Source organism: Cygnus atratus, chromosome 2, assembly GCF_013377495.2.
Source record: "Cygnus atratus isolate AKBS03 ecotype Queensland, Australia chromosome 2, CAtr_DNAZoo_HiC_assembly, whole genome shotgun sequence".
Taxonomy (NCBI): Eukaryota; Metazoa; Chordata; class Aves; order Anseriformes; family Anatidae; genus Cygnus; species Cygnus atratus.
Window position 1 is genome coordinate 129,969,358 of NC_066363.1, and position 72,089 is coordinate 130,041,446.

Consider the following 72,089-nt stretch of genomic DNA (forward strand, 5'->3'; position numbering starts at 1 on the left):
TGCACATTTGAAACATTCCTTTAACATCCATGCATTTATTGAAGGTTAGATTATACCCACCTGCTTTTGTGTCTGCATTTTACAAAGATGGTTGTGTTCTGTTCTGCATATTGATTTCTGACATGCACAGATTTAGTATTTGATGGCAGCTGGGAGATCTAAGAGTGCAGGAACCTTTAAATTGTTCTCCCATGTTGTAGGGGCACTTTTAAAAATTCCTCTTCAGATTTCTTCACTTTCATACAATGGAAATGAAGATTGAATAGAAAAAAAAATAAATTAACTTAAAACTGCAGCAGAACTACTCGAGCTACCCGTCAGGTAGCAAAAGGAAAGGAGAAAGGAGAATCCATTATTTGAACTGAAGACAAGTACGTAATGTGGTAGAAATTATGATAGGTTTAGAGAAATATTGAAACTGTAATTTTTGCTGCTATGTGATAAATTTCTAATCACTAAATTAAGCTACACTGATTGCAACTACTGATACTTCCTCATAAACAGAACTCCAGAATAATTCCTGGAGACTTGTGAAATGAAAATAATTTTGGGATAAAAACACAATAAAAAAATCTGAAAAATAAAGCTTAATTTACAATACAATCAAATACTGAAAATAAAAAGTTTTAACATTTTATTATAAAAAAGACTTTGCCCTCAGGTGGTAATGGTATTTTTACTGAAATGCAATAACGAATCAAATCTAGAAGGACACACATTCTTGCTACATCAATTAAATTTGCTGAGACTCTCTCAATCTCTACTGTGGTAGTATTAATAGACTTTTAACAAGGCATGTTATACCAGATATGAGAAGTATAATATTTGGAAATAGTCTTGAATGTAGAATATTTATTATGTGCCATGGACTTTGTGTCATGAGGAACTCCATTGTGGTTAATTAAGCAACCATAGCAGCATTCTCACAGAATCACAGAATCATCTAGGTTGGCAGAGACCTCAAAGATCACCGAGTCCAACCTCTGGTCTAACACTAACAAGTCCTCCACTAAACCATATCACTAAGCTCTAAATCTAAACATCTTTTAAAGACATCCAGGGATGGTGACTCAACCACTTCCTTGGGCAGCCTATTCCAATGCCTAACAACCCTTTCAGTAAAGAAGTTCTTCCTAATATCCAACCTAAATCTCCCCTGGTGCAACTTTAGCCCATTCCCCCTCGTCTTGTCACCAGATGTGGGAGAATAGACCAACCCCCACCTTGCTACAGCCTCCTTTAAAGTACCTGTGGAGTGCTGACCATCTTCATGTTTGAAACACATTTTAAACTCCTCCTAGCAAGTTGATGTCCTTTCACTGTCACTCATTCACAACAGCAATTCAGATAGTGTTCCTATCTTATAGCTGCTCTCATCGATAGAAGGTTCTGAAACCAACTACCTGTTACAAATTGTGTTGTTAATATTCCTGGCTTGCTATTGCAATTAAATAGCTATTGTCCAGCTTGTCCAACTGGTGATTTCAGCTTCTTGCAATACAGTAGTACATACACTTTAAACTCGTTTATTTAAGCGCTGAATGTGGTAACTGTAGCAGCATTATAAACAAATGCCATGTTTTATGACTGGAAGGGCATTACTTTGGGTAGTCAAAGAATAAAACAGGAAGGCAATCAGCTGTGAAATAACAGCAACATTCATACTCCCTTCTTTAATCTAATTCACTGCCAAATTGGAAGTAGAAATTGCAGAGCATCACAACATTTTGGCCACCTCAAATACCAACAAGCAGAAAGGACAGTCTTTACTCTGAAAATGGAAGGAAGGAAGGAGGGAAGGAGGGAAGGAAGGAGGGAAGGAGGGAAGGAGGGAAGGAGGGAAGGAGGGAAGGAGGGAAGGAGGGAAGGAAGGAAGGAAGGAAGGAAGGAAGGAAGGAAGGAAGGAAGGAAGGAAGGAAGGAAGGAAGGAAACCCACAAGATTTGCAGGACTAATGTGATATAGATGGCACAATATTCACATTGAGTTAACACTGAAAAAACATATTCTCAAATTTAAAGGCTTGGATACCTTAGGATGACTGTTTAAGTTCATAACACACTTTTGCCCATTTTTACTGTATATTATGTTCACTTATAACGTGTAAACACTGGAGAAATCTACAGGCAATGAAGAAAAAAAGACAATCTGTCTGGAGTTCAGCGGGAGATTTTTCTCTTCCTCTAAGAACGTGGCTGATCAGTTGAATACTTCCACATGCTCCAGTGAGCTGAGGAGGGGTCTAGCATGCTCCATTGAGGTGTCTCATATCATCTTCGACACTATACAGCTCTCCAGGACATTCATATGGCAGATGTGGCACAAGATTTAGGGATACTCGTTTCCTGAAGGCCAATTCAGTAGAAAACAAATGGGATATCTGACATTTTTTTTTTCAGAGATCTAAACAAAGGCATCTAACACCCCTTGATGTGCTTCAGGCTGTCTGAGACATCCATATGGGGCTGTCAGATATGACACCTATAAGGCCACCTGTGTTCTGCACCAGCAGCTGGAGGCAGGATACCTTACAGTACCGCAAATGTCACTGAACACTTAGGTTGTTCATAAACCATATTGTAATAATTCACAGGGATCTAATAGTAGACATATAATTTATAATGAATAATTAACATGGACAGTTTAGGCATATGTTCTTGCAGAATATCTATGAGCAGATTATGCTTTATTTGAATCTATCCATTATTTAAAACTATTAATATTTTTTCCTTGTTGCAGTTTTTATGGATTGACTCTATGGGTTGACTGCAATTAATTCTCTAAATATTATTAATAATTGTTGTTCCAGTTCTACTAGTTGTTGGGGGTAAATGGTGCAGAGCAGAAATTTTTATATCTTATGTTAAAGTACAATCTTAGACTTTGATGTCCCTGGGCTTGTCCCTGCTTTTCCTGAGAATAGTGTCCTATTTAAGTGAAACAGCACTTCTAAATTCCATAATTGGGCTAGTGAAAAATAAAATAAAATAAAATAAAATAAAATAAAATAAAATAAAATAAATGGTTATTTGTTATTTTTAAGGATAAATTATTTCCTTTACTCTTGTAACTCCCGGAGTCATCTGCAGCTTATCCGCTGCTGATGGCAGGTGAATGTTTAGCTAAACAATAAAGACATCAGCCACTTCTCCAGATTATTGTTTACGTCCAGCTGGAAGGTTGCCGTGAGATGACCACCCTGTAGCACCCTCTGCAATCTGGTAGTGCCTTATGCCACAACAAGAGCTGCAGGAAATCAGCTCCATTTCAAGAAAACATTTGAGTCACACACAGAAAGGGAGCTGAAAATGAACAGCAATTTGTTTAATGTTCCAAGATGTAGAAAGATTGATGGTCCTGAAGTTGAAATTTCAGTAGGAGGAAATTAATCCACCTGCTAAGCACAGTAAACAGACTGAAACATGTTTGCCCCCAAGCCTCTTTGCTTTGCCCAATGGCTTAATATAAAAAATAAAACTTGACAAATAAGCAAAAACCTCCAACATGAACATTATCTTCTTACATTAGTGAGGTCATATGGGCATTTCAGACAATCTTGGAACCATTTGCTATTTGCTGACACCCCTGTGGGTCATGAGAAGCAGGTTAAGAGTATGCCTGGTTAAGTTAAATTTTCTGTCCAAATAAATCAGATAGACCTACAGGCTTTTTAGTGCTGGAATACTGGCAATGTTATGGAGAAATACAGCTTACTTCTGAGCTGCAGAAGGAATGACATTTTCTCCTAGAACTGAATTCTGAATGATATTTATGTTACTGATAAACCTGTTTCAGTTGGTAGGAAAGAAATTGGTTGGGCCTTGGCTAGAAGCACTATAAATTACTATGTGACTACCACTGCAGAAACTTATATGAGTCCTTATGAAGTTGAATGAAAAAAAAAAAGGCAGACGACAAGCCTCACAATGGATTCGAGCATGAGGATAACCCAGCAAGATGTACATTGGGCTTTAATCCCAAATTAGTATGATTGGAAGGCAAATGTGCTGAATTACAGCATTCACTGGCTTAAGCAGCCTTCAAGTTTAATTGTTATGCAGTCAATATGCTGGTGAGCAGAGATGTAGAATATCAGGGGATGATGGTCAAGTGGGGTTTCAATGCTTGGGTCTTCTTCCCATTTATGCTGAATGGAAAGGTAAATCGTGAGGTCATCAGATCCATAACAGTTGTTTACAATACAGAAAAATAACCGTGATGAAAAAAGAGCTTCCTGAGTCACATAGACTGTTACCTGCTACCTTGAAAGGATAGCATACCTGCCTTTAAAAAGTACTGCCTGAAATAATGTCAGTCACTGGATGTCTGCTTCCCTCAAGGTGTACTGCTGTGAAACAAATCCTCCTTAATCAGCAAAATGCAATTTATTATAAAAGCAGGATTGCAGCACTAAGAAAGACAAAAATTCATTAGACACTCACCAAACATGGGTATATATTTAAAGCTATTGCAGAAAATTGCTGCCCATGCAAAACAGCTTAACTGCTTTCAGTGTGAGACTGCCAAACAACAAGATTTAACAGCAGGAAAGCTGAAACACATGACAGTTTATAAGAAGAGAAACCAAAATGAGCATCATGGGGATAGCTGTAAAACACATGAATCTCAAAATATGTACAAGGAAGCACAAGTAATAAGCTACCATGGAGAAGAGAACTGCCCAGGGACAGAACTTTTCAGCTTCAGGATGGTTCTCTGAAAACAGAGCATATAAAGGGTGACTAAAATGTTATTTTCATCTCCACTACAAACTCTAAACAAATGATTTAGAGGATGTTTTATGCAATTTCTAATGATGGGAAACTTTATGGAATGAAATCAAAAAAGACTGTCAAGGGGAATCATCATAAATTTCAACAATGACAAACGAAATGACATTTTTAGATAAACAGTTTCAAAGAATTTTAGAAAACAGTATGTTGGGCAGACCACTGGGATTGGGAAGGCTGGAGAGAGTTTTGTTTTGTTTTGCCAGGGCTTGCCTTGCAAAAAAGCCGAAGGCAGTTTTGCTTTGCTTTGCCAGGGTTTGAGATTAAGCACCATGTATGGAAAATCACTTCCTTCATTATAAAAAAAAACAAAAGGTGAAGAAGAGGTTTCTTGTAACTGGGACTTGTTTGCATATGCAAGACAGGTGAAGCTGCAAGATCTACAGGGTGGCTGGAGAGCAGAAAAGCGTTGAGAAGATAAGCCTTGAGAAAAACATAGCATGTAGCTTCTGCTGTTTTAATCCCCTCTTTGGGTTACCAGCTACAGACTTGCCAAAAAAGACATATTAGTAGGGCTACAAGTGTAGGCTTGCTATTGATTGTGCTGTGGATGACTCTGATTTCAAGAGCTTGTGATGTTACATCTTTTTTTTTTTTTTCTTTCTCATTTATTTTAAAGATGTCTGTTGCTATTCCACCAATGAGGGAATAGAAATACATTTTTAAAGTATATTTAATTTCTCCTGTGGCCTAGTAACAATAAGAACCAGGTCTTTTGTTACATACCTGTGAACCTGAAGGCATTATATATCCTGGGGATCCATTGTCAGACAGTGGTAGCACGGAAAAGGGAGGGAAAAAGTGTTATATCTTCTATTCCTTTCTCTCTCCAACCCACTCAATCAGTTTAGAAGTGAAAGAGTTTGTCTCAGCTTCAGTTCAACTTCCCAGTTTTCACCATAGGGTGAGAGACTATTATAAAAATTCTTTGCATTCTGTTTAAAGCATTACTCTTTCTGACATCAGCCCTGGCCTCTGAGTTGACAACTCCAGCATTGTACTGCAATGGAGGTGATTAAAATTTGGATGGGAGTTTTTGTTTGAAAATGTTTTGCAGGCTAAAAGAGCATTACTCTGATAGTTCTTGCTTTGTAATAAAACTGTCACATCTTCTCAGTGGTGCTGGTAAACTGGGAGAACAGATGTGAAAAATTGGATTATTGGATCTGAAAAATTTTCCCAGTTACATTTTTTATCATCTGTTAGACAAATCAGACTAAAACTAAAGTGGCAGCAAAGATTCAAGCTCTCATTAGATTCAATGAACTTTATCTGTTTGTTTTGGAGAAGACCACATGAGTTCTGTCTGCATATGTTCAACAACAAAACTTTTGCTAAATTGTATTTATTCCCCATAGAAACAAACCTAGAGCAATGGATCTACGACTGGGCAAAAAATTGCAGAGTAAAAACACAGTCCTTTCATTTACCAAGAAAGCAACAACTACTACAAAAAGGGTTGGTTTTTAGAAAATTTCAGGATGTCTCATATTAATGAAATAAAATTCATTTTTTTCATTTTGAAAATTCTCAGTAATAATAAGTTTAATACTGTGTGGTAGTAAAATCATTTCTCATTTTAAAGTGACTGCTCAGTCTAAAATGTTATGTGAATTTTCCTTTTAAAAAGGCAAAAATTGTATTATTCAGTTATTCTACAGAATATTTCAGAAATCAGTATAATATAACCAAAATAGAAACAAAACACATTTGGTATTTTGTTTAGAAAAGCAAACAAACACTATTCAGCTTTGGTTTAAAGAAAAATTATTTTTCCTGGTGTCAGGAGGCAAATGCATATGTAATGAGTACATTTTATTTCCTGATAGCAGGAAATAAAATAATATTTAAGAATAGAAAAATGTATCTAATTTCTCTCTTTATGTTTTAAATTTGTTGTTGTTGTTGTTGTTCTAACGTTCTATATTGAGAATATGTTTTATGATTCTGTTTGCTGCACTTATTTTTTAACATAGGAGCCATCATACTGAGACATACCTGGGAGCACAAAGTCTGACACTCTGTCTGCTTAGCACCAGAGGTTGCAGAAGTGCTTCCCAATTGTGTTTATAGATGGTCAATAAAATGCCAGTAGATGGCACTCAAGAATGCACAGCCTTGATCCTACCTAAGAACCAGCAATCTTGTCATGCTCTGCAAATGGCTTCCTCAGCCTTCTTTTCACAAGCGGTCTTAGCAGAATAGGCTTGAAAGAAAAATGAAAGAAACAAGGCACTTTGGATTTCGCTGTTTCACCTGGTTTTCTCCATGAAGCACACAGGTCTCATTTTGTATGCCTAATAACAATAATTAGATTTAGCTCCTGAATGCAATAAAAATAGATGAGAAGCCTGCAGGGAACATTTTTGGTTCCTTTTTATCTCAATATAATAGTGGACTTTATTTAGTTGGCTAATGCAAATTATTGCATTTTCTTCAAATATAATATATTATGATTTTTTTGATATTTTTACCAAGAGAGGATTCATTCTCTTAAAATAGGTCTTGTGACATTCTGTTTTAATCTGCTGCAAATGATTTGAGCAAACACAAGAAAAACTATCAGGTGAAGGGTGTTTCTTGCCCCAGTCACCATGTTAGAGCCTGGGAGGCTCAGGCCCCAGAGAAGACGGTGGGTTTGGAAATAACCACTCTGCCAAGTAGCCAATAGAAATGAAAGCAAAGCAGAAACTGTCCACAGACAGTGGTCTGTGACCTGAGTGACTTCCAGCTCTAGGCCTGCTGCTTGTAACCAAGATTAAAGATCTGTTGGATATGGGCAGTATTTGTAAAGACAGACAAGTGTTCAGACACTTTTACATATTCTGTTCTTCAGCTCTCAGGACAGCTACTGAGCAAACATTTTTATATGTTTTGTTTGTGGGCAGTTTGTGTAAAACTAATGACCAAATTTAACATAGACTCAGCTCAAAGCTGCATGACTTGAGCCAAAATAAGAGCTTGTCTGAAACATTCCTCCTATCCTTGTGTGAGGCTGGCTTTTTTAAGTTGTAGGTTGCCAGTTAAAAAATAATAATACAAATAAGAAAAGACAGTCAACAAATCTGGCTGTGTTAAAGCTATCAGAAGGAATAAAATACTGCTGTGAAAAGCAAGAGTAGTGTCATTTCTAAACTTGTCTTCGTGTAATCAGGATAAATCTCTCTTCAAGCATGAGGGGCATGGATTGCCCTGCTGTGGGAAGGGGAAGAAGAGCAGAGGAAGCATGAGGGGAGTTCCTGCAGGGAGATGGGAGAGTTCCATGAATGCTGGTGACCAGGGCACCACAAAAATACTGAGCAAAGCTTGTGTCATTCTAATGGACTTCAGCACTGACAAACAGCATCCCAAAAGAGTGTAACATGAGACATGTGAAAGAAAGAGACGTTGAAAACCAGTCTATTTAATGCTTTGTTCTGGCTGGAATATGTCTTCCCTGGCTTCCAATGTTCCTAATTCCTTGTCTTAACCATCACATGTGCTTAGTCCCTCCAGCTCCTGCAAGCTGAACAGGCTTCAAGGCTCCTTTCAGTTCTTACAGTTGATGTTGCCTCCACCTTCAGCTCTTACTGTGTTGACAGGTTAGCGAGTTAGTTACCTTACTTGCTCATTCTTCTCAGCATCTTTCTCCCTGGCTGCTTCAATTTTCCTTTTCCTACCTCACGTTTTCCTCTCTAGCCAGCCTTTCCACATCCGCATCACTCCCTTAGACACTAAACTGACCCAAGCACCCTTCTATGTTGGCAAGCAACCACCTAATTATATGTTAGAGAATAAAAGAATACAGACAAGGAATTAGAGAAGGAAGAATATGAATGACTATTACCAAGCAGGCTTTAAGATGCTAACTGACCCTGATCAGTAGCACAGAATTTGAAAGCCTAAGGAATGGAGACCTTACAGATGGCCTTAGAGATGTTTCTAATTGACCTCAAAGCAGTAGCAGTTTTGGTTGACAGGGAACATGTATTGAGGGATGATTTGACATTTTTGATATCAATGGAAGAAGTATGAATGAAAATTAAGTATTAAAGGTTTATCACATCAAAGTTTTAGCAACAGATATACTGCTTTGTATCAAGAAACAGTGTGCCAAGAAACTTACTAGCACTAAACCAGAAACAGAATGTACTTATTCTATTTACAGAAGAAAAAATATATATCCAAGAACAGTTTTTGTTGAAAAGGACCTCTGGAGTTCATCTGCTCAGCCCTCAAAAACCACTATCACTGTTAAGATCTTTTTCTGTCTCTCTAGTCCAAGTTTTCCATGCTACAAATTGTTTCAGGAGCCTGTTTTATGTTTGTGCACAAATTTGAGAGAAATCTGGCTCTTCCTCTCTATTACCGCCTATTAGGTAGCTGAACGAAATTATTAAATCCCTCCTGATTTTCTTTCTTTCCTTCTTTCTTTCTTTCTTTCTTTCTTTCTTTCTTTCTTTCTTTCTTTCTTTCTTTCTTTTTCTTTCTTTTTCTTTCTTTTTCTTTCTTTTTTCCAGGAGAACAAACCCAGCTCTTTCAGTTTCTTCTCATATGTCATCATCTTCTGCAGGCTCCTAACCATCTCAGTGGTCTTCTGCTGGATTTACTCCAGCTTGACAATGTCTTTCCTTACTGTGTCAATATCTCTTTCTACGGGGGAGCTCTCAAGGTAATCTGATGGTATCACTGCATGTACAGTAAATTGCCATAACTGCTACTGATAAGGCATTGTTATGTTTCACTCTAGTGAAATGTTAGCTAATCCAGTGAGTTGCATTCTCAGTGAAGTGTGTTTCAAAGAAATGCTAATATGCATTTGTTCTTTCATGAGTTTGCCACTGTCCAGGACAGTAGATATATATCTATATCTATATATATCATATAGATATGATTGCTATTTTTATGTCCACTTCAGACTGGATAGAAGATTTTACCATCACAGAATTGTTGACCAACAAGTCAGAGTTAGACATCTTGCTATGGATAACACCCTTTCTGGTGGCCAAGAAAGAGATTAGTTTCTCTGAATTTGCACAACTCTGACCCTGAGAAACTACAATCTTCCACTCTCAAAAAATCATATTTCTGGCAAGGTGATATTGAGAAGATTCTCTACGGTAAAGTATGTAAAAACTAAACAGATTATCAATAAAGGTCTTCAGTTTAGCACTTTCCCCTATCTTCTCCCTGGCATGATCATTTCAACTTAACACCATTTTGGTTTGGAAACATCCATAGCAGCAAATAACAGCACAGGTGGATAAGGGTTCTGAGGTGCTCTCATGTCTCCTCTGAAAGTAGTAATGTTCTGGATCCACTGTATTTAAACTGAGCTAAACTGAGTGTCTTTCCACTCTTATTTTCTGGACATTTTTCAGCATTGGCAAGTGTAATGTCCTGGATTTTTTTCCTATCCCTACTTTCTACTGACTACCAAAATTCTCAGGTTTTTTTCTGTGGGCTGTGGTCTGTTTGTGGCAAGAACATTTTTTTTCCTGCAAAAGACTGGTTAGCGTATTGAAGTATACAACTTTCTTGTGTAGTATTTCTTTCCAGATGTAACCTAAAAGAAAGGAAAAAGCAAGTCTCTTTCTGGCAAAACTGGTAGCAGCTCTTGGAGAACAGTTCTGCACTTCAGTTTCTTCCCAGAAATCCTTTCTTCCCAGAAATCCTAGCACTTAGATAAAAGCAGTCCAGTGTGCTCATATAAACTGAAAGAAAGATGCAAGATCCCATTAGAGGTTTTTATAGAACAGAGAAAGTTCATGATGCCTTCTGTGCACCTTTGTGCCTTTTTATCTTTCTTGGGATGTGTTAAAAATACTGAATGAGGAAACTGTTTGCCATATTCATCTCATTTCCTTTTTTTTTTTTTTTTTTTAATAGCCCTTCCTGCCTTTGGAAAATTCAAAGCAGAACATTACAGCACATGAGAAGCCTCCATACTGACAGGAGCTTACCAGCCTGGCCGGGCTTTGCTAGCTCCACACAAAGCTAAGCAGTCTGACATAAAACATGGGTGTTGAATCAAAACCTTATTCTTCTTGCCAACTGCACTCAGTTTTGGAAAGAGCACAGTCATTTGGAAGGTCAAATACTGTAACTCTAGCCATATCACGTACATTATTTTAATGAGAAAAAGGTGAGGACCTGAAAACAAAGCATTGCACCATAATATGAACCAGCATCAGAGGATTATTTAATGCCATAAAATAGCGGAAAGTGTCAAAACATAAACTTAACTTCCTGTGGAAGAAAACTATGAAAAAAACACTTTTTTTTTTTTTTTTGGTAGTACTTAAACAGGTCTAAAAACCTTGCATATAACAGCCCAATTTTGTTACTACAATGACACATAATTTTTACAGATGCTTGCTCTCATGTGATTTATTTTATTTGTTAGAGAAAAGGGTTTTTATTTTACTACTGATTACTAGTTCAGTGATAAACAAAGTAAAACACACATGGGCTAACATTAATAGCACGCTGTTATTTAAATACATAGTGACTCTGAATAAATGCAACTGGTGTGAAAACCGGTAGGAAATTTGATAGAATGAGTGCACACAAAAGGAATGAAAGACACCATGAAGATTCTTCTTATACCTATGAAATTTTTAAAAAGTTTTCTTACTCATAAAGAAGATGTAATGACAGCAAAGTGTCTATAATGTCTTAATGCATTCAACTTACATAATGTGTAACACTCAGCACCCTATTCCTAATAGAACAAACACTATAAGTAAAATTTACAAAAGTGTCAAATCACTGAGAAAGATACATTTTATTAGAAATCAAATATTTTTTCTCTAAATTTATGGCTATCTTAGCCTGAAGATGAATTATGTTGTAGGGAAAGGAGTTTTCCCAAAGGAGAAAAAGTAAAATTAATGAAATTTAGTCCAGTTTAGAGTTAAATCTAGAAAAAGTAAGGGCAGAGAAAGATGCATATTTATGAAATTTCACAGGTTCCATCACCTACTAGCTCCTGATATTTGAAAACCCATACCCATACAGTTTTGCTGTGACATGTACCTGCTCTTACCCTGTAAACTGGCAGGTCCATAGCACGAACTTTTCTCCTCAGCTGGGAGAGGCATTGATTCCAGCTGTCGGCCACAGTTTTCTGTTGTGGTGGTTTCGCACTGGTAGGTAGCTAAACACCACCTTGCCGCTCTCTTACTCCCCACCCTTGGAAGAACATGGGGACAAAATGCAATGGAAAACCTTATGGGTTGAGATAAGGACAGGGAGATAACTCACCAATTGCCATCACAGGCAAAACAGACTCAGCATAAGGGAGAATCATGTAATTTATTACTTATTAGTAACAGAGTAGAGAAGCGAGAACTAAAAGCAAACTACAAACACGTTCCCCCCATCCACCCTCTTCTACCTCCTTCCCAAAAGCATTGCAGGAGAACGAGGAATGGGGGCTGTGGTCAGTCCCTGACGCTTCGTCTCCGCCACTGCTTCACGGTCACTCTCTGCCCCTGCTCCACGTGGGGTCCCTCCCACGGGATGCCATCCTTCCCAAACTGAGCCTGTGGGGGCTGCCCACAGGCAGCAGCTCTTCAAGAACTGCTCCAACACAGGTCCCGCATGGGCAGCAGCTCCCCCTCAGATCATCTGCTCTTGCGTGGGCTTATCTTCATGAGCTACAGGTCCAGCCTACAGTCTGCTCTGCTGTGGGACCCATGGGCTGCAGGGGGACAGCCTGCTCCACCAGGGGCCTCTCCACAGGCCACAGGGGAAGTGCTGCTGTGTGCCTGGAGCACCTCCTGCCCTCCTTCTGCACTCACCTTGGTGTCTGCAGGGCTGTTTCTCTCTACATTTTCTCAATCCTCTCTCCCAGCTGCATTTCTTTCCTTTCTTCAATCTGCTCTCCCAGAGGTCCAACCAGCATCACTCACTGGCTTGGCTCTGGCCAACAGCGCGTTCCTTTTGGAGCCGTCTGGAGCTGGCTCTTGTCTGACATGGGGCAGCTGCTGGGCTCTGGTCACAGAGGAAACTCCTGCAGTCCCCACCACTATCAAAACCTTGCTGTGTAAGCCTAATGCATCTGTATAGTACAATCCTTTCATAACAAAAGAAAACCAAAATTGGATAGAATAAAAAGAACAAATAATTTAAACTGCTTGATATTGAGGTCAGATACAGTTCCATCGCAAGACTCACCAGGGAGCAGAAGACAAAGCTGCTGTACATAAACCTCCCCAAAGAGCAAGAACTACATATTAAAGATTTTTATTAGATGATGTTTTAAAGTATCCCAAGGGATAGTACAAGTTTGTGGTTTTTTATGTGTTTAAACAGCACAGTTGCAAGAGAATGTAGCCATAATATTCCATGTGTCAGTAAGTCAAAAAAAAAGAAATCCCATAAAAATTAACCATCAGAAAATAACAAGTAGCTATATATCAAGAGCTGCATTATTAAAACAAGAAGGGACTCTGTTGCCTGCATATGGTGAATATTACAAAATAACAGGTCAAGAGTCATTATGCCATTTGGGCAGCTCAAACTTTTATGAGCCCCTTAGCTTCAAAGGATCAGTGGAGGTATTGATTAGCCTCTGCGCATCGATGGAGGTAATGATGTTACCGCCAGAAGGTCTTGTTCCTTATTGCTTGTTTTTACCATATTTTACCATGTATTCTTAACTATTGCAAGATAGGAATAAAATAATTGGCATCAGCTCTGCTTCTTGTTGACATATAAGATCATATAACCCAAGAGTAGCCATGAGCAATATTCATTGTGGTTGCTAATCCTTCCTACAAAAGTCATGATTGAAGATATTACAATAAGCACAGTAGAATCCCAAAGAAACAGAAAGACAATGTCTTCTATGTTTGTTCTGTTGTTGTTTTTTGTTTCCTGCAACTCATTCTATACAGGTTGAATCTGATTCCAAAGTACATCAAATTCCGATTTGCCTCCATACTTATGACCTCAAAGAAATATTCCAAATACAGAGCTATGTTATGGAGATACAAGTTAATGCATTGTATTTTCTTGCAATTCACTGCAGATACTTCCAAGCTGCTTAGGACTCTGTGACTAAAGCCACCTCTGCCCATGGTTTCAATCAGAGCTGTGAAGGTTCATGCAGAAAACACGCCTGTTTGTCTCTTTCTTAGGAGAAGGATTCCACAGCTGCAAGGTCAAATGTGATCACTGAAGGTTGCCATGGTAACTATATATTGATTCATTAAATATCAGAGCTTGTTCTGAAGCTTGTCCAAAGCGGGATATTATCCTACCATTATCATGTTTCTCAGCTCTTTGTTTTAATGTTTTGTGCTGTGGGTAGCCTATTCTGAATGTGAGAGAACTAAAACACAGTGATGTCTTAGTTATGCAAGAAAAAAAAAAAAAAGGAAAAAGGGAGGGGAAGAGGAGAGAAAGTGAGAAAGAACAAAACTAGCTAAATAAGGATAAGTGTTGCAAAATGCACACATCACAGAGGGGGAAAAAAAGGAAGCAAAGAGAGCTGTTCTAATGCTGACTATAGAGCACTGAGTCAATAACTTCTCTTTAGAATCACTTGAGCATAAATGTGTTCTTTCTTGATCCAAGCTGAAACCAATGTAGTTATGACATGGTGAGACCATAATCCCAATACTTGTCTGTGGAAAACACAAGACAAATACATATCCTTTCAAGTTGCTGGCAGTTTTTCTGTAGAAAAGCTACAGCCTAGAGGGATAAAAGTGTAGAGTCCATCAACAAAACAGTAGTGTCGTTCTGACCTCTTTGTTTATGTGGTATTTGAAGAACTGTGGAGCTTCAGTAAGCTTCGGTTATAGTTGTATTAACAGCCTTTTGGTATGCATACATCCACAGACAGACATTTCCAAATTTCAAATTTCTTTTTAGCTTCTCAGATAAGTAGGGAAAAAATCAGAGTAATACTAATCTAATAATAGCAATCTAATAATATCTAGTAATACAGTAATCTATCTAGTGATATAAAAGCAGGTTTTGTTTTCTGATTGGGATAAAGTACATAGGCTTCAACATAAAATATTTTAATTTACTTTATATTTGGTATTTACATGACCTTTGGTATTTGCACCTTTGATGGGAAGCAAATCTACATGTTATAACATGAAATGTAGTCATCACAATCATTTAGCTGTGCCAGTTTTCTTCAACTATAAGTCAGACTATTTCACTGGTTTTTGGTAACAATGAATTGAAACACAGAAATAATATAAAATAAGTATAGCACCCAGACTGTGGCATCTTTGCAATCTTTTTCCACTGCTTTACTAGAGGGAGTTCCTCCTTCTCCTTTCTCCTAAGCACCAATCATATTTCCATTTCAAATTTACATTTAGCTTGATAGGGAAAAGGTCTCCGTTCATGAGGTCTTGCATTATTCATTTAATATAAAATAGTATAGGTACCTTGGTATACATGTGGTACAGAAATGGATGATCATTATAGTTTGTGTTTTTTTTTTTTTTTTTGTTCGATCGCTTTTCTGAGTAGTTCTCACTTAATTTTGCCTTTCATTCTGGAAGTTACCACACATCCATCACAGACCATATAACCAAGCAATGCTTGCCAGACCGTCCAAACTTTGCTGAACTGCAAAATCTCAATTTGCATGGAATAAGCAAATGACCTTCAGAAAGTTTGCACCCAAACCAGGCTTCACCCGTCCAAGACTGATCCTCCAATCAGTCAGGAAAGTCAGTCCAGCTATTTGGCTGTCAGCAGGGCAGAATTCAGTCTTAACAAATATTATGACATTTACCAATGCATTGACAGAAGCAGATATATCCCTATTCTTACTTCAGTGCATAGATTATAAAACTGACTTAAAAACTGAGCATTGCAAATTGTTGGCAAACACTGACCACTATAATCTTCTGAACCTTATTTAAAAATCAATAGATTTCAAAAACTTTAGTTTAAATGTTAAACATTAATATTGTCTGATTTAATCATAGTTACTTCAAAGATAATCCTGGTTTTCTGCTAGGGATAGTGAACAATTTAATCATCTATTTAATCTTCATATGTATACGTAGTAGATCTAAGCAAATTTTTAATTTTTGCTTTAACCTCAAAACATTGTGTTGACTTCTATGTGATCAGTGAAGCATAGTATCACACCACAGAAAAGTAAGTTATGACCAACTGGTACAGCTGATTTAATGTTAACCGCTTCCTCATAACCCTTGCAATTAAATTTATGTTTTTGTTTTTGTTTTTGTTTGCTTGTTTTTGTTTGCTTGTTTTTCCCATCTTTATTGCTGTCTTGTATTTTGCTGGGTCACCTTTTTTCTTCCTAAGACTATTGTCTGTTCCATTTTTTCCCATTACTAAAAGGTAATCCAATCATCAGCATCTCCATATCAAATTTCCTTGTGAAATATCTATTCTTATCTGTGGTATTATATGTATATAGAATGAAAACATACTTGTGTGATAGCAAAAAACCACTTTTTTGAGTATGTTGGCAGAGTCACGTGGGTCCTCTGGGAAAGCCAGGTAACAGATTTCATGCTTGTATGGGTGCAGAATATTAGGATTATTATGAAAACAGTTCTACTGGAAATGGGATTCCCCAGCAAACACAAGACAATCTACTCACTTTTAACTGACTTTATATAGAATCATAGAATAGTTTGGGTTGGAAGCGACCTTGAAGGTTATCTAATTCCAACTCCCCTGCCATGGGCATGTACACCTCCTGCTAGATCAGGTTGATCAGGTATGTGCTTGTGATATTTAGCAATCCAACACTGCTAGGCTTAAGCCTCTATTTCATGACTATGTTTAAGTACAGGCAACTGTACATTTGCCCAGTATGTTCTGCCCTATAGGATAATACAAGAATAAGTCCTTCAGGAGGTGAGGTGGAGTGCCCTGCCTCTCCATGGCAGAGAAGGAGCTCCTGGTCTGTGCTGGGCCTGCGGAGGGAGGTCTGTGACGTGCAAGCAATGGGCTCTGAAGAGAGGAGGAGGAGGCAAGAGGAGATAGAGAAGTTGAGTATTTGTCAGCTTGAACATGTGAAGACGGTGAAGGTAATATCTCTTATGCTACTAGACGAGCAGGAACAGACTGCAGGAAGTCTGTTCTTCCCTGACAAGGGAACTTGTATTTGCTTTACTTGCCCTCTGTTCTCTTTGTGCCACAATGGCTTGACTTTTTCAACCACAAAAAGGAATGTAGAGCCAGAACTTCTCTGAATTATTGATGCTGCCACTCAGATACTGTCCCTCAGATTTCGTGTCAGACCAGGTCTTCACCTGAAAATCCCTCAGAGACTGGGCAGAGTAGCTGTGATGGTCCTCACACTAAAGTAGACTGCAGAGCTCCTCTGGTTTAGGTATATCAGGCTGAATTTCCAGGAGACACTGGATGGGATGATAGTTTGTGATCTGTATCCGAGTGGTAGACCTCAGATCAATTTTCCCACTTCCCTCCCAGCCACTGGAAAAAAATGGAACATGTTTTCCTATCCCAAAAGTGTCACCCCTAGTGGTGTTTTGTGCAGGCTGGGTGCTACAGGACTGTCTGTGGCACATGAATGATTTGACATATGAACATCAGTAATTCCATGTGGACAAGAGCATAAACACTTCTCCACAGCCCTAAGTGTGACAGGTCCTATGGGACTGCACAGCAACTGAGTGACTGATTTTAGGTTGCAGCCATACCTGAATGCCCTCTTGAGGCAGCTAATTGCCACAAATACATTACTTTGTAAATTAATCTCTTTGCCTTACTCGGGTAGCTTATCATTTTTGGTAAGTTTCCCTTACCATTCAAAAAAAAAAAAAAAAAAAAAGGACCTTTAGAATTCCCCATTGTTTCCTATAGCTAGTCTTATGAGAAATATCAAAGAACTGTAGAATAGATTTTACACTGTGATAAGTGAATACAAAATTTTCTGAGACAACCTGAATATAGACCCTTCCTAATACAGGAGAGAGAAGAGGAGAAAGACTGGTGATGCAGGTGTGAGTACCAGACCACTAATGTGCACTATCAGCTTGTAGTTATTTAAAAACTTGTGAGAAAAAGTTGAATAGGGGAAAAAAAAAAAAAAAAGCTTGCTCTTTTCTGTAATTGAAAGGATAGCTTGTATTCATTTTTTCATGTGTTTATAAACAGCTGGGCAATTTCTAGGCCTGATCCCGCTGTTCTCCTGCCAGCTACTTTTAATGTGTTCCCATTGGAATAAGTCTTTTTCAATAACATAGGGAAAAATACAATTTTGCATTCAAAAGTTAAGGAATCATCTTTGAGAATCTGATCTTTATGTTTCAGGATAAAGGGAACAGTGGTCAAGAGCTGAGGCTCACTGATAACTGAGGATTTGCATGGAATAGCAAGAAATAGAAGGTATCATTCTCTGTACTGAAAAGCCTGCTCTGAAACATCAGGGAAGAAACAGAACTGCAGTTAATTCTTTCTTAACAATGAGCTCTATTTCTTAAACATCTGTAGCTTTTTTTTTTTTTTTTTTTTTTTAAACCAACCCTGATTTGTAATATTGATCACAGAACTGAATTTAGGTCAGCTCTCCCCACAGTCATTCACCACTCTTGGCTTTTGTCTTAAACAAGCTGGTGTATGGAATAGCCTGTAATTTCATTACTACTCACAGCCACTGTCACAGAAAGGTTCGAAGAACATGTATATATGGGAGAGCGTGGAAATAAGATTTAGGTGTTCAGTCACTGATGTTATCGTGCCAACATTCAGGGTTATGAAAACCGTTTCAGCATCATTTTAAGGTGTGTTTTTTTTTTTTTCTTTCTGTTTGTTTGTTTGTTTTGTTTTGTTTTGTTTTGAATACTGACCCAGCAATTGGTACATATTCAGAAGGGGTCAAAGGACCTTTAAAATGACTGTTGTCTCGATAGCCCTAATTTCAGGATGCAATGTAAACAACCCATATTTCATCATGGTTGCTAAGACAGATAAATAACATTTAGAAATAATAGATAAAGAGTGATGAATGACAGCTGCAAATATCAAGAGGTCATTTTAATCTCTATATTTCTTGTTCTGTATTTATTTATTTATTTATGGATTTATCTTCAAACGATGAAAAAGAAGAGCAATTTTCAATGTAAACAAAAATGAAAATGCAAGACTTTCCCCATAATACTCAAAAATATACCATCCTGCTTTGGGGGCTAGACTGTGATTCTGTGCTTACTGGTCATTACCTCACAATGAATCTCCACTGGTCCATTCAAAACAGATGTCATAAAATGCTATATCTATACTTGCATGACATTCTCAGAAAAAAATATTTTCCACTGTGATCATTCAGATATGAGCAGGGTTAAACAATGAGACAGAATTAGTATCTGCTACTGACCATTTGAACAAAAGGAGGACCTATAAATTCATTCTTGCAGGTTCAAATAACTGAGCATATCTAAAATTTCCTCCATCACCACTAGTAATAGTAAGTGCTTTGGAAATAGTCTGTCAAATTGTGGCTGCTTTATAGGAATAAAATTTATTTATGAACTAAGTTATTTGTCAAATGTTATGAAACAACATCTTCTACTACAAGATGATAAATAATCCAAGCTTAAAAAACAATTTTCAAAATATCCTCTTCCACCACAATATTATGGACATTCACTAAATCACAAATGTACATATGCAAACATACAGGTCCCCCAGACGGTTTCTTGTGGAATAAAGATGACTACTGAACTTTATTTCTGTGCTTAATGCTATTTGCTGTCATTGGAACCTATAAGTGAAAAAAGCCTAGGCAGCAGTAGCCAGAAATATTCTGATCTTTCAGTTGTGAAGGTCAAATATATAATTAATCTTTTTAGTTAGGTACTACTTTGAATTAAAAGAGTATTTGCCATAGCTCTAAATTAGCTCTTGATATATGTAATAGGCAAAGTGCATAAAACCATGGAAAAATATTGTTTTCAAATTGCATCTTGGAGATGCAAACTCTAGGTGAGCTAATGAAAACAGAAAAAAAAAAAAAAAAAAAGAGGGCTGAGATGATTCCATATTAAATGAAATAAGGGATTACTGAAGTGAATAGAGAAATAAGGCGTCTTAAATCTGAAGCTTTACATTTGCTTAATTAAACTGCATCCTGAATTTGTTAATTGGATGCTCTCATGATATGTTGTTATGGGACACTGACAGATGGTATTGCTCTCATGGCAATTAATCCTAGTAGCGCTTTTAAAATAAGGCATAAACGTATCTGGTTACTCCTGTTTCTAAAGTCATTTCTCTGAAACCTAGGACAGAAATAGCTATTTGTCTCAGTATGAGGAAGATAAAAATGATGAATATTCAACCAGTTCTAAATAGCATTTAATTGCTTGTTCCCAGGTAGTAGCTTTTAAGTAAAGACATTTTGTGACATTTACTGATATTGTCTGCCTTTTAGTTAGCACCTTCAGTAAGGATAGAAATGCATGCTTAAATTTACATCTTTTTACTGTACAAGGAAAACATTAAATTTAAATAGTTGGTAGTGCAAAGTCAGCAAAGAAGAAAAAGGAGAAAGCTCCACTAGATCTGTGATAGATGTAGAAAACCAAATTTCTCTTCATTTTTGTTGATTTTTTTCTCCCTGTTTTTAATATCACAAGAGCATGTGTGCAGGAGTGGGTGTATTTTTGGACTGACAGTATTGTAAATGATTAACAGTTGACAGCTACTGTGAGTTTCCAGAAAATTTGCATTTAATGTTACACCAAAGCATGAAGTATGTGTTGATTTATCCGTACTGAAAGACTTTAGGTGAGAACTTTGCTGAAACCTTCCTGAACTGTTCCATAAGAAAGAAAGAATTTGACACTCACTGTGATTTAAGTCACTTAAAAATTAACACAAGGAAAGTCAAGGTTCACTGCTGTACATGCTGGCTCACCCTTTTTGGCCCATTTCATAGGTTAAATTAGCGGAAGTCCAGAATGTTGGTTTCCACCACTTATAAATCACATACAAAAAACAAATTTACACATTGCCATAGTCAACAAAAACATTTTGCTAAGTTTATTTTTCACATTTACTCCCTCATGTTTTTACAGGCCAATAACAGTTATTTAATTTAAAAGCTATGAAGAAAGTTATAAAAATTACTACGTTTGATGAAAAAGTTTGTTTCTGGCACAGAATTCCTCAAGGCCTGGACAAACCCAGGAAATGGCATGGAAAATATAGACAACAAGAATAAAAATAAGCCTTTCCTTTATATTCCTTAGCCTGGGATGTAACCTTGCAGTGAGAGGAATACCAAGGTGAAGAGTAACCAGACTGTATAAGATCTTAGTTCATGTCGTTAAGATTGTTGGGAAACATCTCTTAAAACATGTATGTCCACTATCTAGAATTACCTCAGCCCAGTTAACGACTCTAGAAGTTAATGTAATTCAAGTAACAAATTTATTTGTGCTTTATGTTGTAAAATCTCTAGGTCAGAGTAGTCTGTGCAACTGATTTAGATTTTAGATTTTGCAACTGACTGATTGCAAAGTAGATGGGAGAAAAAATGCTCTTGATTTTTAAATGGAAGTTGTATTTATAATAAATCAAGATTTCTTAAAATAGAAGGCTGCATTCTTTGTTCTTTGCCACTGCTTACAGTGCCACTGAAATCTCACGCTGTATGAATCCATACATATAAATTGGATTTATGACACAGATTTAAGAGCACAGATGATTATAGGATGATAATCATAGGACATAGTGGTAACATTGTCTGCCCTTAGAGCAAAAAAAATAAATAATGAAAAGTCATTCTTTCTTTAATGGGGAAGTCTACAGTCATTTGGTTCCAACATTATCTCACTCCCCTAATTTATTGACAGGTGACCAATGCTAAAAGGACTGAATTATCATCTCTAGAGCAAAGCTGTGAAATAATTCAGGTAGATAATGAAAAGAGAAGATCAGGAACAATCTTAACCTGACCATGAAGATTATTGGCCCTAATCTGTATTTTTACTTACATTTCTGTAATCTATTTGAAATGCTAAATACATTACTTCTTATAAGGTAATACTGGATCTCATGTGAAATAAGCAATGTCCTTTAATATTTTTTTCATTCTTATCAGCACTTTGCTTCTTCTAGAGGATGGTACCATTACAACAAATCAGCACTGTGCTCATCTGTTTTCTGATCTCGTGCATTGTAAATTCAGGCCATATGTAGGGGTTTCCACAAGAAGTCTTTTATTACCATTTAGATAAGTAACACTTTATATTCTTCTACATTATTTTATATGTTACCTCTGAAAACAATTGCTGTTTTATAGCTACCTATACATAATCCATATGATAATAATAAATTAATGTATTATGTAAGGAGCTGGGATAAGTCTGACAAGCCTGAAACAGTTGTAATTGGGCATAGAGAGGAAGACATTGCTGACTGAACTTAGATGTTAGAGCACCTAGGTAAGCTTTGCCACTTTTGCTGGTGAATTTGTGACCACCACATTGTGGTACAGAAAGCATTCATTTATTTTATCACAAACTTAGAATGTAAAGTTAAAATTATTACAAGACTTAAAGAACACTCTTCAAAAGTAAAGCATCGGTGGTTTCCTATACTGTTCATAGTGAACGTTCCTTGGATTTGTAAAAGAAAATTACCAACAGGAACTAATGGTGTCATCTTGGATAAAGCTGTGAAACATTTTACATTAACAGCCTCTTTCATAGCCTCCAAATTTCAATTTATTTGTTTGATTGCATGTGTTCAGTGATTCACTTGAGATACTTTATGCTACTGAATTACTGTATGACACATTTGCAATTTCTTCAGTTCCATACTTAGAACACCTTTATGAACAATTGACATTATAAAATGTTTTTTTTAAGAGTTTTATAAAAAACTTTTTGATGACAAAGTAGCCAAAACCAACACATATCTTCCTGAAATATACTCCATGCCTCAGAGTCAAATCTCCCATATCATCTACCTAAACACATTCCACTCCAATTAATGTATTATATAGCCACGGTACTTAACAGATGAAAACAAATATCTTCTGAATGAAATCAAAGTATTTTGTCAAAGACAAAAAAACAAACTAGATTACTTCAGAGATGTCCCATTTATGTCCGTACCTCTGAAATGGATTTCCAAGTGTTATACGAGAACCTCTGTGCTGTACATACAAAGAGTTATCAAAATCTTACTTAGAATTTCATAGGTGTGTAGATGTCTAGGTCAAAACTAATTCCCTAATTAAGGAAAACACAGACAGCTTCATCATGCACAAGATGGTGAAATACCTGAAAATACATTAGTTGTCACCAAACACAATATGAGGAAAGTCCTGCTTTTATTACTTACTGTTCAGCTAGCTGAAGTCTAACCAAAAATAAATTACACAAGCAGAACATTTTCTTCCTCCTTGAAACAGGAGGAACACTCTTTGCCCAGTCCCTGACCAAGATGAGTTTGAAGAAATATACTATAAAAGTTTAAATTTTCTTTCTATATATTCCATTAACATTTTTCTTTATCAAGTGCACCTATTATCATCTCTACCTCCTTAGCAGTTTTTTGTTGTTTGTTTTTATAGGTACATTAATTTGCACTATTTCCATCTGATCCTATAATGACGTCTTTATGCTGTGGCTGACTTTCACTCCCTACAGAATTCATTGAAGTTGCCTGAAGCTGCATGAATCCACAAACATCTTAATGGAGTGGAAATTATATCGTGCTTCCCAAAAATCTTAACCTGAGACAAGCAAGGCCTTAAATGAGGGAACCTGTTTTTCATTTTCTTATCAAGGGAGTAGGTCACTTGGTTATGAAAACAAACAAACAAAACAAACAAACAAATACAAGACTGGACAGTTTGTGTGGAATGGTTCTAGATTTTTTTTACAGCAGTGGAATAGGAAAATGTAGAATTTGTTGATCCATCAACAAAACTCCAGAAGAGATGAATATAACAGATCTTGCTCACTAGTTATTAATGATACCTTGTACTAGTCATATGAGGATGTTTGAGTCTCTAACCCAAGAGTTCATGGGAATTTACTCATATATAAAAATGTTTATTCCAGTTTTGAGCAAATAAGCTGAGCCCTGTATTTAGAAATGTCAGCGACCAGCTTTTTACATAACCAGCATGGATTCAGAATTAAAACAACATAGGCCTTCAAGTGAAAAAATATGCTTTACAGTCTTGAAAAAAATGAAGAATCTCTACCAATTAAAATTACAATTACAAAAAAAAAAAGTAATAGATTAATGATATAAAAATATGCAATGCTGACATATGAAAATAATAGCAGTGCTTAATTTCTAATATAGGACCCCAGGATATTCAGTAAAATCAAGCTTACATCTCTCATTACATTTTATTTCCTAAGCACATAAATTGTTAATAGGAAAAGATAAATGATGGCTTGACCAGATAATCAGGATTTATGGGGTCTAGCAAACACAGATAAAATTGCTGCCTCTACTCTTGGATATGTCCAAGGTTTTGGGAAGCATTTGTTTTACAGTTGCATTCATATATCTCAAAGGCTTTATAGCTCACTGTATGAAGATGGTCCCTTGAGGGTTTAGAGCACTAGTAGCTTCAGGAGGGTCTGCTTACACATACTGGAAGGGAAGTCATTGAATAAAATACAAACACCAAAGAGACTGTCATCAGTGAATTACTGAGCCCTGCTCATTTTCTTTCAGACACTCTTACAAATCTGTTCTTTTCAGCACCGTAGTCTAAAGGGAGGATTAAAAGGAGGGGTGCCTGGGGCCTAGGCCGCTCAGCTGGCAGAGGGAGTTGGGGCTGCTGCAGTGGAACCAGGCTGAGGTCTCTTGCTCACAGGTGGCACCCAGGAGATGCTGTGTGACAGAGGAAACTCCTCGTCAGTCCCCATCCATGGCTATGGTTTTCTGCTGATGCGATATTGGCAGCTGATTCTGATCTTGGGAGAGCACTGAGATACCCTAGGAAGGTGCCTCATTTCCCTTTTTCCTTTGACTTCTTGGAACTGTATTAGGCTCTGAAGTACTTTAATGAGCCATAATTTAGGTATTATCTTTTTCTGAATAGGCAGTCCATAATGTTTTATTGGCTATTGACTGTTTGTTATCCTCAAAAAAACATTTAGTTTAACTGCGTATACCACCCATGCAGTGCCTCCCACCCCATCAAATACAAAACCCGGTCCTAGTATGGGATCATCAGGGTTTCAATTTGCTAGCTTCCTACCAAAAAAAGATAATTGATTAATGCCCTGGGCCTATCCCAAGTGTTACAGAGAATCCTGTTTAATGAGCAACTTACTAAAAAATAGACTCTTCCTGAGAAGCTGTCAAGCCCTAAAGAATTGTGCCAGCGCTCCCTAGCTGTGCCCTCCACACCTCAGTGAGCACAAATTGTTCAATTACTCTTGTAGCTTTTTGGAGGCATGGAAGGTTTTTCCATCTTTCACTCTGGATCTGTCAAAATGCTTAGCTGTCAAGACAGATGCCTTTCCCTATCACAGAGTTTATATTTTTTCAGATAAAGTTGTATAAGAAATGGTCTTGCTTTTCTTTTTGGGCCATAGCTGATGGCTATATGTAGAGCATAGACCATGATAAGGAGCCCTTATCCAGAGTGTGACATGGGTGTCCAGACAAGACTATCTGGAACATGACTAAAATGGAGGAAAAGGTCATTTTCCTGTCTCATTTTTTTTTTTCCTGTCTGGTAGAAACTGAGAGAAAACCTTTTTTCCATCACCATAACTTAGAACAATGTCAGACATCTTTGGAGTGATCCCATGGTGAGGAACAGACAAGCTATAATCCTTTTATAATTGTTTCTAGCCTGTCCCTTTGTTAAGGTGGGGAGTTTGCTAACGCCAAATTTTCCTAAGGCCAAGGCTACTGTCCTTTAGGATACTTTTAGGACTCGTCCTACCAAGGTGATACCAGGGGGTCATTGTACAGGCTAGTGACAGATCAGAGCTTTAAGGAACTTCTTTATATCAACCTTTACAACAATAAAACTCTGTGACAAAAATCATCCTGCAGCCATGAACCAAAGCATAAAACCTCATTCTTTGGATAACAGAGAGGACAGAAGGGACAACGTCTGCCTTGCAGCACTGTGGGGTGATGCTGGTCTGGTGATTCACAGTAATGCAGCACACATGGAAACAGGAAGGGTAATGAGTGATGCTGCTTTGGCCTTCGTCTCTCTTAAAAGAGGAGGGGTTGCCCTCTAACACAGTAAAAGATAAATGTGAAGTGTGCATGCTCTATACTACACAGATTGCACAGTAATTAATGAGTCTGGGTATTAATTACCAATTTAAAAAATAATTATACATGGGGTACTGTTACTAGCCCAGGCCATTACAACAGTAATTTAATATATACTTAAATGTGGAAACTCAGGGATCATTAGATTTTGGTCTTTTATTTCAACTGCTATTACCCTCATTTAGCCTCTCAACAGGGGTGCTGGCCTGAGACTTCCTTCTAAAATTAATGGCCTATGGCCACAGACTTCAGAAGATTAAAAATTTGTCTTCCTCTGTGAATGAACACTTGATTCTGCTCTCAGTTATACGTGTACAATTCAATTAACATGGGGATAATCAACACTGCCACTACAACCTTCAGTCTTTTTTGCTTTTAATATACTACAGTGAATTACTTCAGTGCTGGGAAAATGAGAACTCTGTATATATTAACTAGTTTGATTTAGGCAATACTCTGAATGAATGATATATCTACTGTGCATTGTTTCACCAGATTTTGAAGAACTTCTAAGCAATATGAATATTTTTATACAATTGTCCTGTGAAGTTGGTTGGCTCAAAGCAGTCTGTATAAGATTATCCTTATAACCAGTCAAAGGAATCAATTAATGATCCCAATGTTATCTATTGTTTTTCATATATATCACAACAAAGAAAAATCTAATGTCAGGACAAAAACAAGTCTCAACTCACAAGCAATTCATAGCATTTTGAAAACTGAATTTAGTGTCAAGGAGCCTTGCTGAATAAATTAGCTCTTTTCACTATCTAGCATCTCTGTCACTGTTAGGCCTACTCAATTCATGTAGAGGTCATACAGGCTGTTCAAGTATCTAACACTGGAAGAGTTTTGATTGTTTATTTGGTTTGTTTGTTTGTTTTTTCTTTAAGGAGGAGAGAGAAAGCAAGAAGCAGTCAAAACATACAGACAATATACTCATGATACTATGTGTGAAGAAGAATAATGCAGTCACATTAAACATTGTCAAAGGCATCAAGAATAATGCATACTTCTATGATAACCGTAGTAAAATGTTTATTATCCTGATAGAAAACATACGTGGCCCATTTCTTCCTGCAATGTGCTGAGGAAAATAATGAACTCAGGAAGCTTCTGACTTTAAGTTAGTTGACACTTAACTGTATGCTTCTCCTCTCTTGATGTCCTTTTTGGTTAGGGAACCAAATTTGTAACCAAAACAGATATTTCACATGAACCCCACATTGGCTTTGAGCACATGGGAAGGAGTGAAGAAAAAAAAAAAAAAAAAAAGACACATGCATACTGAGTCAGTGCTTTCTCATGGAGAATGGAAGAATGCTAAAAATGCTGTTTCATAATAGGAAATTAAGTTATTTTTAAGCTACCACTCACCCACAATTTAACTATGAAGTTCAACAATGTTAAAAGGATAGCAAAACAAAAAAGCTGTGTATGCTTTTTCACTGTCTGCATTTTCCATCAGATGAGAATAATTATGCAGCCCTGTGAACACAATTAATATAACCTCTCTTCAGAAGCTATACTCCATGACTACGGGCTGTGATTGCTCTATAATAAAACTAACATTAGGTCCATCATTTGATATTAGAAAGCAATAGCTGTATCACAGAATTTGAGGTTTCTTCCCTTTCACAAAGCTACCTCTCTCCCCAGGATTATCTTAACAGACAATGTGCTCGTCTTTTTAAGAGTGATATAATTAGCTTCCTCCCACCCCACTGCTACTCATTTCTCTTATCTATGGGTTGATCTGAGAAATACAGAGCAGTGGAAATGTTTGCTCTAACTTACACGATGAAAGCAGAGGCAAAGCTGCTGCCTTGATTTAGTGGGTCAGGAGGTCCCTGTGGATGCAGGAACCCCAGGCACGTAGCCCTGTTGCTAGGGAACTGTATTGATCCTTTCCAGCATCTTCACCGACACCCTCTCCACTTCGCTGTGATTGAACACCATCCTTTACAGGAGTGGGAGAGTTAGAAGCTTCGGCTTGGCTTTAATATTTATGAGGTAAATGTTTTAACCATTGAAGCCTTAAATGTCTAATGCTGTTTTCTTTTTTCAGAGTGGTAGCTTACCTTTGGGAATATCTCTATCACTCCAGTAGGGCAAATTACTTTACGTTAGAGGCAGATAGCTTATTTTCTCTGTGCTAAAGGCAACAGTAAGAGGTTTAACGTACACAAGAAATAAATAAAGTACATTTTTCCTCATTCACTTCAATTATCTTACTACTTCAAGATAACTTACATCTAAAACACGTCATGCTATAGGTTTAACTGAAAATCATTAAAATCAGATTGAAAGGTAGATCAGGATATTTTTAATATTTGTATACTTAACCAATATGTAGACATATCTATATCTCCAAAATTTTATGCATATACTATCTCTACTGACTTTACTGAGACTATTCTAAAACATGTCAACCCCAAGGGACACTCATCTATACTATGCATAAATACCTCCGTTTAATTGTTTATATGAAGCCTTGCTAAAACCAAAAAGACTCTTTTCATAAAGATAAGTGAGTCAGTAACAGGTCTGTATGAGCTCAACCACCCAAAGATAAGACACCAGGTTACATGTCTGTAGCAAGCTAATTTCGAGGTTCATCTCTGAACCTACAACAGGAGGTTTTTAATGTCCATGTTCCACAACAGATTTCCCCACCCTATGCTGCAACTCCCATCACTCTGGTCATCACCTGTGACTTTTAACTTTGTTCCCATGCACCTGGTCCTTACACAGCCTGAAGACACCATCTGCAGGACATTGATCCTCTCTGGAGGTGAGAAGACATTGCAGGTACCTCAGCAGTTGCAGGCAGTGCACAGACATACTGTATCAAGCAATATAATTGAAGGAGATAGAGCACCTGAGTCCCATCCCAATAGATTCCCAGGGAATATGTATTTATAGAAAGATGATGATATCAAGCCTTGCAGATTAGGAGGGCTGTCAGATGATATGAAGCTAAAATAAGACAATATTAAGCCATACCCTATCACCTCTCCTATAGTAGCAAGAAGAAGCTGAAGAGCTGATAGTTCTCCAGTTTAAATATGGAAATTTCTCCATGTGAATTTTAAAAGTCTCCATAAGAAGTGAATAAAAACTATATACTTAAATAAGCTCTTGCTGATTTTACTTTTATACATTTTAAATTATTGATTTTTGTATGTGAGATGATTAAGCTCTTGGGATCCTTCTTATAAGTGCTCAATGCTGACAGAAAATGTCTAGCAATAGCCTTAGAAATTGATATAATTGATTTAATTAGACACTTGATGCCTGATAGGAACCTGCATGACAGATCCCAGAGTGACCCAAGGGAAGTAAATTTAACGTAAGGAGAAGGTCTGTCTGTGAGCAGAAACAAATTTATAAGAAGAGCTATGGGGACAGTAGCTCCCTATTAGCATTATCCTGTGTGCCACATGCACTAGTCACATGATAGGAAATGCTGCTTTGCACTGTTTTGTTGTCCTCCTAATTACTAGGAGGCCACATCTGGTTCTGCATCCAGTTCTGTCTATTAGGAAGCCCATACTGACAACATCCCCCGCCACTGCTGCTGGACAGCAATGCAGAATGTCAGCCTTTTAAAAGGTTTAACGCTTCCCTGCAAGGCAGCCAGCAGCTCACACAAAATTAGCCCATGCAAATTTCTTTTTAGTATTGGCCTCATGTGAGTGTGCACAGTGGCTTATAAACAAAACTCCTTATCTTCAACATAAATCATACTGTGTATCATGTAGTTAATACATTTCTCAGATTGAAATACAAAATAAATACACACAAAAATCACTTTGTTTAAAAATTAAAATGAAAACTTTCAGCATATTTGTAAAAGAACTTGCCAGCAATTTCTAGACAATCTGCCTTCAGTTGTTCTACTTTCTTCCTCTCTATCTAAAATAAATTCTTATTCTTCCTCATTTCAAAGCTAATCTTCTCCCACTCACTATAATATTCAGTGTTATTACGTTAGAGACCATGAATTAGGACAATGGCTGTTAACACACTAGATAAGTTCTTTCTTCTTATGCCCTTATAAATAAAAATGTTACAGCAATTTCTATAGCTTACAACATAATGGTCTTTGAAGAAACTCTCCTAACTAAACTGCTGCTAGCACTAAAACTAGCATTCTCTCTTAATACAGCACTGACATGATAATAGTATAATACCTTAGACCATTAAGTCTATTGAAAGTAAATTATTACTATCAAGCATGATAAAACCTAGTCAGATACATTAACAACCTTACATTTTGCCTTGATAACAGTACTAAAATAGCTATTGCCTCTGTTTTGCTTTGCATAATATTTGTTATCTATTTCTTTCTGAAATTTATTGGACAAATGTCCCGTCTGAGCTACTGCTCACAGAATACGTAGGGAAAAAAGCAGCACTACAATAATTTAGATCCTGATCTAAAGTCCACTGAGCTCAATGGGGAGCATGCTATTAGCTTCAGTGTCTTCATCTCTCTATGTAAAATAGCATGTAACTAATAACAGAGGTATTCAAAATTCTACTTCCCCTAAAAGATGTTCTTTTATTCGTGTTACATATATGTGTGTATGTATAGACAGTCATACATGTGTTATGCATACACACGTTCTTGCAGTTATTTTACTTGCTATCCCATAGATAACATTAATTTCCATGAATCCCCTCTGATGGCTAAAATCTGTTTAGCCACTGACTTATTTATTTATTTTCATTTCTTTAGTGACTTATTTAGACAGATTTTATAAAAATAAAAAGGTCTTTAGAAGCATCTGAGAAACATGCATAGAGTTGAAAGACTTCCAGTAGGACCTGTGCCTTTCATTTTCATTTTTTCATAGCTGAGAAATGTACCTTTTATTTTTATTTATTTTTCCTTCAGGTGGATATAAATGAGCAAAGTTCTTGCATTTTCTCTAAGTGGCAGTCAGCTTCCTAGCATTTTTAAACATCTGTTATATGAGCTGAAGATGCAAGTTCTCTGGTTGGTATCTAAGAGTGTCTACTACTTGTGGAAACATAAAAAGCCACAACAACAACAACAAAAAAAATAATTAGTATTTTCTGATTTTTCATCTGAGACTCTGGAAAAGAAAATGATAGACTTGTCTCTAAAGTGTCTATCTAGACACTACCACTGCATGTAGTAACACCAAATGAGATAATTCTATGATGATATGATTCCAATTTTTAGTAGCTGAGAACAGTGCTCCCAGATACAATCAATTAAACAAATAGTAACACTGTAGTCTGTGGACACTTGCTCACCAGTAGATCTGACAAGACCCACAACTACTTGTGGAGGCTGATAAATCCATTTTAGCAAACACATCTAGATGACCCTTAGCTCTGGCTGATACAAAAGCTTCAGCCAAGGATAGCTGCGGAACTGTCAGGGTTACAGACTGCTGGTGTGCTTGTAACAAAATAAAGGCAGTTTCCCACCTCCATTACTATGTCAGTCTTTGCATCTGTTCCTGTGAGTAGACAGATTCTGTCTTGATCAAAGCAATTAACTGAACTGCTCTCCACATCCCTGTCTATTGCTTTATTCCTATTCAAAGCTGAGTGTTTTCACTGGGGATGTTGGTGTCAAATGCACTGTGGAACGATGATACTCACTGCTTAGCATTCAGCCTTTGAATGCCTCTCAGAGTGCAAGTGTGAAGGTATCTGGCTGCCTGTCAGAAATGCTGGCCTGGATGAATTGCAACTGCCTGGAACCTTATGGTGAGTAAGACCAAAAAGCTTCTGCTGTGGGTTTACAGGCTCTGGGCAAACTTGTTCGTTCATAGTCATTACATCTGACAACTTGTAGCCCTCAAGTCATCCTTGTGATTTTTAACAAAGCTCTACGTTATTTTGTCTCAATGAGCTTAGCTGTGTTAAATCTTTCTGAGGAAGATGGGCGTCCTTTTAATGATTTTCTCTGCATGCATGTAATGGGAGAAGAGAGTGGCAGCAAACCAGCCTCATGCATGTGGTATATTCCTTGACCAGGGAACTAACTTTTTTGTTGTTGTTGTTGTTGCCCTTTCCTTCCAAATACTGTAGCAGAAGACAGAAAGCTATTGCAGCTTTCAGCAGCTGTTACAATGGGTAAAAGTTCAAGTCAACCAGTGTTGGTAAAAGAAACAGGACACATATCCTTGCCTCTTCTTGGGGCCCTCAGGAGCCAGTGCTGGCACGAAGCACATCTGACAGGGAAAACATGGCCTTGGTCATGGCACTGAATCTCTTCTTTTCTCCCATTTTATTGATTTGCAGATGTCTGGAAAAAAAATAAAAATCTGCCAAATATTTTGAGTTACAATTCCTTAAAGTAATTAACATAATTACTGATTTTATCACTTGCCCATGTGGATAGGTTCATCATATTCTTATTAGTTCTTCTTTGTGTGGAATAAGTTGGGTGTTGTACACTATAAATGCACTTCAGGAACGAGGGGTTTAGTACATGATAGAGAAGAGTGAAATAGTTAAAGGTAGTCCTTTACACAAGAGTAAGTGCACAGAAAACTTAAGAGTACTGGGATATTAAAAGCTGGGGAGTAATATCTTCTGTGAATGCCCACTGTGTCCAATCACAGGTAAAAACTTTTTCAAGTCATTTAAGATGACATTGCCCCCCATTTTTTCATGAACTGGAAGCATTACACACAACTTAATAAGAGAAAAAGTGGTAAAAACTAATTGACATACAAAGGTCAAAGCAATGTAAATGTGATGTTTCCATGATGGGAAAGATCTTCAAAACTGAAAAAGAAATGAGGCGGTTTATTGCAGACTTTAATATTTAAAAAAAAAAATAAAAAAATCCTGTTAACATTAACATCTGATTTGTCTGATATAAAGTTCATTACTGTGCAACATTTCACCTAAATAATTTTCTTATTATGGCTCAGCCAGTGCCACATAACTGCCCAACACTTGCTTCAGACATCACTGAATATTGAGCAAATTCATTATATGTGGTTCTGTTGTATTGAATCTCCAGTGGATTCATAATGACCAGCTACTTAGAACAAGCAGTAAGCATTAAGACTCTTCTTTCTGCTTGTGGAAGCACAGCAAAATACCAGAGGAACATTAGAGACCTCCTCAAAACTGGACAGATAGTAAGACTGGGAGAAAAAGAGCTATTTTTCCTAGTTCTAAAGGGACACAGTTTTGAACATGCACATAAATGCTAACCTGAATTCATCTTGTTGCTCTGGAGGATTGCACCAGAACTGATTTGGTGGACCAACTATTCAGTCAGCATTTAATGGAGAGGGTAGCCCACTTACTCTTCAACAAAATGATCTTCATCATTCACCATAAGACAAGAAAACTTTAAGAAATATATCACTTGCTCTTTTTCATTTCAAAACATTTGCCAACAGAAAAACAAATGAACAAATTTTAAAGGTTCTAGTAGTTCAGACTCTAAGAAATAAAGTAGTCACTGTCTCACCAAGGGAATGGAGGTGTGCGATGACAAAACATGTGATACCTAGATACTGACAACAGTCTTCAGATGTTCATATTGACCGAATTTTATGGGAAAAGATCACCAGAGATTGATTCAACTGTTATGATTAAGAGAGTCTATATTGTAACTCATAAGAAAATGTGCATACCTAACTTTACAAGAACAATGTACTACAGCGCCTTCCTCTGAGCACACATCATAATCATTAAAAGCTGTATTGTTAAAAAACTGTTTATTACCTATACTAGAAAGAAAGGCAGATGGGATCACACATTCTTTACTGTGACATTTTCTAACTTCAGTGTTCAGCTGACTGCACTGCAATCCAAGTATAACATTTGTTTGGAATTTAATTTATTCAATATATTATAATAACAAATCTCAATGTCACAGTCAGCAGCTGAAATGGCTTCTAAAATGTGACACACAATATGTCACAGGTGAGAATCTATGGACTGAGGACTCACCCTGGGCCTTTTAAAATGCTGGTCACAGAGAATACTGATGTACAGTAGACGGTAGTCATGGAAACCACTCAGAGCTTACCTTCATAATATATTTTTTTTTGTCAAAACTAGATTCAAAAGGGTGATATTTCTCTTACTTCAGGGCACAGTGTGTTGTAGTATCTAACAAATTATCCATTAGAAGTTTTTAAACACAGCTCAATCTTAAAATCCCTTGCTGGTGTTGTGCAGCACTCGTTGCCGAGCACTAAAGACCAGCTGTGTTATTACAGCAAGCTAGAGGCCCATAGACCTCCCCAGGGAATGCAGCAAATTCAAGGAGCAGAATCAGAGCACAGGTGGAACCAAGAGGAGGCAAGTCCACCGCTGCCGGCTTCTCCTTGTTTACAGTCACTTCTGCAGAGACCAAGTGATTGGATAGGATGCATGAAGCAGCAAGGGAGAGAGGTAGCCAGGCAGCTGGGTAATGTGTGCTGGGCAAGAGATAAGGGGCAGAGTCTTGGTGCTTGTAAAAGCAAGATGCAAGGCAGGATTTCATTCTTGGAGTCTGAAAAGAAGGCAGTCCGAAGCTCTTGGTAAGGAGGGATTTTTTTGGGAAGCTGCCACTGTAGACAGTGAAAATGTCTTGGGGTGGGAAGGAAATAATAGTTTTAGGTGATACCTTTCAGAGGAAATAAAAATGCCATAAACAGCTTTTTGACAGGACATCAAAATCAGGTACTGAAAAGCAAGATTTCCCCAGATAGATGATAGCTGGTTGGTTGGTAGGGGTCCCTGGGGTAGTGAGTTGTCAATCTTGAGCTCTCTGATGACAAAGGCTTGGTATTCTCTTGGCTGCAGAGAGTGAGCAGGGAGATCAAATCTAGGAAGACCAGATCTAGGACATGTTTGTAGATCAGATGAAATATAATGCTTATAGTTCTGGAAAGTATAGGGATGGAGAGAAGAAGGTGGGAGAAAAACTTCTCATTCCTGTGTCAGCATGCTCCTGCCTTTATTCCAGTCCTTGAGGCAGCAGACCTCTATTTTGGCTAGTCCGGTGAGAAGCTTTAAGCCAGCTCTGCAGTCAACCGAAAAAGCAGAGGAAAGGGTATTAAATGTATAGAAAGGGAAAATCTAATGTGCGACAAACACAGAGCATTTTCCACTCCTCTGAAGTGACAAGACACCCATCAGTGGGTTATAAAATACACTTAGCTATGATATGACCTAATTAATGTTTCCCTATTGGTAGTTTCTGTAATTCCTGATGAGTTACTGCATTTTCCAAAGTTGAGATGGCATCTGAGGAGCTTGGAAAGGGCTGTCTTATTTCCCTGTCTCTGGGCATTACACAGGTCTGTGTTTTTGACACAAAAAAAAATCCCTACAATGCACCAATGAACTCACACATCATGCTGGCTTGTTTGTAGCTTTATTTAGAGAAGATTTAGAACTGGATCTACTGTTACAAAGGTTTGGGAAACTCAAGGCTCTATCTAACCTACTCAGTGAACTGAAATCAAGAGTTTTCTGAAAGACATAGGGGCTGCATAATACGTTCCAATGAACAGTGAAATGAATATAAGATATAAGAGAAAAATTAGTTTGCATAATGCATGTCAAAATCCCATTGACCAGCTTGGATCCAAAGGCCCTATCAGAGAAATGCATGGAAAAGCGGTAGTACCTTTTCTAGCCTAAACATTGAGTAGATGGAGATATGAGGTACATGACTACTCTCCTATTTGAAGTAAAGTGGTGAACCCAGTATCTTCTATCCTGCAAAAGTACAAAATCCAATTCCTTTGGCTTTTGGAGTGTAGAAGCCAGTGTGGATAATTCAAGCCAAAACAAATACAACATTTTAAATGACTTGTGAAGGCACAAATATGTTTCGCTTGAGCCTAAATAACATGGATTATCAAAAAATCCAGTGTTTCTTTCTTTGTGGGCTTTGTTTAATACACTTTCCTTAACAGTTCAGTTTGCTGTGGCCAATGCAGGCCATATCTGCTTGGTTTATACACAAATGAAAAAAACTGAAGTTATCAAAACAGTCTCCTTAATACAACTTATAATGAGAAGGCATTTAAATGTTGCATAAAAAGAAGACAAAAATATGCAATTTCAGAAGATTCATAAATAATAAAATCTGAATGGTGACAGAAAAACATCCTCAAGGATTTGACATGCAGTTTTGCAGTTCAACTCTTAAAGACACAGCATTTATCAAGAAAAGCTGACACAAGACTGTCAATAACAGAAGGAAGATGATATATAGAAATGTGATGGGCTTCTTTCACTCCTTAAGATTTCTGTATGTTCAAGTTGGCTAATGAATGTATGCTTTCATGCAATTTCCCAGTCCCAGTAACTATGCTTTGGTCAGAGCATATAAACTCTGCAACAGGGTTTTCATTTTGCTGGACTTCTCTGGGCAAGTTAATAAAAAATAATATCTAAATTAGGGTCTTAATCCAACTTTGTCACATTTTTAATGTCTTTCCATGCCAGAAAAAACAAACAAACAAACAAAAAAAAACCAACAAACTTATGAATTTTAGATACCTGCCACACTGGTTGGAAAATAATACTGACAGAGAAAAATATCACTGCCTTGTAGCATGCAAGGCATCCACAGAATTACTTTTAACTCACTCTTGAATTGAGCATGGAGGCAAGCAACATCTTCCAAAATTTCAGTGGATCTGTACTTGAAACTGGATTGAGGTTCATGGCAGAGTAAACAGCAGTTAACTGCAAAGAGATGACATTATTATGCAGGCTTCCTCATACACCTAATACGAAGCTGACTTACTACAAAGTTATTTCCTAGGAAATTAACAACTAATGTTTTCTTGCCTGGATGGCACTTGTACAACACTTACGTGACAAGCTAACTCTCTGATCTCAGTTTAAATCAAATTCGTGACTTAACTGTTCTGTCAAATATTGTAGTGCATTGAGAGGACAGAAAAAGCAACAGCAATACATTTCATAAGATTTTCCATCTAGATCCTGAAATTATTCCCTAGAAAGAAACTAGTTTGCCTCTACTGGAATAAAATGAAGATATAAGAAATGTCATCAGGATACTTGTGTCAGCCCTGCAGAGACAGTGGAAAAACAAAAGCTTGAGTAACATTCATATTCTTCGAAGAAATAACTTACAATTGAATTGCTATGAAAATGTGACTCATGATAACCAAAAGCACAGATGACTAACATACAGTTCCAAGAACATGCCCTGTGCTGTTAAATATCAATCACAAAGCACATCATAACCTTAAATATTAAAAGACTGTCACCACTGAGAAACAGAGGAGAGCCACATGAATACCCTGCTTAAAATTTGTCACATTTGAACGCGGTAAGATATTTTCTGAAGTTTCATTTCATGAAGTTGTTTTGATTGTCTTCTGAAGTGTATGGAATAATGCACTCTAAGACAGAAGCTCTTATAGTAAGGAGGAAAAAAAAAAAAAAAGGAAAAAAGGATCTACCCTATACATCATAGAGCTTTTTTGCTCCCCTCCTCCCTGTAATTAAATTAAATTTATGAGTCCATAGAATTAAGCGCAAGAAGAAACATCGCAGTGTGTTAAGGAGGCCACTCTTCCCACATGCCCCATTTCACCTTCCCCCATGAATAAGGATTATTTTCATTGCTCATTGAAGGTGTTTTAAAGGATGGACCCAACCTCTGTCTTTCCCATGTTCTTGCTTATTCAACGAGTGCTTCTTCCTGTTACACGTGTGATGCACTTGAAACAAAGCTGTATGTTTACTGCAAAATTGTGTGTTCTTGATTTTTTGCTATTAATTGGGTTTTACTTTCACAAAGGCACTACCTTTCTTTCTGCACATCTCCTATGATAAATGTATTTGATGCAGAGAGCTTTTCATGAATTTCTCTGGGAAATGTTAATCATATTTTTTTGAGAACCCACAGAAGGAGTGCAACTATTCAGAAACTGTGAAATTTAGGTATTATATTACTAATTTAGAGAGACTCTCTGAATGAAGTGAAGGACCTATCATCTTGTCTCTCTCTTCCCCTTATTTCCATTCAAGGAGCTAAGACTAAGAAACCTACTGGTGAATTCAAAACTTACTAAAGAGTCAGAAAGATCTAAAAAGCCTATGGCTAGGCGAAAGTGCAATAATAAAAACTTAAAAGTCACTGTTCAGTACTATTATGCTGAACTTGAAAATGAATGATCTGTATTCATTTCAAATCCTAAAATAAAACTCTGAGCACGTCCTTCTTTAACATAGAAGTGTAACATTTCTCTTAAAAATGTAATTTAGACTGCATATTAGGTGTGTATTTAAGAATTTGAATTGCATTTTAAAGTGTACAGGCCTTATGAAGACAACAAAGTTTGTGAAAAGCTGTTACAGTGCTACAGGTGAATTGACTGAGTAAGGAATAAGGTTTATACAGAAGAAAACAATATGCTCTAATAACTATAGATCACATTAAAGAGGGTAAGCTAGCGGTCTTCTTTCGACCATGTTTAGTACAGAGATAGAGGTAACAAAATACAGAAGGAAAAGGAAAATCCTACTTTGTTTTTCTAGGAAGAAGTGTGTGAATCTCCAATGATGCTAAAAGTGCATTAAAAACGAAGTGAAAATACTACCCACACATATCATAAATCCAGACTGAATAATGTACCAACAATAATAAGTATAGCTTTTAAAACTAACTTTTTGATATCCTCTGTCAGATGCAAATAATTAATGTATAAGAATGCCAATCATTCCTTACAACAGAACTAACACAAAAATATATTTATTAATGTAGCTGAGATCAACCTGTGTACATCTTCTCTTGTCTCTCAACTCCTGGAATCTGTTGCAGACTTCTCAGGCCATTGGGTTTTATTCTTTGCCCAAGTCCTCAGTCCAACATTTGCTTTTCTACAGGCTGGAGCAGCACAGTTTACTGCACACAAAATCAGTCAACCTCCTTAGCATTCCCATCATTTCACCAGACTCTTTTCCACAGCTTTTCCTGCAGTCTGTTTTATGTCATTTCAGCAAATGTTAATGTAAACACCCTATCAGTATGCTTGTGGACAGGTGACATAAATGAGCATTAGTATTAATTAGCTGATACAATTCAGTTTTCTGGTCAAATAGCTGTGTTACCTCTCCTGGCAAATCTGTATTTGTTCTTGCGTCTTGATCACTAGATGTAATTCCATCATAACGTGGCTGGTGCATTCTGCACAATGTCATCAGGTTGCTATAAGTTTAATGTAATGTCTCTTTGGCAGAGAGAGGCATTTGTTTTTTGTGGTTGCTATGGTCTAACTCATTGGCTTATGAAGTATGCTACTGATTTTGTACTGTTCTACATGCAACCAGAAATTTTGAACCATCATAAGCAAGAAGTAATGATCCCTATAAATATGCAAATATGTCTTCTGCATTCTACTAGTCACAGCTGCACCGCCACTTTTTGCAGAATGGTTTATTTGACTCACATTTATTGTTACAATCCAACTAGGGATAAATAAGTTTTACTCACAGTTAGAGGACACCCCATAAGTAGCAGACAAAGACTTCATGTATAATTCTCATTTTAACAACTTATGTGTAGAATTCATGTGCACAAATAAATTGGGGATTAGAAGGAGGAACAGTTTATGTGCTGGACTCTAATGGCAGAAATAGTCTAATTCAGTCTATGTGAGGAATCTTTTCTAAATCAAATAGAATGATTCAGTTCCTCACTGAGCAAACCATCTCTAAATCTGAACAACTAAATTTGAACCCTTCTAAACATTCTTTATTACTTACCATACAGTCAGCAGCCTCTGTGAAACCAGAAAACCTGAGCAACTACGAGTAGAGTAAGAGAGAAGACAGAGAGGGGAGTATTCACCTAAAACTCTACTGTCAGGCCAAGTTAGACTCAGCAAGTCATCCCTTTTCCACTCACATGTGCCTCAGTCTAAAGAGCTCTATGTTAAGAAGTCGAGTTTGGATGTACACCTAACCTGCAAGCCAGTCCAAGGTTGTCAGCATCATGAAAGCTGCAGATAAATTGCTTTCTGCAAGAAAAGCTGTTCTGTTCTACTTCACTCATTGCTAGTATTACTCTTGTGCTGTCATAGCCCATCTACCCTGGCTGCAGATGGTATCATCTTTGGGCTACTACTTATCCCATCCAACTCCAGTCATAAAATCAATGCACATAGGACTCAGACTTTTTGGTGTCAAAACACAAACTAAATAAATAAATAAATAAATAAATAATCTGTTTTGCACAATTCTACTTAAAGAATTCTATACTTGCTGCCTTGCTTGGGATACAAGTTTACACTTGCCTTTGTTTCTGCTAAATACTAGGGTCTATGATACTTTGAAATGTCAACATGACTCACTTATTCCAGGGTATGTCTTGCATAACACTTATACCTAGTTTTGAATGCAGTGATAATAATAGTCTATTTCAAATATAAAAGTAGTATAAACAAATTATAATTACAGCAATTAAAAAAAAAATCTGTGACAATTTGGGGATAAGGGAGCATAATTCATGTCATAGGCTTTTTTGTCTTCTAGTGGTTTCCCAGCCCAGGTTCTGACCTTGAAGCTTGTCCCTGCTCAGACAAGAATTTGGACTTTAGACAAGCATATAAATGAACATATCTATTATCCATGTGGTTTGGCACAATCCTAACGCATTGTCTTGGTAAGTACCTTCTTAATAAGCTCTGACATGTTATGAAATACTTTTCTTTCTGTATTTCTCAGTTCTCCTGATCAGTGATAGAAGTTTTGTCATGCAGAGGTTCCTTTGCTTTTTGGGCTGTTTTATCCTGCCTGGGTGTGTGGTACAACTTTCTGTTTAGAGCCACAAAGAAGCCACATGCTCTCCTGTGACATATTCTAAAGATAAAAGTGTTTATTGGTTCTTGTAACTCTCTCTGCTGCTCAGATGAAGAACACCCCCACGGGACTGCTTTGTCAACAAATGGGGCAGCAAGCCATCCATCTACCTTTCTGAACAACTGAATTGTTGCATGCTATCCCATAGAGGTACAGATGGTAACAGATAGGCCACAGAAGCTTTAGCAGGTGAGTTGCACTGGCTGTGTGGGAGAGCAAGGCCTGCTGCACTCCATACTGCCAAACACACACACTGTCCCCCCCTGTTGTATTTCCTTGAAAAGTGTATTGCAGTTCATATTATACTGAGCTGCCTGGGGAATGTAGTTGATGTCAGGGCTACTATTTCATTCTCTGTAGACTCAGGGAAGTGACATCCCATTTACTATCTTTGATTCACATTTTCAAATATTCCTTTGAAAAAGGAAAATAACATGACTTTTTAATGAAAAAGGTGCCTCTTTTAAATGAAAAGAGGGATTACTACTTTAATTATTAATGATAGTCTTATATGTTTTAGAGGGAATGCACTATTACAGCCTAATACTGTTATAAATATTCAGTACTTACAAATAAATGCTCTTCAATTTACTTTTACTTACCTAGTTACGATAACTTACAATCAAGTGTCTCTGGAATCAACTTCCTTCTCATAAGAATGTAAATTGGACCTTTTCCAGGTGAGTCAATAGTTGATTTTGTGTAAAGTCCATTGCAGATATCTTGAGTCGACAAAGGCAAGATTAATTATAGTAAGGTGCAGTTTTGGAAAGAATACAACATCCTGATCACATGTAAAGCATGAAGAATATTAGCAAACAAATATAATTACTGATCCTGCTAACTCTCATGTAGCTGTTGTTACTTACTGACAAGTAACAACAGTGGCCATAGTGAGGAAGAATATAAAGCAGCAGCAGACAACAGACACCAGAAGCTATATATCTATACTAATTTTTGGACCTATATAGCAGCTACAGAAGAGATGGCTGGACATATTCAGTGGTCAGCATGGGAACATGACTTCAGATATGTTCCAGCTACAATCTGATTAGGTGCTCTCATTAATATCAGTAATACAGGTGTACATTACCCTATTCAGCCATTGATTTTGTTATTTCCCATGTAACTACAGTTCACTATTTCCATTTGCTCCAGAACCATCTCCAAAACTTTTTGTGACTTCCAGCAACAGTGCATGAAGGTGCACAAAATCCCAGCTTGTCTGACAGAAGAGGCAACCTGAAGCCTGAGGAAGAATCAGGAACACCCTATCCCCCAAAATGTCTCATCACTTTCATAATCGGAGTAGTATTCATCAAAAATTTGGTGAGGCTAGAAAATTTCATCCCTCTTTTCCAATATGCTAATATGCTGCACAGTGAGAGGAGAGAGTTATCTGTGTAGTTATGAACTGTGAAGCACAGACACATTTACTTCTATTGTCAGTCATGCACTGGGCAAATGCAAGACATGAGAGGAACTTGGTCAGTGAGACGGTCGTATTACAGATAGGTAGGTTGCCTTGCTTTGGTAAGCATATAGTTATCCACTTATCCACAGTTATCAGGCACGGAAGTAAACACCCAAAAGCTGCAGTTTGGAATCCAAAGTATTGATTGCACAGTATGAGCCAGACTCTCAGAGAACTGAGACCTTAAAGGATGAGACAGAATAAAGGCAGAGGAAAGAAAAAATCTATTATTAACTGCACTTTACAACTGAGAATTGAGATCTAGCATGGTCAAACAGCAAGAGAAGAGTGGGCATAATAAAAACAATAATGAATCAGCAGATAGATTAATGTTTATGGTAAGGGTAGGTTAGCAGCTATTATTTGCACAGCAATGGGCTTCAAAGGTAGTTTTTCAGATTGATTAAATACAAATCCTTCAAAATACTTCTCACTTTGTAGTACTATATTTTCACACACTTCCCTGATTCTCAACATTCATTTCAGTATTATTGCTCTTTAGACATATGCTGTAAAGTGTATATCAAAATGTTTAGGTTATTTTTTTTTTATTTGTCAAATGACATTTTTCTGAATAAATCCCATCTTTTGAAAATGTTTGAGTCTTTTCAGTTCCTGGTTTCATTTCAGATATTAGAAATGAAATTCTAGATCTTTTCTGGAGGTTTCTTAGGAGAGCTATACACTTTATGAATAATTGACCCACTTTACCCTGACTAGCATTACGTTTCTGAGAACTGTCTATCCAGAAGGCTGAGAAGTTTCTTGCCTTCATGTAGTTATGCTTTACCAGACATTTCACTGGGAAGACAAGCATGGTGATGAAAACAAATTGTCCTAAGTGTGGACCTTTAGTGATGTGGTTTGAATTTTAGTTTAACCTTGGGATGGAATGATTCTGTCACTGTCTGGTAGTAGTAATCTGAATTTGCTTTTCATTATTCACCCTCTGCCCCTTCAGTTGTCAAGAACATGAAATGCTGCAGAGTAAAGCATTTATAAAGACAAAACCGCACACAATGTTGTCTTTATGGAAGGGAAATATATCACAATTGCAACCGTTTTTTAAGGTACTCAATTAATTTCAGTTCATGTTAATTAGACCCACAATGGCATTTTCACTGTGTTGATGAACTCTAGCAAAGAAAGTTCAGAAAACCCAAAGAGTTGTCTCCATTTGCTCAGTACCATTGGACTGTGTTGCAAATGTGACTAAATTCTTAGAGAAGCTCTGAACATATTAACATATTAAACATATTCATTGAAAATATTCCTATACATCAGTCAATATTCAGGAGAAATTAATTAGGCAAAGGAGGAGAGAATCTTTAAACTTGGTCACACAGACAAATTCCATGGGATGATATACAACATGAATTTACAAAGCATCAGTCACCAAGGTCTAGCAACCTGCATACATCACTCTTATCTACTGCCAGAATAAAATGTTGACACAGACCATTTCCTCAATGCAGCCAGTGTTCTATATATCTACTGCCTCAGTCCTGGGGTATTTTTATATGACCATAACTGGCTGTCAGTGATGATCTGAAGCATTTATAAAGGCAGACAAGAAGAGAGGTACTGAGGCATGAGATGGTTGATCTAATTCTTGAGAACTAGCCCTGGTCATTTAAGCTTTTTTAAACCCCAAGCTCCAAAACTGACTTACAGTTTTGAAGATGATTTAAGAAAAATCTGGTTAATTTGGTTTCCATTTTCAATTTCCCTCCTTTCCTATATACAGTTAGGACTAGTTTTCTTCTTTATGAAGCGTTTTGCTTTTCATCTTATTTTATTGCTCAGCAATTCAGCATTATAAGATACTTCTCTAACTCTTCAGTTTAACTACACCATATAATACTGCTGGATTCTATTTTTTGTTTTTAACAAAACTTAGCAAATTACTTTATCAGTATCATTTTCTTGTCCATCAGTTTAGCAGTTTTTATTTTTATCATAACATTTTCAAAATAAGTAATTTTCATTTTGATGCCACATTGTGGCATTCTGATGTAACATTATTTGAGTAAAAAGGAACTAAGCAAAAGAACATTTATACTACCCTTTTATGAAGAGCTGGAGTAACTATTGCTATGGAGCATGTCTGCTACTAAAAAAAAAAAAAAAAAAAAAAAAAAAAAAAAACATGACCAGGCAGGCCTCTAAATTTTGTGATAGAAATGGAGACAAAGGTGTATGATTTTTCCCATCTTTGTTCACTATTCATATCCATAAAGTCTCCTAATAATATGTCTGGAAAAGGCAATTGGACCCCACTGATGGAAGAAAATTTATATGCAGATATACTGGAATTTTCCAAGCCACAAGATAAGGAAGCATTATAGTAGAATAACCTATGCAGAAAGAGAAACGTGTTCTGAGTGCTATTGATTTTTCTTCTTTAAATTTGATATTGATTACTCCTGTTCATTGATTACTAAAAAAGTGTATTTTTCACTTTCAAGCAAATCATTTTCATTGCCTTGCTGTCCTTCATTCCTAGGTAAAATCCCTACGGATGCTATACTTCAGGAATCTGTAAGTATATGTGACTTTTTCATTATTTATGACTTGAATATCTATTAGTTGAAAACTTAGGGCAACAAATGTTATTAAATTCCTCTGAAAGAAAAATCGGGTTCAACAGGTTGTAGCCTTCACTGATACCAAAGCATGGCATCTAAAGACAACCTATTGTTCTGTACAGATATTACCTTATCATATTAAGGATAATTTGAAGATAATGTTCAAAATTCTACTTTTCTCCATTTCTCAGCAGATAGGAAATGTCATCAACTAATTTAAGAAAAAAAAAATCTGGGCTGCTCCTCTGTCAGGGTGTGGTCTTCTAACTCACCAGCCATCAGTGCAGGCAACCTACCTTGGTCTTCCCCAGAGCAATACAGCTGCTTTTGCACCCTGCAGAATAAACAGCCCCAGAGCTTCTCCTGCAGAAACACACCCTTGCAGCCCCCCAGCAGAGGTGGGTCTCACAAAGCCCTTATGGAGCTTTCTTCTCTTATGTAGACATCATTATTTCAATTCATTACAAAAGCCAGAAAACAAATCTTAACTGCTATTTCGGTGTTAATAATTGTAGCTAGTTGTGGGGTTTAGATGACCTTCTTATTTTGCTGGTTAGTATTGCAGTGCTACAGCAAAATAAATGGCCAGTTAAAACCTATGATGTACTCATACTCTAGAGAAGCACAAAGGTTGCCCTGATAGAAATGGGGCTTTTGGAGGGGAAAGAGTGTTTTCTTTTTTAAATAAATTCCCATGCAATGGTTTTATTGATTTACCTTCAGTCATGCAAATTTGGTATTTGGTTTCCAGAAGAAACAATAGCAGATTTAACATTGCTAATGTCTTTACTACTTCAGAAACATATTTGAAACATGATAAAAAATACGCTGCTTTTAAGTATGTTTTCTCCAAAGACAATAATAGGTCTTAATGGCTCAGAAGGAATATCATAATACAACATCATCAAACCTAATCTTCCATAAGAAAAATAGTAATATCAAATGGCCTCTCTTATAGAAATGAATTGCAATTAATTACCTAATCTGTTGGAGCATTTGTAATATATATTTAATGGCACTGCTGTCTGGCATAACCTTCCAAACAATTTTCTGAAGAAATATGATCTAAGCATAGCCTCAGGCTGATATTATCAAATAACTCAACGTGCTGTGTAAATAAATAAATAAATAAAAATATCTCAAAATAAAAGAAGCAGCTAGTGTTTCCATTTCTAGGGCCTCAGGAAAGCCTGTTCCCACCCTAACATTTACTTCTGGCAGCCTATCTCCTCTGCTGTTATAACTGGATCACGCAGTAAATAAGTATTTAGCAGTGGCCTTATTGTAGGTAGCACTGAGCAAACGATTCCCCATTACTATATATCACACTCCAATTACTAAAGATCTTGCCATATGTCTCATAGTGTGATATAAACAGTCCATTAGGCTTTCTAATGGTGGTGTTAAATAAAGGGTGAATGAATATCACTAGAACAGTTAGAAGCCCCTGGGCAGCTTTGCATCTTCCCATGCCATTCCTATTAATGAGATTATGACATTGCTTTGGTCGATAGAACCTGTCATTTGAAGGTTTCCAGTTCTCCTGCCGTTTTGTGTTGAACTGACAAGGCAGGTGTACCTAAATATTTTTTTTTGTCTACTATCTTCAACAGTGTAAAATTCTTCCCTCTTAGTCCACACTTACATTGCTGCTCTTTTTGCCCATGGAAATAATGCATCTCTCATAATCAGGTGAGAGACCTTTGGTGCAGACTCTTTCTGGAATCTAATGGAGCTCCTGAATTGTTTAGCATCTTTGAGAAACAACATTATTCATCTAAATGACCTCTGCATCAGTGTTCTGGCAAGGCATTGTAAGAATTTATTCAATAATGGCATATTTTTTCAAATTAGATGAATGTCCATTCTTTTTCTTACTTGCGTTAAAAAATAGCAGAACCTTTGAAAGTCAGAATTACTGCAACAAAAAGCTCATTAAGACTTGGAAGTCTAAGCTTAAAGGACAATATTAAGAAAAGTAAAATAATTGAAGGTGAAGGATTAGGTTAGAATAAAAAAAGCTTAGTAAGTTACCTCTACAGCTGCTGTAACATATATGGTATGTGTTAAGCAGAGAATTAACAGTGAAGCACCAGAGAACAGCTGAGTAATGCTCTGCATCATAGACTCAAACTGTATTGACTGCTGAGCTTTAGTATAAACCTATAAATGTAAATTTCATACAAGCAGTTGTGCCACCTGATGTGATGCATTAATACTGAAGAGAATGTCAAACTTGATTTTAAACTCCTGAATATCACAGACTGGCTATTGTGTAGTTTAGGCTATAATGAACAGTAAATCTATCAATATGTTATGTATGATTTTAGAGATGTCAGTATGCCAGAAAAAGACAACAACTAAGCAGACAACGTAGCTTTGTGGTTTTTATATGATGTTTAAGAGAGCCTGTTAAGTTATCATAAAAATTCAAATCTGATATCATCCACTAACGAACTCCAGAATGACGGTGTGCACGTTTCATGTGTAAAATACAGGAAAATGTTATGTGTAGCATTTCACCATTTATCATTCGCTTCAACACCATTTCTTTCTCTATTAAATCCTATTGATTTAGTAATCACAAAAAATTGTTAGATAACATGTCTTCTGTCCATCTGTCCATGTGTTCTCTGTGCAGCTAATAGATACAGAGGTACCAAAGACAGACACCAGTATTGTAGTACTGCACATGTCAGTATTGCACCAAAAATGTCAGTATTGCACCAAAAGGACCACCTTTTAAAACCAGAAAGTAGATTGGTGTCTTGCCTCCTCCAGTTTGGGGAATCAGCCTAGCATAACACTATGAGTGTCATCCAGGAATGATTGTAATGATGGTTTACAATGGGGGGACACTTACTTATAGATGAAGAAATTTTCCAAATCATTTTACAATTATCATTGAAGAGGTTTTGGATGAAGTTAACCAAAGACTGTATGATCTCCTCTTCTATACATCAGTGCAAGCAGGGTGCTTACAAGGAGGACTTGAGTCCTTAGTGAATACTGTTCTTATATTTTTACCTTTGACTTGTGCAGGTCTAAACAGGAAGGATTTCCTCTTCATTTGTGGTGAGAGCACTACTTGTGTCCCAAAAATCCGTGCAATTTCTGTCAGCAAGTACTGTGAAAGATAGCTTCAAAAGTAATACTGCTGTAAAAAAGTCCTGGAGAGTCAAGTAGATGAGACTGAAATATTGCAACACATAGTAGATTTTAACTACCACATTCTTATGAATGATGACACAGCAGCAAGATCAGAACTGTTTGTCAACAGAGGTGTCAAAGCCTATAATCAAAAGCTTACTATCATGGTTTATGGATGCCCCAGTCAGTTGTGTAAGTCCAAGGAATAAAAGCAGCAGATGAAAAGCAGAAGAAGCAGAAGAAATGGGAATTTCTGAACTCATTGGTTTGTACAGAGTTTGAAAGGGTCTTTCCCTACTGGCCTAAGTGAAGTGCAGTCAAGAGTACTGACCAGGAAATAAAAAAAAAAAAAAAAAAAAAAGTGCACCTCAAACTAACATTTAGCCATGATGCAGCCTCAAATAGAAGATGGTTTTTAAACAAATAGGTGGTGCTCCAGAACCAATGTGAGGGTGAGGGAAGATGCTCTCCTGGAAGTCCTCACGGACTGCAGATAAACATGTGGGTAAACAAACTGTAATTTCCTCCAGTCTATCAGCTGTTCTCCGTGTAGAGCACTTTTCTTTGTACAAGCTTCTGAACTATAAGAAATGAGTAACTAAAAATCTGAAAAAGAAGGCTTCAGGAAGACCTTACAGCAGCCTTCCAGTACGTAAAGGGGGCCTACAGGAAAGTTGAGGAGGGACTCTGTGTCAGGGAGTGTAGTGATAGGACAAGGGGGAATGACTTTAAACTAAAAGAGGGAAGATTTAGATTAGATGTAGGGAAGAAATTCTTCACTCAGAGGGTGGTGAGGCACTGGCACAGGTTGCCCAGAGAAGCTGTGGATGCCCCATCCCTGGAGGTGTTCAAGGCCAGGTTGGATGGGGTTTTGAGCAAACTGGTGTAGTGGGAGATGTCCCAGCCCATGGCAGGGGAGTTGGAACTAGGGGATCATTAAGGTCCATTCCAACCCAAACCATTCTGTGATTCTATGATTTTATGATAAAATTCTATGATTAAATCAAGGAATGGTCTTCTCTGAGGTAACTGCTATGCTGGATTACCCTGTTATAGCAATTAATCACAAAACATATACTGACCTAGCTGAACAACCTTCACTGCCTCAAACATTGTGATAAAGCCTAGTGGTGATGAGAGGCTGCACACTGATGTAAAGAGACTGTTCATAAATACTCCTTTATGTTTATAGCACAATAGATAAATAACAAGAGAAAAACTGTCCAAATTTAGACTTGATTTTTGTAAATCATAATTTTCAAGCAGCACCTGAGGAAGAAATAGAAAAAGAAATGCTCTCCCAATTCTACAAAAGCCTTTTAGATTCATGAACATACTGAGGACTTTTCAGAGTTTACATGTGCCCCTCATCTAAGACATGAAAATTAAAGAAATGAACTCAAGTAATTTTCCTTAATTCCACAGAACAAAGAAGAAATATTTGTTGGGAGGGTAAATATCTGTTTAAACCAGAAGGAAATAAGTATAAATATAAAAGAAGCTCTAAACCAAAACAGGACTGGGAAGGGCAACCTGGGTCACCAAATCCAGTTTCATTCTAAATCTCTTCTCTGAATTTATAAATCTCCATCTGAAAAGATTTTTTTCCCTAACCTTTGAAGGAAAGTCAATTGCAGAACCATCAGTGATGTTTTAAACCAAGACTGGATAATTTTTGGTTCTAATTCCATCAAGAACTTCTACAGCTTATTTTCAGGCTAGGCTAATTGAAGAGAATGTCCATTTTTTATAATTTCTGTCTATCTTCCTTTCAATATCAGCCCTTCTGTTGAGCACTGGAACCATTTTCAGTCTACATGTATGCTGTTGTTAACTGTTTATTCTGCTATGGCCTTCTCTTTGGAATGCTGCTTTGTACCCCATTCTTTCCCTCATTAAAAAGCAAACCTATAATTTAAAAGTGCACATTTTTTTTTCCCCTCATTGATACTAGCTTTATCTAGAGAAACAGGCATGGGAAGATGCTTGAAGGAGGGATTAAAATCTCCTTGCCCTTTTCATTGCACTAAATAAATGTGTATCTAATCCTCATAATACTCCTTTTGAAACCAATATAGTCATGCTTGTACTTAAACCTGAGCACATACTTCAGTGTCTATGGTATCATCTCTAAGATAGCCATTGAACCAGCCAATTGTCAGCTATTTTAAACCATGAATTCCTCATTTGTGTCTAAAAGACACATCATGGATTTACAAATATGCTATGAAATAGAAAGTGTGATCATGGTCTCCAGCACTGTTAAACAGTGCCCTTACTAACTGTCTCAGAAATAAAAAGGGTTTAATGAGACTTCACTATCATCGAGAGATGAAGCTCACTTATTCCAGTTCCGACAACATTTCTACAAGATTATCCCACAGTATAATCACTATACTTGCATTCTAATGGAGGAAGAAAATAAGCATACTATAAAAGAGCAAGATAGTTAGCTTTCAACTTCTGTGAATATGCAATCCTATGTAAATAGCTGTACCTCCAGTATATTTCCAAAAGCATTTAATGGTCATTATTTATTGTAGTTCCATTGAAAATTCTGTGAATAACCACTAGAGAAAAGAAATAACACCATATGAGTTAGAAGTGCAATCACATTGTTCAGAGACTGAGTAAAAAACAGCAGACTGCTAAGATGAATAATTAGGGCGTGAAGTGAAAAAGTTGAGAGTTTTGAGGGGAACTGAAGGTTTAATGATGCACAGGAGATGGAAAACCATATTAGAAAAGATTTTTTCTGCAATACCTCACAGATTAAATGTGTTAGCATAACAGTGTAAAGGAAAATTGCAAAGAACTCAATGAGTCAAAAACACTGATGTCTGAACACAAACAGAAGTCAAATATCCAATCAATAGTAACAGAGGCATATTGGCAGAAGTGATTGTTACCCTTCATGTTATGTTATGTGTAGAAGGACTGTTGCAGTAATAGGTGTTTCTGGAAAGCAGTTGAACTTCAGCATATACATCTACGGTGATCTCAGTTCCCCAACCTGGAGAGGTGCAGAGGAGAAGCCTTCTGCAGTTTGTGCCTGTGTGCTAACCATGTCTCCACAAAGAAATTCAGTTTGCAAACAGCATTCCAACAAAGTCTGAACAAGTGAAAAAAGTATCCAAAAGATAAACTGGCATTTAAGAGCATGAACACTGCTTAGACATTTTAACCCACTCTAGTCAGGACCTGAACTTTTGCATTTCATTTGAAAGACATTTAGCAAGGTCTACTCAGCCTATGTAAATTTGGAAGGGAGAGATCTTTGGGTGAAACCCCATGCTTCTGAATGTGAGATCTCCTAGCAGGTCTTCATGCCCCAAAAGATTCTTTAGTTGCAGCTACTGGGTGTTGTACAGCAAGCTTAATAAACAAGCTACTTATCTTCATTGTTTCCTACTGTAGGATTTATTTGAAAAGAAACTGTTAAAAGTCTGTACTAGATGAAAGTCCACCTGGAATTTATAGATGTAAAAAGTCTTCAGAGAAATATATGTGAGCAGAAGATACTGAAGCAATTATTTTAGAAAAGACAAAAGCAGATTCTGAGAGAGAAATTTACTTATTATTTTTTCATCCTCTAAATAATTCAGCAAGTGGGAGATTTCATGTCAGCAATTTCATTATAAGGATGAAATTATTTCACAAAACCCTTTCCTTTCACATTTGACACAGGTTCAGCTCCTCAGAGAGCCTCTTGAATTCTTAAACGGTAACACTATTGCTAATAACCATCAGCCCTCTTGCTTTCTTGCTGACACTTCCCCAGCACATGGAAGGACGGATCCTTTACTACCTGGCTTTCTGCATTACTGGAGAGAATGGAGAGAGAGCTGCACTATAACTAACTGGACATAATGAGTTTTCAGTGGGATTTAGAAGCTGTTAATAACCACAACATGTCTCCATAAGATAAAACAATACCTGGCTTCTTCTAGCTTTCCCTTACTTTGTATCTGTCTGTCTTGCTTATGTTCTGTGGTTGCTGTTATTGCATTTACTGTACTAGAATTTAAGATTTCCCAAATGGAAGATGTATTTCTAGGAAAAAAAAAAAAAATGTCAGCACTGTACAGGCAAGATAAATACTGTCCTTTAATAAATACAAGAAAGGCAAGCACTTTGACTGAATGTTTTAATCTTTGCAAAAAATATTGAAAACTATCTTCCTGAAGCAAGGAGAAAATACTAAACCAGCAGGGCAGTTAATGCATTTCCTGGGACTAATATAAAAAAAAAAAAAAAAAAGAGAAAAAAATCCAAACAGATAAATGATATTAAAGGCAGGATATGAAAATGCAGGCATAACGAAACACCTGCAATAGCTAACAACAGGGAAATAAAAACAAATCCTGGTCTGTAACACAGCCCATTGGCATTAGCATGCAGAGAGCACATTCTTACTCTGTTAATCTTTTCGAATCTTGCTTTTAAAAGTATATATATTCTCTCTGAAAAATCTCTAGATTATGACACAGTTATACTTCCTGTAAGTGCTACAGGGTCTGCCTTGTCCTCTCCAACCTTCTGTACCGCAGTGGCATGTACTCCATTCCCTTCTCAGACCAGCTGCACACAGGCATGGCCTCCAGAAACACAGACATCTCCTCTGCTCCTCTCCTGAGCTGTGGGAGCACAGGCATGAAAAGGGGTTAGGTGCTGGAGCACTAGAAACTATTTTCCCTTTCCAACCACCATACATTAACTACCCCACACCCCATTTAGCAATGCTGAGGATTAGGAGATGCTAACATCTAAGGAGACCAGTATTAAACAGGCAAGGGATGTAAGGCCATTCCCTGCTTTTACTCCCAGCTACCTTCCTTCTCAGATAACCTCTTGCAATTGCTGCCTGATTTCAGAATAGTGCAATGTGTTTCCATCTGAGTTTCCTGCCTGAGAAACCACAGAGACCTAAGCCCCTAGCCGATACCTCCCTTCACAGATCACTCTGAGTTTATGTTTCAAAACCTTTGGATTTATATTCTTTGAGAGATGTATGTATTTAGATGCAAACTACTGATTGTTCTTTACAGTTGTTTAATCTAGGCTAGTAAAACAGCTTTCTGCAACTGCTGGGAAAATCCAGTTCAGATTTTTTGAGGATTTTATTTTATTCCATGACGTATTTCATTTTTCAAAGAAATTCACTGTGAAATATAGAGTTTGCTAAGGGAAGACATTATAGTCTTACAATATGTGAACACCTAATAGGAAAAAAAAATCTCTTTTGTAAATAATATGTCTGCCTCTCTAGATATCTTGGAAATTCAATATTTTCTTGAACAAGTGATCTGTCAGTGTTAATGATCCTTGACTATGACTCAGTGCTTTAATCGTGTTCAGTCATTATTCTCTTCCTATTGTTTCATTTTCTTGATGGTAATTAATGCTTTAAATGATGCATCCACATGAATGTAGAGAAAAAATCCTGTTGACCACTTATGCTTTTCCAGATTCTTTCCCAGAACTCACTACTTCTGACAAATACAGACAACTAGTTTGTTCCAACTAATTTTTGCCCTTTTTAGCCTTTTTTTCTCCTTTTCCCTTTCTCTCTCACACATGAGCACATGTACACATAAACATATATATATCTTTTCCCCATGAAGTAAAAAAAAAAAAGAGAATGGAAACGACAAAATATTGAGTTTAGTTTTCATGAGGAAAATAACCTTCTTTAAGCTCAGGTCTAATCCTCTATCAGGCAACACTTGATGTTTCCAGGTATTATGACTAATAACAGTTTTACTCTCTCTTCTACTGGCATTACACACACTGCAGTACCTTTTAGAAAACTGATTCCATCACCAGTGAAAGTTCTCCATTGCTGTATTTCTCTGCGTTAATTCATGCTTTCAGAAAACGAAAAACTTTTTCCAAAAAATTTGAGTCACAGAAACACTACTTGATATCAAAATGTTGATAAATAAAGAAGGAAATCATGTCAGCAGCCCATAGTTTTGGTTTTGTGGAGACACTTTGTCCTTCATGAACTGCAAAAATATGGGCTTTCATGGAAGATGAGAAATTTTTTTGGTCTCTCAAAATACTACATTTAATGCTTTCTGTTTAATGTAAATGAGATGAAATTGTACAGTTGTTATTACATGGACAGATCAAATTGCTATTTTAACACGTCCTAGCAATTTCTGCAGTCTTTGGAATTCTTCTGATATCCTGTTGTATGAGATATGTATCAGTCACTTCAGAAAGAGTAAATCCAAACTCCAAGAGATAAACTTACTAATTAGATTTTCAATAAATAATTTAGACAGCCTGTTTCAGATGAAAGCTTTCATTAAATACTTAAAATATTAAACAATTTAGGTTTTTTTCACATCTGACACACGTTCATCCCCTCAAAGATGTCTGTAGGTTTATAAATACAATAGCAGTGTTATTCTAATAAACCATTTGCAGCTATCCTGCATACATTTGCTTTGGCATATTGATTATTTTAATTATCTCTTTAAAAGTTCATTGGTATTCATCCTCTAACACATGAAAGCTTAACCTGAAACTAATAAGGGTCTGTCTTTCTTCTGGGGATTTTTCTGCTATGGAATTAATAGAAGTTATAAAGAAAATAATTCAAAAAGAATAAAATATTTTACCACGTTAGCCTGTTTCAGAAGTTGGATTGACTCTCTTAATTTGAAATCATTTTTATTTCATAATTAAGCAGTTGTTGTGTTCAATATTGTTCTTTGTTAATTATTACAAACAAGGCTTCAGTCTGTTGAATCTGCATGGGAATATAAGACAGAATGTTCCTATTTTGTGGGTTGTATTTGACGTCATGATAGAATCTTATTAATGACTCAGTTGTACTTATCTGAATAATTAAATTGTGTTAATGGCTGTAGTATTTTCATGAGCAACATTATCCTTTTTTATTATCATTGCCAATGAAGGATAGTAAGATGCCAGCCATGATAATGCAGCTTTTGTAGAACCCAAGGAAATATTTTTAGAATAAATTAATCCAATCATAATGAACTACAGAACAAGGTAAAGAGTTTTTCTGGAAGATTTTCAAAGAACCATCAATAAAGTGATGTTAAAATTGATTACTTCTCAGCATGCATTCAAAGATAAATGACCTATGATTTCATTTAAAAGTTAATGCTGAAAAATCTTCAAATGCTAATGGTGAAGAGCAATACATAAACACTACAAAAAAAAAAAGGGAGAGAGGAGCACAGATATGGGTTAAAAATAAGGCCATTTCATGGCTATTCACAAGATGAAAAACAATTAAAAGACAGATAGATAGGAAAACACTGAAAATTTGAAGATATAATTCAGGCAATCCAAATGTAGAAGTCTTAACAGCAATGTGAACTTTGTTGTTGAATTTAGTTATGTAAATACTTTTCTATGTAGGAACAGTGAATGGGGATAAAGAGAGATTTTAAGATCAAGTTTTACGATCAATTTATGGGAAGTTACATTATGGAAAGGCATATTTGGTCATCTCAGATAGCCAGCAAATCAATATCTCAGCCTACTTTGCTTCTCCCAATCTTTCTCCCTACTTATATGTTGATTCGCAAACTGACTGCTGTCTAGATGTACCAAGATATCATGGTTATAAGAAAGATGTTTATATTCATAACAGAATCACAACTTTGTTATATATATTTTTTTTTATTTTTACTTTTTGCTCCCAAAGGATTATGAATTTGTCTGAATAACTATAAAAAGCTGGTTTCTTTTTTGATGTCTTATTAAAAGATCATCTTATAACAATACTGGCTGTAGAATATTAGCTCATTCCAGTGTTTTTCATCTGGATAGAACATACTATTGCAAAGATATCTGGTGACTCAATGTCTTGTAAAACCAACAATCATTTCACTTACCTACAATCTTTCAACATCACTGTAGAAAATATGTTTGGGTACATAGATTCCTCCATTGTCAGAGATATGCATTGTCAAGAGGAGAACTCCCTTATTATACACACAACACAATTAAAATCACCTGTATAACTGTCAGCCAAACTTGATGCCTAATTAAACAATGTTTTCTGAAGTGCATTATCAGAATTCTGCTAATAGAAATAATAAAGATTTTAATGCACATACAGCTGCTAAAACAGGATGACAATAAATATTCAGTTTTTAAAAACTGAATGTGTCTTCTGCACATAATGCTTCTCTTGGCAACAAAATAAGCATATTAGCCTTTATAAGATAGGGAACACAGAATAAACAATGACATTACATTTTATGACAAGGAAGAAAATGCATTTCATATTTTCTCTTTGAAATACCTCTCTCTCTCTCTCACTCTCTCTTTATTTATTTGTTTGTGTAGTTTGCTTGATACCACAGCACTGAACCAAGCATGATGACAGGATATGAGCTCACCTTGAGCAGTGAAAAGATATAAAGAGTTCAGAAGAACTGAGTGCCCGAGTGCCCTATCTTATGCAGCATATTCAGAATCAAAACCTAGCAGTTTTGGAACATGCCCAGTTTGAAAATACAGGGAGAAATCCCTTGTTGCCATGTAAGACCTCTCCCTTACAGACTTTGATGGTGTTGTACCATTTTCAATCACTAGAAAATCCAACTCCTTCATTACAAAATAAATGTCTGACATAATATCAGCAAACAAGTTTCCAGCTTATCAATATGTAGACCATTCCCTTTCATTTCTTGTCCCGAAGAGTAGCATATGTAAATGGATAAGCTTTCTAACCTCATTCACATCCATGCTGTACCATGGGGTAATTACACCTGTTGTTCAAGATCAAGTCTACTTCAGTGATATCAGCCATTGTCTCTAGGCTCACAGTGCTGAAACATTGGACATAGCAAAATATTCACAGTATTCACATATCCTATATTACCCTTATGAATATGGCAAGAAAATATTCCCTACCAATGGTAAATAAATATTGAAATTACAGGAAGTTTCTTGGATATTAGATAACAAGTCTTTATTTTGAAAAAAAATATAATTTAACAACGAATTGCTTATTTGCATCTGCACCTCTAACCCACATTACTCAATAATAACAATTATTCACAATGCCCAGTCAATATCTAGCTGACTGAGAAAGAATCTCTAATGCAACCACGATTAAACAAAAAAATGTTGATAGTTGTTAATTAATGTTCACAGAATAATTTTTTGTCTTTCTTTTTGTTGTCTTCTTGCCTTTTTGTCTTTCTTTCTTCAAAAAAAATCCTTTGGCAGATAATACTGCATGTGCTTGCCATGCCTCCTGAAGTGTTTTTTACACGTCTGCTTATAACAAGGCATCATCCTAATTTAACCTCATTATTTCTACCCACAGGGTGACCTGATATGCACAGGATATTATCATAAAAGATGGCAAATAGTTTTAAAACCCCACATTATTAAAATTATGAAGGCTGCATCCTACCTTTGTGAAAAAGAAGAAGATTTTGTGAGCTGATCAACTCTGAGCTCTGTGCTGATTCTGTTGGGCCATGAGCAGACATGGGTGTCCACCGCATGAAGCCCAAGGCTCCCCTGATATGTCATTTGGAGGAATTCAGAGGAAGGTAATGAGGAAGATGATACTCACAATTTCCATAAGGAAATAATGCTCTGAAATGAAAGATGTGGGTCAATTTGCTTTTGTATGATAACCCTAAGACAATAAATAAAAAGAGCTGCAAGTATGAAAAGCATAACTTTCCATATGCAGTGTTGAAAGAAGTGATAGTCTTGATTAATACCAAGGGAAACATAAATGTAGGAAGAAAGTTTCTACCAATAAGGGTTATTAAGAACTGAGGTAGATTGTCCAGATGGGTTAAAGAACTGGCAGGTTAGACAAAATCTGTTTATTTACAGTATGGCCGCTTCTCTTTTTGGGCAAGAGGGAGACTCACTGGCACGCTGACCTCATTCCAAACCTATTTTCTCTGATATTCTCTGAAGTCAGTGAGATATCATACAGGAGTAGCAATTCACGTACATGTACTTTCCAGTATTAACAGAGCTATAACATATAATGACAAATAACTCCTTTGTGAAATCTGGAATGAAGGTTTTTCCATCAGAACTTACTGTTCTCTCACAGCAGTCCTATACTACATTTTACCTAAGTGTATTTCTGTCATTTAACAGCTATATAGATATAGATACCTCCCTAGGTAGATGTTAGACCCCAGAAACATTTAAAACCATAAAAAGAGTTTCCTGTACTTGGTCAATGACTACAGAAAATTACTAAGGATGGTTTTCTTCTCTCCATGTGTGTGTCTGCGTGTTTGGCCTCTCTAAATGTGTGTGTACATTTAAAATCACAGGGAGGGATGAAACTTTACACATACTGCAGATTTTTGTAAATATCATTTTACTCCCTTTTTGATTTATGCAATTATTATTTGTGAAGTGTAGTCAGAATTCAAAGCTTAATTTTTAGTCAGGTAGGAGCCCAAGTCAATAGGAGTTCTAGTCTTTTGAAGGATGAATGAAGTCCCCAGCTAATAAAATTGCTTACTGCCTGGACAGCTTATTTTAAAAACCCATTAATGGTCTCCTCCAAAGCTTTATGAAGCAACAGAGAAGGGCTCATCTTCGAACAGCTGAAATGTCCCATGTACAGAACCTCTTTTGGACAAGTGTTCCTGAAGTGAGGGAAAACACAGGAAATTGCCTTGACTTGAGATAAAGGTCTCATCTTAAAACCTTTGCTATATGTGTTCATGGGTAAAGGGACTACCAGCACAACTCCTGGCCTTGCTCTTTGTGCAAGCTTTTCATCCTTATACCGCAGTTATCCTGAAATTCTAAAAGGTTGCCATAAGAGGGCTATATTTCCATCATCAGTTTTCAAAGCTGTCAGTGAAACATCTTCTAGGAAGCTACATGGTCTCTACGACTGAGGTCAGATCTCCCTCTGCCACCTCCCTCTTCTCTGAAGGAATGGCAAAAAGCATACCTACACAAGAGCTACAAACACCTCTTCCACATGTGAGAGAAATACAAGAGACCACTTCATCATAAATAGCTGGAGATCACAGATGAACTTTTCCCTGCTGGTGTTTTTCCTTACAAAAGACAATAGGACATGTGCATCTAACACAAACATCTGCTTTAGGCTCCCAGAATCCTTGCAAATCCTAACAAAGTTTTTAACACTGTCTTGCAATGAAGGTTAAAATAAACCTGCTGATGATTTGTTAGGATGTTTATGGGCCATTTTATGCATAATAGCATTATGCTAAATGTCCTGCAGTCTTAAGGAATCCTTCCTGTACTAAGTGAGTTGCTGCATACATTTCTCTAATGTCCATTCCTGCTTAGATTTATGGTGCTTGCTCATTGTCCTTTATTAAATGCTTCCATTAACTTTTCTGTTACATTTTTCTCCAGCTTACAGCTCTATAAAATTGAGTTACTAGCTATGCAAATTCACACCATTTACATTTATAGCAGTCCTGCTTCAAATAAATGCATCTCTCTATGTATTTGGTATCTTTACATGCAAACCTCTGCCTCGTTTTTCAAGTTGCACCAACTTTTTTATTTCTTCAGCTTTGCATAAAGTAAGACTCTGCACCCTCCTGTGATGATGTGGGAGCAGCATGCAGGGTTGGAAGCAGGTCTGACCAATACCCAGCAGTGACAATGATTATTTGAGTCATTTTTTTGAGCCCTGCTGAGTCAAGAACCTCCGAAGTTGCTTCCATTTTCTGTCAGTGGACTAGATCCACAAAAGTTCTGAAGTATGATTATTTGAGAATCTATTTTGAAAGGTCTTGCATCTTAGGACAGGTTCAAATTCCTGAATTTTTAGTAGTGCTTTGTCAGGCACCTAGAATCTCACTGTATTCGTGAGACTAATGGGCCATTAGCTCTCTACTATTTCTCCTGCATCTTTCCTGAACTATATATATATATATAGTATCTTTGCAACCTAAGGCTCTTTTATAAGTAAATAGAATATTTTCTACACTTTATTTACTTTCCTATGCTCAAATTCAAGACTTATGCATACACGGTAGAGCCTGGTTATGGAAATACATTTGCCATGCCATGCATTTGCCATGGATGCATTGCCATGCAGCAATAATCATGACTCCCCTTTTATCCGAAGTAGAAGTATCCTGAAATCCTCAGATTAATCATGCAGTAGAAATGAAAATGCCATTGTTGTTGAAAACATTTTCATGCAATAGATGCTCTCTTTTTGGCTTACTTTTGCAGTAGCATCAGCTTAATGTTCATAGTTTCTAAATTCCAAAACCTGTAACACCAGACTATATAAAGAATACTTTTGAATGGATAGGCTAGTGTTGCACTGACACTGAGTGCTTTAAGACAAAACATAAGACAGACAAAAAGAAAGAAATCAAATGAAAGCCTAAAGGCAAGACAAGCTCTCCTGATAAAACTTCCATTGATTTTAACAGTAAAGGGTCTTGTCTTAAGTTTGAGGTTGATTAAAGGGAAATTTTGAATGGATGGACATAGAGAGAATTGGGGAATGATTTATACATTTATCAGGTATTGGAGTAGCCTAAAGCTAGTGTTTTTCTCTCCGGTATGCTTTCCTATCTGCTCAGGATGTGAACTTGCTGTTCATTCTGTGAAGACAATTCTTGTTAATTCTTATTTGTCACAGTATGAAGTGTCCTAAGCTTCAGAATTTTAAAGACCTAATTTTGCCACTCAAGTCGTCTTTGTTAACATAAGTCTGGTACTGAATTAGTGTCCTGGACCTCTTTTTTTTTTTTTTTTTTTTTTTACTTGAGACACTTGTTGAAAGAAGGTTCAAATACTAAAGCTCTGGAATTAGTGTGGGTCTCAATATGAAAGGATTTTTATGTGCTTCTGACAAAACTGCTTAAGATAAAAGTGAATTTATGGACATGAAAATCTGGTGGCATACTCACACTATGTTGCAAATTTAGATCCTGCAAATGATATTGCAAAGCCCAGTGGCCAGCCCCTGTGCAGTGATTTTCAGAACTCCAGAACAACGGCCAGGAAAAGGGTTTTGTCTGAACTGTTTGAAGCAGTGTAGAAGACAGAGTCATGCATCTGCAGAGTTCTAAAAGTATTTTTGAAGTCTTAATTCTTATTTATTTTAAGTTAGGATTAAAGGTTACCTTACAGACAATAAATACTAGGAAAATTGTATTTCCGGAAAGAGACAATGTCTTTCTGCACGACTTTGCCACTGTATTTCTTCTACGGATATATCCTTAGAAGTCTGATTGAAAAACACAAGAAAATCTGACATATTGATTTTAATGATTAAGAGATCTATGAGAATAACTGAATTTTGCAAAAATAAGGTACTGGTAAGTACTTTTTTTTTTTTTTTTTTCCTGCAGCCTCATACCTTTCAATTTTTCTTTTTCAGGTCAAATGATAAGTTATGTGGTCAGCTGTATCTTTCTTTTGTCTTTAGATCTCTTATTTTCCTGGTATCATTTGTCTTTCTCTTTCTTCACCTGGGAGTGGATACATTCAATACTGTGGCATTCTTATCAGGTGTCTGAGAAACAGATGCCTTAATGGATCACTGCCTAGCTGTAAATAGTACAACAAAAGCAGGATCTCTTATCAGATGGATATCATCTTGAAATGGCTCTGAACATCAGTCACAAAACAGCATTTAAAGCAGCAAAATTCAGTCTTCCAAAAGTAGGGGATAAACAGAATTGAAAGCAGGCTTCTGGATATTTCTCCAAAATTAAATAAGAAAAAAAAAAGAAAAAATGGAGGAAAAGATAAATTGATGTAATGCTGGACTCTAAGAACACACATGCTTTGACTATATATCTATTAGTTATCACTTGTCACCTGCAAATTTCTAAAAAAAAAAAAAATCTTAGAAACAAGTTGTTTCATCTGAGCTCCTTTCCCTTGAAGTGTACTTCATAAAATATTTTTATGCTATTCTCTGTTGAGCAGACCAGTCTTGTATCTGCCTTACAGTACAATCACTTTCTCTTAAGTGGTCATGGGTAAGCAGTTTTGTTTTTTCCAGACTTGTTTGTTTCCTGGTATTTAGTTCCCTTCCAAAGTTCAGGTTTCTGGCAACCTAGGCGTAATTAAAATTCCCCTTGATCCATGTATCCTAACCTTTTTACAGGCCTCTTTTATCTGTACAAATATGGCTGTGAATGTGCTTTCTCTCCTTAGAGGCCAGTAACAAATCCTTGTAAACAGGGTTTTTAATGCGGTCATATCCATTGCCTCAGTTACTCAGCTGCTACAGATTTTCTTTTAATTTACATTGTTTGTTTGCTTGTTAGTTTGTTTCCTGAAAAGGCAATATTTTGATATAACTCAAGCCCAGTGACCACATTTTCAGAGCAGGACTGCTTTATTCTAAAGATCCCTGAAGTGCTCCGCATTCAGCACAAGCTTCCTGTCATTGCCTTGTCTATAGGAGAGATCTTCCCAAGCACAACCATTTAAATGATTTTGTTATGTGCTTAGATAAGGATTTGTATCCAGATCCCTCAAAAATCACACAGACCTACCCAACATCTGCTGCAACTGCCTATATTTGAGAACAAGTGTTATGCTGAATGAGTGTTGTGTTTTAGCCCTGGCAGGCAGCTCAGCACCATACAGCCACTTGCTCCTGTCCAGGTGGGATAGGGGAGAGAGTAAGAAAGGTAAAATTGTGAGAACTCATGAGTTGAGACAGACAGTTCTCTAGGTAAAGCAAAAAGCTGCATGTGCAAGCAAAGCAAAACAAGGAATTCATTCACTACTTCCCATCAGCAGGCAGGTATTCAGCCACTTCTAGGAAAGCAGGGCTCATTACACATAATGGTTTCTTGGGAAGACAAATGTCATCACTCTGAATGTCCTTCCCTTCCTCCTTCTTTACCTCAGCTGTTATTGCTGAACATATAACATTCTGTGGTGTGGGATGTCCTCAGCCTCCTTGCTTGCAGGGCAGAACAAGAAGCTGAAAAGTCCTTTACACAGTGCAAGTACAGCTCTGCAACAGCTGAAACATTGGTGTGTTATCACCATTATTTTCAGCAAAAATCCAAAACCTGGCATTATACAAGCCTTTAAGAAGAAAATTAACACTATCCTGGCCAAAACCATGAAAATGTTACGTCTCACTATAGACTAAGTTTGAAGTTAGCATTAAGTTGATATGGAGAAAAGTGAGGGAAGGGACTGAGGGAAAGAAGGAGAAAAGGGAAAGGAAAGTCAATAGGTTTCTTTTCTTCTCAGCCAGTTTTATCTAAATCACCTCTGGATGTTCCTCTGACCAAAGCACAAACTTTGGCTCCTCTAGGTTTCACTCACTAGCAAATGATCTGGAGTGCATCTGTAACAGAGACATCACCCAAATCTCTATGGGACGTATTTTAAGGACTAAATAAGTCATGGCCTCTAGCTTCTTCATAATACAGCCATATGCAGTATTTTGAAAAAGTGAAATATTTTGAGATGTTTTTACAAGCAGTAACCATCTAAAAATGAAAAATCTTATACAGTAAAAAGATATTGTTCTCACCTGTCTCATATTTTTTGTCATATTTTGCTTCAAATGATAAATGTTAATTCAAATAGGCCTGAGTTAAAACACATTATATATCAGCAGCATCATTAGTACTCTGCAACTATTGCATACACATTAGATCCTTTCATGTTACTGTACCAGAACATGATCACATTCTTGTCTGATTTAAAATAAAATAAAATAAAATAAAATCAGCTAAAAAGAAAGAACAAATAAAAAAACTTCCCAAACCACCACAACATATAGAAAAGCCTAGCAACAACATAACAACAGCTCAACATCTGGTAAGTCTGGCTCCTTTATAAATTATGAGTTAGCTATGGCAAGCGAACAAACAAAAAGCTGTTCCTCTATTTGCTTTTGATGACAATGATTCAGAAGAAAACCACAAAGACATAAAAACCTCCTTAAACTCGTGTATCTTGAGTTGTACATCATTCAGGGAATCATCATTCCAACTCACCCTTTTAACACTGAGCACTGCTTTTTGTAGGTAATTTCATAACCCAGTGTGATATTTTGTGAAGTCGTGCCATGGTGTTATTTACAGAAGTGGGTAAGTAGTCAGGAATTTTAAAGAGCTATGAGCATAATGGATTAGAAAAAATAATAGTGATGCAAAAATGTAGTTTTAACTCTCCGTCATAAAAAAGTATAAAAGTTTCCAATGTCAAGCATGTCCCAGTCATTTCCATCTTATATTCAAAATGTAAATTTTCTCCATCCTCCTTTTTTGCTTTATTCCATTTGCAGCTGAGCAGGCATATCCATCAGTCTGGTGCACAGTCACTCTCCAGAAAAGTGGAAGATGTGGTCTGAATCCACTTGGGCAGAGGGACTTGTGTACATAGAGAAAGAGGAAAACAGCAGCAACACAATGATAGCCTTTTGAAATGAAAGTTTTACGGTACTATTTTTGAAAAAGGGTACTGGACTTAGGATCTGCAGGAGAAATAAGAGCCAGTTAAAATCTCAAAACAGAGAAAGACAAGATATTTGTTGCAATCTTGCCCTCAGCTAACAGAGGAGCTTCTGCCTTTTCGGTTGTCTAATCTAGATGGCAACCAGCCAAACATGCTTCTCCTTGAGAGAAATAAATTAATTAATTGGAATTAACTGGAATTAATTCCTGGGCCAAGTATTTAAATAACAGTAACCCTACAAATAAATAGTGAAACACAGTATTTATGGGGGTTTACTCCCCATTGAGCCAAAGAGAAAGCACTGCTAAAGTACTGAATCTTGTTGTTTTCCCAGCCCAATGCATATGAAAAAAAAAAAAAAAGGCTTTAATTGCATTTTTTTTTCATGGCAAAACAATTGACAAATGTCCTTTTGAGTGAACTTTTTTAGTTAACTTAAAATTTCTATGAAAAATAATTCAATTTTTGGAGGAAAATTTCTGATACCAACACACATCACTATTAAACAGATAGAAAAAGTCTTGATGTAGGCACTGATGCATGAATGATTCTAATCTCATTTACATTTCCCAATTAATTCTTCCCATTTTCTGAGTATTTCTTCCCATGTTCTAGAAATTAGTACACATTTTTCCAATCAAATGCACATTAGTAAATGTATTTCATAATGCATATTGGGACTACTTGCAAAAACCTTGTTATAAAATTATACAGCTTATATGAGAATCACCCAAGAACAAACATTATTCCCAAAACAGATGGTAATGTCCCTGGCTCTGGACTGGTCTTACACATTGTAAAAGAGGAAAGAAAGTCACTATGCTCTCTTAAAAGTCACTTCTAGAACAGAGGATTGCCTTTCAGTGTGCATGTCTTTGCAACTCCAGTGCAGATATATGCATTTTATAAATTATAGAAGAACACTGAATACACTACAAAAATATTTAAATAAGAACTATACAGAACAGTTCCAGCTGTGACTGGGGTGTGGAACATATTGCTTATTTTGGGCTGATGAATTTCATTTTGGGATCTCCTGGAGCCCAGTATTCAATTCCAGGATTCCTTTGGCGGCTATTTTTAGACTCAAAGGGCAAAGTTAGCAATAGCATTTTCCCTTGGCTTCCACTCCCATAGTGTTCTAAAGAAAAGGAGGGTCAAATGTTGTCAATATTCGCTGATGCTTAGCTAGTAGTGTGTTGCAGTCTTTCAATTCCCTTGCATCCCTTCCAACAAGGCAGGAGAGAGAGGTGTGCAATTCTACTTCAGGACATGCTGATTAAAGGTCATTTTGCTGAATTTACTCCAAAGTCCGTGGAAAACAAACAAAGCGAAGAAAATATACTTTCAGTAAAGTCAAATGCAGATGTTATTTATTTTGTCTAACACATTTGTCATATGATCCTGTGTCTGAATATTGTACTGGAGGTTATCCCAATAAGAAGGTTTGCCCTATAGAAGTGCAGACTGTGTGTCAATCTCATAGCCTTCTCATGGATATCTCATATTTGCTAAGCCTGTTCCATAAGATAAAGGAAGACTCTTAAGTACCTTAAAGCAGATCTTGACTCAATAATTGCAAAGTATAAAACCCAGAAGTGTTAAATGCACTGGAACTGATGCAAACCATTTGAACTATGCACAAATGTTCTCGTTTCAATTGTGTTTAAGGTGATCATTTTCATTGGGCATACTTCCACTCAAAAACAAAACCTGTCTCTGCCTGGATCTAAATGCAGATCATTTACTGTTGATATCACTGCTCCACTGAGCTGCTTGCTAAAGACAGCTTCATTTGGGAATTAGAACGCCTAAAGAGTTACAGGATAATTCACACATTGATGTCTACACTTCAGAGACTCCTTATTGATCCCATTTTTAGGGTGACAGTAATCAACACAATCTAAAAAAAGTCATGATAATCTTTAATGGTAAATTTGAAGTCTTATCATCAGGAGAGTTTATCTGTTAAAACACAGCAACTCAGCAAACTTCTGACGTGATGAGGATGCATTCCAGTTCCCTAACCTATACTGTTTTATTCAGTAACTTGGTAATGTTGTTAGACTGAGTTCTCCTCATAAGTCCCACATGCTCTTTGTTATCTTTCATGCTTGATTTTTGTCACTCTTCCCTCACAGAGGTACAAAACAAGATCTGAAAAGAGGTTACCTAATGGGTAATAATATTTGTTAACAAATAACAACAATTGCAAAGAACAGAACAACAAAATGAAAGGGAGAAACCTTCAAGGCTGAAGAGGAAAGAATCACAAAGAAAACACAGACAAACCTAATCAGACTACTATAACACTTCCGTGCAAATACATTCCTCTAATAATTTTTAAATGGATCTCTTTGAAATCTCATGTATGTTCTAGTTTGCACAGAGAATTCATTCCTTCAGCCCTAGCATATTTATAAAATGAAAGGCTTTCCAGTACTTCAGTAATGGGTATCTTTCATCCAGGTCCACTAGGATGAATGGATACCATAGTCCCTGAAATGTATGGTCATTAGACCTGTCCTCAGAAATCTTCATTTATCGTGAGAGTTATTCAAGTAATTTATTTTTTACCGGGTCAGCAGCTATAGATCTGCTGATGAAAAGAGAATCCATGAAAAGAAAACATGTATGGGGAGAAAAGGACAAGGATTTCATCAAGATTTTGGTCACAAGCCCAAAATCACTCAAGCGAGATTAAAAAAAAAAAAAATCTTTACAAAGAATATATTGTTTGTGTAGAGATGTTCTGTAGTTGATTCAGGTCTGTATTTTTCTCATAATACCCAAGGAATAATTGCTTAAAAACATTTGCATATTTCTTTGTCTATCACACATACTGAGGGAGTAAAAGTGCTCACGAAATAGAACTCTGTCAGCCAGAGTACTCACCAGGTAGATCTTGAAGCATGGGTATGTTTAAGACTCTAAGAAATATAGGAATGCCAGTACAGGTTACACAATGGTCTAGAGCTCACTCAGAGTTTCTCAGATGCAAAACCAAATGTGAAAATGAGGGCAAAGTTCAAGAACCCTCAGGCAGCGAGGAGGGGGCACAGCAAGCTCACAACCGTGGACTTCAAGAGAGCAGACTTTTGCCTCTTCAGGGATCTGCTTGGTAGAATACTGGGGAATAAAGTCCTGGAGGGAAGAGGGTCCCGAGAAAGCTGGTTAATATTCAAGGACCACCTCCTCCAAGATCAGGAGTGATGCATCCCAACAAAGAAGAAGACAGGAAAAAATGCCAGGAGGCCTGCATGGATGAACAAGGAGTTTCTGGCCAAATTCAAAAAGGAAGCCCTACAGAGGATGGAAGCAAGAACAGGTAGCCTGGAAAGAATATGGATAAATTGTCTAAGTAACCAGGGATGGAGTTACGAAAGCTAAAACCCTGATAGAATTAAATCTGGCCGAGGATGTCAAGGGCAACAAGAAAAACTTGTATAGGTATATCGGTGATAAAAGGAAGACTAGAGAAAATGTGGGCCCTCTCCGGAAGGAAATGGGAGATGTGGTGACCACAAATATGGAAAAGGCTGAGGTACTCAATGACTTTTTTGCCTCAGTCTTCATGAGCAAGAGCTCTAGCCACATAGCCTGGGCCCCAGAAGGTAAAGGCAGGGACTGGGAGAATGAAGAACTGCCCACTCTATGAAAATATTGGGTTTGAGAACATCTAAGGAACCTGAAGGTGCACAACTGGCAGATGGAGTTGTTAAGCCACTGTCCATCATATTTGAATTTGGTGTTCCTCACAGGTATTGGGACTGGTGCTGATTAACATCTTTGTCAGTGACATGGACAGTGAGATTAAGTGCACCCTCTGCAAGTTTGCCAATGACTCCAATCTGTGTGGTGTGATTGACATGCTGGAGGGAAGGGATGCCATCCAGAGGGACCTGGACAGGTTTGAGAAGTGGGCCTGTGCAAAACTCATGATGTTCAACAAGGCCAAGTGCAAGGCCCTGCTCCTGGGTCAGGGCAATCCCAAGCACAAATACAGTCTGGGCAGAGAATGGATTGAGAGAAGCCCTGAGGAGAAAGACTTGGGTATGATGAAAAAACTTGGTTGATGAAAAACTCGTGAAGAGCTGGCAATGCAGCCCAGAAAGCCAACTGCATTCTGTGCTGCTTCAAAAGAAATGTAGCTAACAGGTTGAGGCCTCAAAATAATAAGATTTTGCTATTATCACATCTATACTTCTTGACTTCAAAATGGATGAATTAACTAAAACTGCTTGTAAGCACATTTCATTCTGCCAGTTTTGTTTGTTTGTTTGTTTTTAAAGCATTTAACTGACCATCTATAAGACGTATTGTTCTGCGAAACAAAAGGGGGAAAATACTTCAAGAGGGGAAGAACTGTTTTCTCCAGGCCAAAAATAAAAGTGAAAGTAACTGCTGTGGAATTTTCTGTATGCATAAATGGAGTTACCTTGAATTTGTAACTCTGAAATAAAGAAAAATTTGCAGATCACCTGAACTTGAAGGAGTGTAAAGGAGCGCAGGGTCAGCCCAAATTAATTTAAAATGGTTAGATAGATACTCTAACACACTAAATGCTGGCAGTTATCAAGGGAAAGACTATCCTCAATAAATTATTCACAACGTCATTTGATGGAACTTTTTGATACTGTTCATTAAGGCCACATATAATTGTCACGTTGTCCGTCGAACAGGACTGAGAAGACATGGCATCTAATTCAAGGATGCCAGCTCTGAAAGAACAGGATTCGTGTTGAGGGTAGATAGTAAATTTTGCTCAAGACCTTGTCTCTGCACACTCCCGTGATGGCATTGCAGCCATAGCTGGGGATGGATTAGTGGCTTCTGATAGGAAATCAATGGGGAGAAACCTGAAATCCGTTTTGTGCACTGCTGTGTTAATGTTCCAAACATCACTGTCTTCCGTTTGGTTGCCTCAGTGAGGGACACTTGCATTTTTCTACAAATTCCCCATCTATTTCTGACTTGGAAGACCTTAAGCAAACTTTGTAATTTGTAATTGTAATTAATATTAGGGTACAAACCAAGCTATGGGGAACACATGAATATTAGGGAATGTATGTAAACATAGTGACCACCTAAGCATCCAGACAAGCTAGAAATGGATGTGGAATCACATCTTGCATTTCGCTCATGAACAAAGTTGTTAAATGAGTGGCTTAGGGCTACTTGGGTAGTCTGTGGAAGAAAGTAGGATCTCTTCTCCCAGGTGCCTGTTCAGTATGCTATCCAGAATATCCTTCCTTACAGCCAATTGTCAGCTACTTGCTTTCATGCATAATTCTACCAAAAAAATCTACCTTAGAAAACCTTAGAAAAGGCTTGCTTAGGAAAAAGTGTGTCTGAAAAAAAAATGGAAGGAGAAAAAAAATGGTCTGTAACAGAAAAAGTTAAGACATTTCTCAATGACAAAAGTTTACTCACAGGCCAAGGTGAGTTTACCCAGGAGAGTTTCAGAGAATAATAAATGTGACCACAAAGGAAGAAAGAATGCCTGATGAATCACTTACAGTGAATGAAAACCATGAAGCTGATTGATAGCATTTATATTCAGCTGGAGTAATAGTCCTGCACTAACCTGTTCAGATCTGTAAAATCCAGGTCTGTTTTCACAAGCTGTTAAGGTCAGTGGAAAGATTCTCTTAGGTTTTGCCTATAGGGAATGATGGGAGAGGGGAGTTAAGCATACTATGAGTTATGTGAAAGCAGTGTTTGCAAGATGTAATGGCAAATTATTAAGTCTTAGCATGCAAGAACATGATCACTCATATTTGAAAAGTGGCAGTAAAAAAGACTGCAGACGTGAGATAGAAAGGCAGGGACAGGGAAGAAAAAGGAAGAAAGAGGACAGATTGCAAATCAATGAATTTAGTATGCAAAACACATAGATAAATAGAGAGACAGATAGATAGATAGACAGACAGGAATAGTACTGACTTCTAATCTTGGGATCTTAAGCACTTCTGATGTTTTCTCACAAAACAGCTTGTCATCTGAAAAAGCCGACTGATTGAAACAAAATAATGTTTTTTTGAAACAAGTATTTTTCCCATGATTTTCATCATTCAAGAGCTTTTAGGATTTATTTTTTTTTAATTGCAAAGAGAGACAACTTCACTGTGGAATAGTTAGAAACCTGGAGATCTTTACCCTTTACCTGCTTACAGGTAGGTAGTGCTATACTCTAGGTAATACCTAGACACTTAACTGCTTTACAATGAGCATGTTCTCTCTCTTTCTTCCTGTTCAAACACAAAGTTCAAACAAAAAAAAAATAGTACTTCAGAAGACCTTTTCACCTTGATTGTGGAAAAAAATATTCATTAAATATTCATGAGCATTAAAAAATGTGCTCTCTTCAGTGGGCTACATCCAGCATTTAGGTCATTTGCCTATCATGTTAATTGAGTGTCACTATGCATTAAGAACTGATGACATTTTGGGGAGGAGGGAAGAGGAGCAGTTCATTTAAAGTTGCACTATGGAAGTCTGCTTACCAGGGTAGGCTGAGTGATTCACAATGAATAATTTATTCTCTCCTTTAGCTCATGGAATAGTAACAAGCAGATTGTGGAGTGTTTTTTGTTGGTGGTGGTGACGGTTGTTTGTGGTTTTTTGTTTGTTTGTTTGTTTTTTCTATTGCACATCTATATTGTGTCCTTAAGTCTTGTCAAAAGCCTGTTTGAATCAACTGACTTTAGAAGAGAGACATGCTCCATGGTTCATAATAAATATCAGTAGGTAGCAATCAAGGGAAAAATATGCTGCCATGATCTTTTCCTATATAGAAAGGAAAAAATCAAGGATGCTTTTTAAGAGAGAAGTTATAACACACAGTAAAAGATAGAAAAAACATAAACAGTAGCTCTGAACTCCCTCCACAAGGCTTTTTGCATAGACAAAAAAGACAAGCATAAATATTCTTTCTCCCAACAAAACATGTTGAGATGACAAAAATAAATTCCTTAGTAGCTCTTCTGAACACAAAACACAAGTGTTTTGTAAGAAATGGGATGGATTATACAAAAAGCTGGCTGTTGGCTGTTTTAATATTACTTAATTATAAGTGAAAAAAAAAAGACTGCATATTTTCTGTTTCTTGGTTGGTTTATACATAAGCGCTACTACAAGTATGAATTAAAACACTTTTCTTTTATATTGTTTGTATTTTCTATGAGCATTCATGTTAGACATTCACAGCCACTTGATCCTCAGATTTTAATGGAAGCTATACACAAAAAGGCCAGTGAAGCAAAATCTATTACAATCTAATTAGAATGATTGAAAATATTCAGTCAGCTTCCCTAGTTCAACTGTATCGTGTGTGCTGCCTCAAAACTGAAAGAAATAAACTGAAACACAATGAAGAAAGCTGAAACTTTATTTTTAAAAACATGCACCAGTTCACTGAGTTTCTGCTTGATAAATTTGTGATATTAGCAGTTTTCTTGTACAGTGAAAGTTTTATTCTTTGTGGAATTAACAGTAATAAGCAACATCCCTAAGCAAGGGAACAAAATCACCTGATTTTTTTTAAATGTTAAACCGAACTCCC

At 36.8% G+C, this 72,089-nt stretch overlaps 1 long non-coding RNA gene across 1 annotated transcript; it reads left to right on the forward strand.

Moving 5' to 3' along the window:
* Positions 1-13,263: 13,263 nt before the first annotated feature.
* On the forward strand, positions 13,264-57,642 carry LOC118247982 (uncharacterized). Its single transcript, XR_004778639.2, has 6 exons — positions 13,264-13,966; positions 40,553-40,682; positions 40,929-41,068; positions 41,486-41,559; positions 44,860-44,894; positions 57,417-57,642. It is a non-coding gene; the product is annotated as an uncharacterized LOC118247982 (long non-coding RNA).
* The last annotated feature ends 14,447 nt before the right edge of the window (positions 57,643-72,089 follow it).